Source organism: Mercenaria mercenaria, chromosome 15 (genome assembly GCF_021730395.1).
Source record: "Mercenaria mercenaria strain notata chromosome 15, MADL_Memer_1, whole genome shotgun sequence".
Taxonomy (NCBI): domain Eukaryota; kingdom Metazoa; phylum Mollusca; class Bivalvia; order Venerida; family Veneridae; genus Mercenaria; species Mercenaria mercenaria.
In genome coordinates, this window is record NC_069375.1 from 25,286,129 (window position 1) to 25,358,217 (window position 72,089).

Below are 72,089 nucleotides of genomic sequence, written 5' to 3' on the forward strand. Positions count from 1 at the left end.
TTTTCTTGATTTCTGGACTGACATTAGACTAAGTGATATACTTTCTGGGTTGACATTTAGGAGATGCCTTTAAATACCATCATAACAGACACTAGTAATTACTTTTACAGGGCTTGCTCTCTCCTCTCAGTAAATGATATCCTAAGGACACTGTTTTAGACACTCACACAAGACATAGGTTCTACATAATGTTTTTGACAACAGAAAAAATGATGTCAGGCGGCCTTCAGCTTTTCCCGAAGTAAAGAAAATGAAAGTACACAGACTAAAATTGAAAACTGAAGTCTCTTTTTTATTTGTCTAGATCCATGGTTCATGTGCATAGGTCATTCCGTCTAAAAGTATGCGTGTGGACTTTCTTTTTTTGTTAATGGGTTGTCAATTTTTAGCCCTTTTTTACAATTTAAAAATATCTGGAGTTGGACATGTGACATGTCAGCTTTTTGTCTGGACATTTCAGCCATATTTTGAAATTTTCTTTAGTTTAATAAATGTTGATTCTACAAAAGCAGACACTACTATGACTTCGTTATGTTACAGGATGGTACAAATGAAACAGAACAGAACTCTGTGTCAACTACTGCACAAAGCAGTATCTCTCTGTACAGTAAATGTACGGTCAATCCTGTGCTAAGACCACCTGTGAACAGAGACAGTCACTGAACACGGACTGCTTGGCTTTAAAAACCACCAGTTTCATTTCCAATTTAATTGACTTAAATCTGCAAATAACGACAGTTTTAAATTAATTCCGTTCTGACTGTGCTCTAGGGATGTGATACTTAGTAATTTCTGTAACCCATTACCAGGTCACCACTATGGTGACCATAACAACCTGTATCAACTATATTTATATGCTATTCACTGCCATTTCTGATTGTGTGGGTTGAAAAAAAAAAAGTTTTCAAAGTTATGACAGAATCCACCATTTATGACTGAAACACAGACATACAGATAGATGAACAGATTGACAAATAGAGAAAACAAATCTCATACTCTGTTCTACCAATTTATCAAACTTTATGAAATGAGCCGTGCCATGAGAAAACCAACATAGTGGGTTTGCGACCAACATGGATCCAGACCAGGATCCATGCTGTTCGCTTTCAAAGCCTATTACAATTAGAGAAACTGTTAGCGAACAGCATGGATCCTGACCAGACTGCGCTGATGCGCAGGCTGGTCTGGATCCATGCTGGTCGCAAACCCACTATGTTGGTTTTCTCATGGCGCGGCTCAAATCATCTTAATGATATGTATCTTTAGAGTTATGGCAGAATTCACTTTTTTGTCACATATGTATACAGTATGATGTTTTGGCAACCACAGTTGTTACCACAGGAAAAATAACAGGATGTGCATATTCCCCATACTGCCATCTACCCATGCATCAAATTTCATGAAAAAATATCTTGTACTTTTTAAGTTATTGCAGAAGCCTACTTTATGTGACTGACAGTCTGTTTGTAAGCAAAATTTAATGTGTGAAGTTTCAATCCATACCCATAAGTGGATACTGAGATACCAGCTTACATACAAAAACTAAACCAAAAATGTTTCAGTTGAAAAAGGGGCATAATTTTGTAAAAATGCTTAGTGGAATTATGAACCCTGTGCAGTACATGTCATGTCATCACAGTAAACAAGTATGTGCAACTTCAATCCATTCCCATTAGTGTGAACTGAGATACCAGCTTACATACAAAAACTTAACCAAAAACTGCCAAGTTTAAAAAAGTGCATAATTTTGTAAAAATACAAAGTACAGGGACACTGAAGCCAATGCAGATGCACAGGTGAGTCCAAAAGCTCTACCTATTCTTCAAATAGTTGAGCTAAAAAGGTGTTTATGTAAACTGGAAGATAGACAATGGAAGATGGATGCAGAACCATCCACCAATACTAATACATGTACCTTCAGCTCAGGTGAGCTAGAAAGAATGTGTAAGAGAGGTTTCTACAGGTACCACCATATTTGTACAACTACTGGCAAAAGGGAGTAGTAAGAGTACATCTAATTAAAGGGAGAAAACTGCAATTATTGATGAATGGAGAATGTCTCTATAGGTAATCTCCCCTGAATTAAAAAAAAATAATACCAAGTGCTTTCTGACATTTATTTTCTCAACTTACAGTTGTTATAATGATACAGCTTTTAATAGGCCCCTTGCCAAAAATAAGCAAAATAAATATTCAAATGTAACAAAACTGAAACATATACATAATACAGCAAAACAAACTCCTACTTGGAATATAACAAAGCAGTTGTTTTACTTTTTTCAGCAATATGAAATCTGGTATTTACATGCAATTAGCTGCCATCTCCCATTGTGTGAAATGAACTTTACAATCACAGAAATGTTCAAGTAACAGTTTCATACCCTTTTATACAAAATACATGTCATACAAATATCACAAAATATAACATGATATAAGTAAGAAATAGAATATATTTGCAAGAACTGTCATGAACTCTATCCAATAACTGTAGATCTATTCGAATAGATAATTTTCATGAAGGCTTTTATGGTTAGCAACTTTATTTGAAGTGTTAAGAATTTGTGTGAAACTTGAGAGTCTGTGTTTTAGGACATAAATCACAAACATTTTGTATTCACCAGTGGCAACACTTGCCCATCACTGAAGTGTGTGTGTGTGTGTGTGTGTTCGGGTTTAACGTATTTTTCAACAATTTTTCAGTCATATAAACGATGGTGTCTACTTGTAGCAGTGCGCACAATGCCCAACTTTATAGTGCTGCCTCACTGGAATATCACGCCTTAGACACTTGCCCATCACGGAAGTGGGTTCAAGCCTTACTTCATGTGATAAAGGCATTCAGCTGGCTTACGGGAGGTAGGTAGTTCTACCCAGGCGCCCACCTGTGATGAAATAATGCACAGGGGCACCTGGGGTCTTCCTCCATCATCAAAATCTTGAAAGTCAACATGTGACCTATAACTGTTTTGGTGTTACGTTACACTCAACACAACAAAAACCACAAAAAATCACCAGTGGCATTATTCATGAATATTTTCTATTCACCAATGGCATTATTCATGAATATTTTCTATTCACCAGTGGCATTATTCACAAATATGAGTGAAAACAAAACCTTCACAAACATTACCCATTCTACAGTTACTAAATTACAAGATAAGTTGAAGTATGTAAACTTCTGTGATATAATACATATTACATTTATAAAACTAAACTGTATACAATACCTAATGCAATTGTTTTAAACAATAACACAATGATAAATTAAACCCAGCTCATTTTTAATTTAACAGTTGACTGACAAAATAGTTGAGATTTTATCAACTGTAATTACGGTCATTTCAATATGATTGAGCTTCTATATAAATCATCAATGAAACGTACACAGTGTAATTTAACATATTAAAAACAAACACTTTTTTACTCTCCTGTACGCAAGTTGTACTATTTCATTATGCCTCTACCTGCCTTACCTGAATTTGTTATACTGGCCCTAATTTTAAGATATGATAAAGTTAAGTTTTTGTAAAACTTATATTGTAAGAACACGATTTTGAGCACATTTTAGACAACATCATCTTACACTTCAACTGAATTTGATAAACCAAACACTTGCTTTAAAAAAAAAATCAGAAAAAAATGGAAACATCTTTATGCAGGAATATTTTTCATATAACAAATATACAAATATGTAAACCACAGAACTTAAGACATAGTGGGCAACATACTCTGTAGTGAACATAGCTGCAAAGATTAAAATGGGTTTATTATGCAGAGATAAAAAAGATTTTTTATCTTAATTGTCTATATATAAATATTATATACTGAAATTGTTCAATATGGCAGCATTTACTGATCAATCATAACAACTTGTTAACAGAAAAATAAAACTGCAATCACTGAAAATATTTCAAACATCAAAAACATGATGATAATAGATAAACAAAGATTGTACATTGATTGTTGCTTCCACTGCTCTTACAGCTGTGAACATAATAACACATTTGCAAGTTACGAATTTTAATATTTTCATTCACTTTTCCGAGAAATTCTCGATTAAAATATACACTGAAATGAGAAAGCTGGATATTATGGTTTTTACTTTGTATGTCATCTATTGTCCAACAACTTTCAAGAATTAAAAAGTGGCTCCGTTAGGTAAGAAAATATAATTTGCACATGCAGCTAAAAACATGAACAAGCATTTCTATTTTTATTTCAGTATATAATCTATGCTTGGTTTACTAATAAAAAAGTCCTATTTTATCAAAACAATACATTAATGGGTCAATTAAAAAAGAGGAAATTTAAGAGATATTCTAAATATTTACTCTGTGAATACAGTTGATAAGAATGAATCTCACATATGGGCTTGTTTATTTGATAAAGAATTAATATTATTTCCTCAATATTTCAGTTATTTCAGCTAAGAAATCAACCAAGTATTCCTGAATTCCATTGTAGCCTTTGTCTTTGTAAGTTACTGTCTCTACATGCAAGAGTGGTAGCGGATACAACTTCCTGTCAAATCATCAATAAGAATGTTAGGTCTTTCCCAGGGATCAAACTTGTCACCTCTGGACTGGTACTCTTGTACTCTCTCTACTGAGCTAACATGGCTTCAAGCTTATAAAACTGAGCTGGGAAACAGTCTCAAAATGCAAAATGCAAATCTGTCATTGGTCAACTTCAAAATAAGACCCAGAAACAACCAGTCAGATGTTTGTATTTGGACAAACTCAAGTTTTTTTTACCGTCAATCCTTGCAGACTGCCTTTGAAAACAATGGTACACCCATTCTTAAATGAATGAAAAGAAAGTCAAGTTACTATGGACAGCCACTCAGCACTGTGTTTACATACCACTATACTAACAAAGAAAATCAATTTTGACACTGATATACAAGCAAACAAAATTAGGCTGGACACTGTCTAAAACCATTTATTAGCTGATTGTTGAACTTTGTCTGTCTAACTCAACATTAATATCCACTCAACACTTACAACAGAACTTTTTCACATACAGATTAGATGTTTTCCATTTCCCAAAAAGAGATCTTTGTACAGAGTTACTGTAAATAATAAGCACAAAGTTAAGTGTCCAAAAGATCTGATTTTTTTCCTGTTAAAAAATGATATGTTTAATGCAATTATTATAAAAGTATGAAATAACTATATAACTGTATATCTTAATTAGATCAGGTAATAGTAGGCAAGTTATGAAGTTCCTCTGTTAGTTTAATGCAAGTTTAACATCATATTTTGATTATGAAAGTTAAATTCTAACACGATCCGATTCATTTTCCTATTAAACAAAGAGGGCTGAAAACAGAGAATTATCATTCAACTGTTCTGACGTCACAATTATTACCTCATAGCGACAAACGGTATAGTGGCGCGCTGGAAAAGAAACCAACTGAAAACGGGCAAATATTTAACGAATGCCGTCAAGGATGTACTTTAAAGTACTTGGTAACGTGTTAGAATCGAAATAATATATCTCATTTAGTGATTTGCTCTTGAATAAAATCATTGTTTGTCATTCAGATGTGTATTATTATATCACTCGGGCTCTGCCCTAGTAATATAATTCCTTCGCATCTGAACTCCAAACAATGATATATTCAGCAACAAATCACTAACTGCGATATATTATTTCTTAATTAATGTCAAAGTTATAGACTCTGAACCAGAACTTACTTGCTGAGGTGGACAACAGACCTCAGACCAAACTGTTAGAACATTTGCTCGCTTGAGGATTGAACTCAGGAGCTGAACATGCAAGTCAGATAATAAATAATTAATATTATCCTGCTTTTATCAGATAGTGGTTCATGATTTTTCAGTCAGACAGTGTCCAAAGATTGTGTAATAGTTATTATATACATGCAAAATGTTAGATACCAATGAATGAGTTAAAGCTCAGACTATGATTACATTCAATCAGCAAAATCTCAGGAGTACAAATTATCAAACTTGGCACCAACCAGTCTTTATCAGAGAATACATTATTAAACCTCTTATCAAATTATTACTTGCATACCACAGAATGTTCAAGTTGAAGGTTCTTATAACCCCTATCATGCTGGACATGACTGATTCTGCCTTTGCGACCAATGTAGATCATGATTAGCCTGCACATTCTTGCAGTCTGATCAAGATCTACAATGTTCACCATTAAGTCAGTATCTTTTTGGTTAGCACCCCTTTTAACAGTTAATGGTACTAAATTGAATTTTATTTTATTTTGTTGGGTTTTAACGTCGCACCGACACAAGTTTAGGTCATTTGGCGACTTTCCAGCTTTAATGGTGGAGGAAGACCCCCAGGTGCCCCTCCGTGCACTATTTCATCACGAGCGGGCACCTGGGTAGAACCACCGACCTTCCGTAAGCCAGCTGGATGGCTTCCTCATGTGAAGAATTCTACGCCCCAAATGAGGTTTCGAACCCACATCGATGAGGGGCAAATGGTTTGAGGTACCAAATTGAAAGACAGACAAGTTCATTATAGAAATTTAGCAGGGTAAGGGTTAACTTTATCCAATTTTCAACCTAACTTCCCTGTACCTGAGCAGATTCCTGCAAGAATATGGCATCAATGAATCAATCTCTCTATCATAAGACCTTAACTTCTAATGCTTAATTCTAAAATCATTCATGCATGAAAACAAAGTGAACAATTTAGAACTCTATGAGAGAAAAGCTAATTATGTTTTGAATTCTAAACATAAAGACACTATGTTTTTCCCATTAGTAATTAATACAGACAGCAGAATGTTTGAAGCTTCCAATAAACTATGTTAAGCATTTGTTACACACTGCATTTTTATGTTTCATTTACAAAGCTTTGCTGGCTTGTTCGAGCTATCTGCAAAGTATATTCCAGCATGCATTTCACACACTAAAGAAAAATCTACTCAATCTCAGTTGGGTTACAAACACTTTCCATTGAGCACTTAAAGGATTTCAATATAATAAATGTCATTTTATTATTTTCAGATAAAGCAAGACAGAAATATTGAAAATTCGATGACAAAGAGGCAAATAATATGAAATAAGGCACTGCCTCAATCGGGAATCGATCAGACTTCAACTCATCCCTTTAACTTTTAAAAAAACTGTCTACTAGGGTGTTTTAATAACGGGCAAATTGTTGAGAAGCACAATGACAGACTTAAGGTGATCACAACAGCTCCCCCCTGGGCTCAGTGAGCTAAAAATCATACCAACTTAAAGTTACTAGCCCTGGAAAACCTCACTGTTAACAAGATTTAACAGACACGCATTAACAATCTATTTGCAGGTTAAGAGCTCAGTCTAGGGAGACCATTAGCCTCTGTGCAGGCTGGGGTTTTTCTATTTGTGTTAATTGAAAATTTCTGGAATTACTCGAAAACAAATCCTAAATTGCTTTTATATACACATAAACAAAGACTTGCATTACACTTTATTATTGAATAAACTGTTCACATGTTTAAGTTTTATCTGTATACACGTTTATAAGACACGATCACATAATTTGTTTAATCCTACATGAAATAAGCTACTTGAATAAAAAACTTTTAATAACAGACTGGATGCTTTGTCAGGCTTTGGAAATAAATTTCAAATAAAGAAAAATTGACTTGCTGTAATCTGTATTCTAAAATGTACAATTTCCCCTTAACAACAAGAAAAAATAACAAGAGGGCCATGATGCCCTGTATCGCTCACCTGCCATATTGACATAAGATCAACATTCTGCCCAAAGTTACATTAAGATATGATCATAAATGAAAGCCTCTAAAGATTTTAACTAGCTTTTCCTTTGATTTGACTTGGTGACCTAGTTTTTGCCCCCACATGACCCAGATTCAAACTTGACTGAAAAAATCATCAAGATTAACATTCTGTTAAGTTTCATGAAGATGCAGTCATAAATGTGGCCTCGGGAGTGTTAACAAGCTGTTCCTTTGATTTGACCTAGCGACCTAGTCTTTAATCCCATCTGACCTAGATTTAACTTGGCCTATAGATCATCAAGTTTAAAAAATTCTGACAAAGTTTCATTAATACGGTCATAAATGTGGCCACTACAGGGGTTAACAAGCTTTCCTTTGATTTGAACTGGTTACCTAGTTTTTGACCCTAAAACGACCCAAATAAAAAACTTGCAAATATTTATTGAGGGTAACATTTGACCAAGTTCATTTAAGATTGGGCCAAAATTGTGACCTCTAGAGTTTTTAACAAGCTTTCTCCCTTGATTTGACCGGTGACCTAGTTTTGACCCCATTTGACCTAGATTTGAATTTTATCTATGGATCAAAATATTAACATTTTGACCAGTTTCATTAAGATATGGTCACAAATTTGCTTCTAGAGTGTAAACTAGCTTTTTCCCTTTTGATTTGACCTAGTGACCAGTTTTTGACCCTACATAACCCAGATTCAGACTGGACTTTAAAAATCATCAAGATTAACATTCTGACCAAGTTTCATGAAGATATAGTCTTAAATGTGACCTCACAGTGTTAACAAGCTTTTTCCTTTGATTTGACTTTGTGACCTAGTTTTTGATTCAAGATGACCCAACATCAAAAGTGTCCAAGATTTTATGAGGGTAACATTCTGACCAAGTTTCATAAAGATTAAGTAAAAATTTGGGTGACCCTAGAGTGAAACAGTCAAATTGTTGCCCGAGGGACGGACACAGGGGATCACAAAAGCTCACCTGAGCACTTTTGGCTCAGGTGAGCTAAATGTTAGAGTTGTCCAGGAGTTACGAATTAACCCCCCAATATGGCCTTATCAAAGAACTAGGCCAATAACAAGCAGCATTTCTTGACTAATACCAAATGACTTCAAATCCAATCTCCATAGTTCATGATCCCTGCCCAAGTGTTCCAAGTTGTTGTAAGGTAAAGGTTTAAATGTTCCGGGCATCCTGACCTTTGAACCAAAAATCAATACGGTAATCTGCTAGTCAAGACCAACCTTGTACTAAATTTTGTGTTTCCATCCAACATCCCTGAAGTTATTGTCCAAAAACCTTAAAAAACCGTATTTATTTTGTTGAATTTAACATCACACCGACCCGGGATGGGTCATATGGCGACTTCCAGTTTTAATGGTGGAGGAAGACCGCAGATCCCCCCTCCGGCATCATTTTAAAAGAACCAGGTCAGTGTGACCTTGACCTGTGACCTCAACATCATTAGGGGTCACCTGCGGTCCATAATCAACCTCCCTAACCAATTTTCATGATCCAAATGCTCAACCCATTCTCAATTAAAATCTGAAAAACATTTCACGTTTTGCCTATTGTGACCTGAACCTACTGACCTCAAAGTAAAACTTGACCTGTATTTCATGATGTACACCTGTGTACCAAACTTTATCATCCTAGGCTCAAGTCTCAAGTTATCATTCGGAAACGGTTCAACGGGTCAAAATCACTGTGACCTTGACCTTTGATCTATTGACCTCAAATTCAAACAACCTGTATTTTATCATGTTACCCCTGTGTACAAAGCTATGATCCCAGGCAAAAGCAAGTTTATCTTGACCTTTGACCTACTGACCCCAAGTCGAACTTAAACCTGTACTATGTACCAAAAAATATTAAATCGGTCAAGCTTTCATGAGTTATCATTTTGAAGCCATAAAAACCTACGACTGAAAACAGACAAGCTTACTACATGGGGTATAACAGAACATTCTCTTTAAAATCTCATGAAAAATATGAAACTAATGCCCCACGGCAATATGTCAAGCCCGCCAGCTGTCAAAAGGACTGGGATTGTGCATACCCTCCTTGTCTCATTGGGGCAAACATTATGCCAAATAAAAGAGATTGCAAAAAGTTACAATATAATTTAAATTTACAGTAACAACAAAGGAACGTAAAATTTAAAAAAAAAAAAAAAAAAAAAAAAATAAAAAAATTTTTCCCAGTCCACACAAAAATCCGCACCAGCAAGATAGGTCAAAATACACCTGAAAATTGGATGTAACTTGCATATTGTACTACAGAAAAGTGGTCTTGATTTTTCCCTACGACCAGTAATAAACAAGTTCCAAATGTAAGCTGTTTATAGTAACCAAGGAAGTAATTCTAGGATCTTATGGCATAACACTCCCCGTCACAATGATGGGAAAAATTGTGCCAATTACATCAAAATCCCCTCATCATCAAAAAGAAATGCTCCAGACAAAGTCATTTTTGTATCTGACTTTTGACCTCTAAGTGTGACCTTGACCTTTGACCTGGTTCTTCTGCATGACACTCCGGGCTCATGGTGGCGAATATTTGTGCCAAGTTACATCAAAGTCCCTCCATGCGTGAAGAAGAATGCTCCAGACAAAGTTGTCCCTTCTTTTATCCTTTGCCCTCTAAGGTGACCTTGACCTTAGACCCCAGGGACCTGGTTCTTGCGCATGACACTCCATCTCATGATGGTGAACAATTGTGCCAAGTTACATCAAAATCCCTCCATGCATGAAGAAAATGCTCCGGACAAAGTCATTTTTGAATTTGACCTTTGACCTGTTAAGTGGGGATCTTGACCTTTGAGATTGGAACCTGGGCTTTGCGCATGACACTCCGTCTCACTGAGGTTAACATTCTACCATAATAAACAAGATTGCCCATGCATGTCCAAATTATGGTCCCGGGGCAACCCAATCAGGACAGACGCACGCACGCACATACACCGAATAAAACATTTTGGGCAACTATGTCGTTCGCTCCGCAAGCGGGCTCAACAAAAACAAAAAACCCAAAGTGATAATACATTATCTCTTAAAGAAAAAGAGCTTAGTCAAACACGCTGTTCTCAAAATATTTTAGTTTCTAAATAATACTGATTCCTATCCTTAAAAGTTTTTTTTTTATTAAAGTTCTCCTTGTTTTTCTGTCTTTTTATTTTTTCTGGTGTTTCTTTCTTGCTTTTCAAGTATACTGGATTTGTTTACCTTCCATTTGGGAGCTGCCTGCTCTCAAGAAGTGAACCTGTAAAACAGGAAAATCAAAAATTGTAAATTGATAAAAAGAGACCCCAACCAACTTTCATAAAGATCCCATGAAAAATGTGACCTATAAGTGGGCACAAGCAAAAGTTTACCGACGCACAGACGGATGCCGCGCTAAACCACAAAAGCTCACCTTGTCACTTTGTGACAGGTGAGCTAAAAAATCAATATCTGAGAACTGCCTTTCCCCTCCGGTAACACTAAAATGTAAATAAATTAAACCATTTGTTTATGTGGTTTTTGGGGAAAGTTACCTTGCATTTTGGGATGTTGGGGAAAAAATGCAATATTTTTGGATTGGGAAGTGGCCGATATAGGCCTCTGTCCCTATAAGGATGAAAAGCCCCGCCGGCAACAATTTCTGACAAGAAATCATTTTCAAAGTTTTTCTTTTCGGTGAGTTCTATATGAATTAAATCTTTTGGGGATTTGAAAAAGGACCACCCCAGATCATTCTGTGAAGTTTTGGTGTAAATCTGCCCAGTGGTTCTGAAGAAGATTTTTACAAATTGTTGGCACATGACGGACATCAACTCATGTTGTTCACCCTGTGACAGGTGACAAGCTAATAATTGGTTTAAATTGCATACATGAATTAAATTTTAATGGTTTTTGTCCAGAAATGCTTTAATCATCAAGAAAATGAAATGGAGTCTTTACCTATTAAGGCTAAAAAAATTTTGTTTCCGGTAACATGCTAAAAAAATTAGGGTAGGTAGGTCGGAAAAACTTATTCTTTGATTTTTTAAATTATTTTAGGGAGACTTTTGGAAAATTTTTGTGTCAAAAAATGAATACAAATAAGGGGGGTTATGCCTCTAGAGCATCAGTAAGTTGATTTATAACATCACTGTCCATGTTTAAAGCATAAAAAGTGGGAGTTTTGCAACTTTTGTCAAAAAATGTTCTCAAAGACAAAGGCGGGGGACCGTCCATTTTGGGGCGGGCCAAAAATTTAGGGAGGTCAGGATACAGGAAACAGACAATTTTTTTTACCCTAATGTTCCTTGGTTATTTGATTCTAGCCCCTGACTCAAAACGCAAAAAACTGTTCACACAAATACATACAGTAAATCAGCCTTTTGAATGATTGAAACTGCTTCCCAGGTGCACAGCTGCCCAAATATATAATAAAAACAGAAAGATAGAAATACCTAGAGCCGCAAGCAAGTGGTTTTAGTCTGTCAACAAGCACTTTGGGGCAGTACAACAATAACTCTGTATAATAGACCAAGATGGCCTGAAAATAAATGAAAGGTGAGCAAATTAAGAAAACAATGTCATGGACCAACCACTGTTTTGAATTTCAAAGGTCTAAGAGCTAACATCCTTTTTGGCAGTTATACAATTTTCATGCCAATAAGATGAACCCCAATTTTTATCATTGGCATGGCGGGAGAAATTTATTAAAAAACTTTTTTTAATGAAAATAAAACAGTAGCAATTTTGTCAAAATGTATAAAAAACGAAGTAAATGCGGTTAAAAATTTCAGTTTTGAAAAAGAAAAGCCACTGTATGAGTAGGTTTTGTTTACACGCTGACCAGGCCAGAACAGCCAAACAATCATAGCTGTTCAAGGCCCCACAAAGGCCACGATGTGATCGGAGTTTGAAGGGAAGTTTCCCCCCAGAGGGTCTGGAGGTGATGATCCTTAAAAGCCGGAAACTCCCCCACATAAAAATTTAGACTTTTAACACACAATAGATCTGGTTTTTTAATATCTCCCTCCATGTTTACTTTTTGTGATGTTTATTCATGCGGTAAAATAACCATGTTGCACCGGAATGTAAAAGCTATATTATACGGTATAAAAACACTGTGTCAACGCACCTTGCATGTTTGATTCAATAATTTTCTAACGAAAAACAATGATTGCTTTATTTCTTAACAATGCGTGTGACCTTGAATAGTAGGCGTGTGAGCGTGACCTAGACCGAAAATGCGTGTGGCACACGCGCAATGCGTGTGTCTTGACAGGTATGAACATTACTTTAACCCAGTGAAATCCAGGTACCTTTTTGACTTGGTGGTCTATGACCTTCACTTTGCTCGGTAACATGAAAAGGCAAAAACAGACTGGTAAAGGGAGCTAGAAGAATCTGTCTGCCTTCCTCAGTTTAGTATGAAAAACAGGAGCTGACAAATGCTACAATTGTTTATTGGTATCTGACGGTCATGATTCATAAACGTATAACTTTAAAACGTATTTGAGTAATGTGGGCAGTGTACAAAATTCAATTTCAACTAACCATGCTGGCAACCAATAGAAAATTTCCAGCCTGACACCAATTTCACATGCCTGAAAATTAAAACTGAAAATTTTGAACCATAAAACAACTGGTCTAGCTCATACCCTCAAAAAACTTCATCATATTGTTTGGGACATGCTCGACTGGGATTCCTAGGAGAACAGGAACTGAATGCATCGGACCAAAAAGTAATGGAGCGGCTTCAGTTTGCATTTGCAGAGCTCAAATTAACTTTTTTGACCAACGTACTGCAAATTTTAGCATGTAGGGTTTTTTTTCTTGTTGCTTAATCTGAAATCTACTTGCAAATTTAGACTTTCAATTAGGTAAAGAATATCCTAAAAAATCATGCTAGAAAAATCAATATTGTTTGCACGGTTTTCCTTGGTGTACAATTTTGTGCGTTATAACTCAAAAGACCTTCAAAGAATTCGGAACGCATCATTGATGGCGTAACTTTAAATAAATGGCTGAAACTACGGCAAGGCAAATTTTCGTACCTAATATTATAATAGCGATTCAACTGTATACATGTACGAATTAGTAAGATAGCCTGCATTCTAGATTTAATTAATAAGATAAGACCCTACATTTTCTTTTTAATCAGTAATCGATTCAACAAAAAATGGCTTACCAAAAAAGATGTTGTGTTTTCTGTTATCCTCAAATGAAAGCGAATCTACAAACATTAACAAAAACCGCAACAAATTTTGACTATTATTGTATTTACAAAATAAATTGTTTTGAAATTTTTATCTTAACTTGCATTCCATGAAATTGACTTTCATTTAGCGAGTCCAAAATTTGAGCCCGTGATTTGTGAAAGTAATTACATTCTGCATGAATATGGTTCTGACTAACTCTTTAAAATCTTGCATTATGGAACAGTTTGAATTCAATTTCCCCTTTATAATTCTGACCCAAAAATCGAGCAGCTTCAGAACTCCAGATAAGGGCTGTACTTTTGTAATTACGAACTTGTTAGGGATCAGATATGACTTCATTTTAAAAAAGTTTGGGGGATGTATCAATACGAATTTATTTTAAAATGTGGTTATATCAGTAAAGACATGTAAACAGTATTACATTATTTCCCAAAAAAAGATCGAGCCGAACGCATGTCTGCGCCAAGTTGCGCTTATCAACGCTATCGCGACTGTTGACAATTTGCACGGTGTCAAATGAGTGTGGAATAACATAACAACACCAATAGCATAATGTAATGCATTAACACATAATTTTTTTGGACTTTTAAAATTATGCGTCATAAAAATCTGAAAAGGGGAAATAATTCTACCAAAACTGAAGGCAACCATGTTATTTTTAATTTAATTTGTGTCATATGAACAGATGAACCAAGTTTGAAAGAAATATCTTTACTATTTTCAAAAAAAGTTAGTTTTTTTGTCGAAAACCCGATCGGCAATGTTACCACCTGTTTAAAATCTATATTTTTCTATAAGCCGATCCGATCCCATAAGCTATATTTAGGCCGAGCACAGCTTATCGGCAGAATCATAAGCTCAACTTAATTACTGGGGTATACATGCAGTGAGCCTTAAGAAAAAATAATCAAAAGGCCCCTTTCAAATTGAGAATAAATAAAAATCTAAAAAAATAAGTAATTTCCTATGCTTTTTATGGGTGGGGGAGATCTAAAACAAGAGCTCTGAATTCGGGTACCCCTATCGGCCTCAGTCAGAGCTCTAAATTCCCTTCCATTCAAAAATATGCAATATAAGGTTTCAGCTAATGTATGTTTCTATATACGCATTTTGCCAAAATGTGTTTACTTCGCTAACTGATTGCCACTTTTTTCTACATTTCTATGAAGTCGACTCTTCCGCAATGTTCGGATGATTACTTTTAGTTGTGTTTTTTTGCCGTTTCAATCGCGCACCAAAACGATGCGGGACGCCATGTTTTAATTTTACCCCCAAGGTACATGGAAAAAATGCAAATAGGTAGATCAAAGAAAATGTTAACATTGTCGCGGGGTAATTACGGGAAATGAATCAAATTCCAAGTCTCACGAGCGGCTCGAAATTAATTTTGATAGTTGCGAAATTGTCCTGTTCTGAATAAACAAAAGTTATTTTAAAAAGAAATATGAACATTTATAAAAAAAATAAACTGACTCACTGTTAATCTTCCAAAGTTGTGATGCCTCCAAAATTTACAATTCACAAACAAATTTCATTTTAATTGTCTGTCTCCTCGACGACATCATAAGTCGGACTTCGTCGATCATCTCGATGAAATCCAGGCACCGATCGCACCATGCTCTTGAAACGATGATCATTGAATTCAACATCATTTCCAAAAGCATGTTCAAAGATAACCTGTAGTTTAGTATCCTTATTGAATTATTTCCAGTTCCTTTAGCAATCATTTTTCCAACAGTTTTAATAAATAAATAGAATATGGTTATTCTCTATGTTCGCGTCCTTGTTGTTACTGATTCACTTCTCCGAAACAGGTGACGTATGAGACAAATGACGTAAGAAGGCCGAGAGCTTCATGCAAATTTACATGAGGCGCATTCGGGTATTACTGTACTTCTACAACAGATTGTCAATTTGTCAGTGCTCTTTCTCTGGACAGTTTATTTGTAACATAGACATGTTACGTAGTTGTCTAGAAATATATTACAACTCACTTTTTAATAGTGGAGGCGAGTTCCGTTTTGAAGAAGCAGTCCATCTTGATAAAGAAATTGTATTTTATAGTTTGGCCTTAAGAAAAATATTTGTTTCCGGTAACATGCTAAAAATATTAGGGTAGGTAGATCTAGGTCGGATTTTTGTTTGGGATTTTTTTTTATTAAGGGAGCATGTCAATACATGCGATCAGCTGTTTAGACGGCATAGAGGCTATGACTAATGGGTGGGGTATTTGTTTACATTATTATTATACAATGGAAAGTTAGTTACTCACGTTTCTAAAAATGTCAACAGGTCCAACCATGCACATGCTGTAATGGAGTGCCGTCCATATTCTATATAAAAGTAAAATAATTCCATTAATCAGTCATGCCTGCAAGTAAAACCACGGATTTCTTAATTTTAAAAAATTTCAATATAGGCTTAGTAACAAAGAAGTTCAAAGAAACTAAAGTACCGGAAAGGAATTAAATACGATCTGAAAAGCGACACAAAGGTGAATCTATTCTCTCATTCCCCGAGCTGAAGAACTCGTTGGAGAATGTTTTTGTTTCCTCAAATTTTCAAAATGTCGGCGCCAGTGTAACGTGTACTGTATTCACTCTCACTCTAAATATAAAAATGTTCAAATTTGAAAATGTCGCCGTTTAAAAATGCTACTCAGTATTGAATAAAGCATGTTTGTATCACAGATTATATCAGTGTAGTCACGTTACCGGCTGATTAGCTTCTGACGCAACAAAATTAACAGCTTACTTTGAATATTCTTTCGAGTCGCAGACATCTTATTGTGCGGATATTGCGTTTCGCCTACTGATCTGACGGACGCTTATTAACATTAACGAAGACCGTGATATCCCGAATTTCATCGGGGTCGTCGCACGCCCATGGTCTAAACCGGAACTCCATATTTTTTTATTTGGATAGTATGTGTTGTTTGGATACCCTCGTATGTTACCGTAGTGGGATTCGATCCCGATTTTCGTCGCTTCGCGACGAAAATCGGTAAGATCGATTCCCTATAAAGGCATAATATTATATATTCATCAGGGGTTCCACTTGACCTGAAAACCCAAGAGTCCCAGGACCCTTGGGCCCAAATTCTGAAGGGTCCTTTTCCAAAATACAGGAGTCCTGTCCCAACACGTCCATATAATTGACTACATTTTTTTATTTAGTAATACGTAGATCTTTACCTAACAAAACAATAAACCCAAGATCATGTTACAGCATAATAAAAATGTCAGTTTCAGGTCATATAGTCTCATATTGTAAACTAATATTTATCAAAACTCATGTTATTTTGATTATGTTTTCCTTCAATATTTCATTTAATTTTTAATAACGGTACAGTGCTATAACACTCTATAAAAATGTATCCAAAATGTACTATCCGGATACTGGTACACTTTCGGAATGTCATCGGAAAGTAGTTTTTGCTCAGTTTACTTGGTCAACTAAGCTAAATCAGAGATAGTTCCTCAAATAATGATGCTTCTTATCATTAAAAACTGCATTGAAAGTCAGTTTTTTAAGGAATTTTGGAAATATGCATATGACATAGGGTGTAATTAGACTCGTGAACGGACAATCTAAACTTATTTTTGCTTTCGAAATTGATTAAAATTTGTGAAGTTTCGATCTTGTTGAAATTACGATATGATCACTAAACAATGGTCTAATTTAAAGTTGGCATGAAAAAATCTTACAGGGCACTTTTTCACATGCTCTGTTATCAGCTGGTTACGATAATTTAATAATTGGTGCCTTTTTTGACAGTACACAGGATCAATACGCTTTATCAATTAATTTCAACACTTCATTGATTCTTGTTACCTATGCACTCGCCGTGACATAACTTTCTGATAAAAAAATCAGCGAGGCATGTCTACAGGAGAAAGGGCGGGATTTAGCAGAAGATCAAAGGCTGGAGGGCATGACCGCAAATGTTTATTTTAAAAACACGTATCTATCATGGAGATAGTTTTACTGAAGGAAATGAATGATAAGAGAAAGGATTATCAAAGGAAAATGCCCCCGGGTCTAGAAGGACGCACAGGCAAGTATCATGCCGGGTCCTTTAAGCGCCTTTTGAAAATCTCCTGGGTCCGGACCCGGGGTCCCGGGTCAAATGGTACCCCTGTATTCATTATCATGCCAATTGATGAAATACTGTGTTTTAACAATAAAATATAATCCATATCACTCTTTGACTGATAATTTTTGTTTATTTCTTTTTTTCCCCCCATCAATTCTAATGAAAATTCTTTTCTTTTTTTAAATATGGAATATGCTTCAATCAAAGAAAATTTTTACACTGAGACACATTACCAAAGTCACGAATGATAAACAAATATCCTCTGTTTTATTCAAAAGTTTTATATATTTATTGTAACAATGGCAGGGGTGGCTTATTACATATTCTAACAGGATCTGATTGCTTTCCTAAGCGAAAAAGCTTCTAGTCTACTAAACTAAACCAGGAAGCCCTCATTTACTGTCAACTGAAAGCTCTAAATGTATCAATTACTGCACTGCTGAGTTATATAAATATTGTATGTGGGTGTATAAATATTGTCACTAAATATATTTTTCTGCATTGCTGATTTTATATGGATAAAAATGTTCATTCCACACTCTATTGAGCTGTATATGTATTTGTAAACAGTTTATTCAAATACAACATATCCTCTTAACTTAAATGACCCAAAATCTTCAAAAGAATTTAGAAAATCTAAATGTTACATCACATAGATCTTACTTAACCTATTTGCATAAAACTTAAGCAGTCTAGGGTACCATTTTCCTAAGATACTTATGTATTCCCCCAACCCCAAACAGCAGAGCTATCATAACTTAATTCATTACATAGAGATTAGTAAGTGCAAGGTGCTAAAGAGATCTGTAGCTAACATATACATGTATATATATATATATTTTTAATGAGAATCTAATATTAAAACTTGCCTCAAATAAGACTTAATAGACAGGTATGTTTTTTCACAACATCAATCATTATGTAAAGATCTTTTGTGATAAGCTCAACATGATAAATACTATAATGGTCAGCTTCACTTCCTCCTGTTTCAAGACACATGTAAACTGGGGTAATAATGTTATATAACGCAGAAGTTTGTGCATAATCTTCAAATACATTAACATTTTGCTTAAATATTTCTGTCTGATAAATGTTTAGGTATAAGTTATTTTTATTATTAAAATTGAGATATTGCAAAGGTGATAATAAAATAGTTTTTCCAGTCTAACTGAAATGAAACTGGATATTCATAATTTCATTTCGACCGCAACAGCATTTTTTCCCATAATACTCTAAATTCAACAGAAATTAGTTAATAACAACTTCTGGGCATGCACAACAAGTGAACAACCCCTCAATTAAAATGCATCAATATATTTTGTCCTACAATCAAACTGTGGAAATTGCCAACTGCAAGTACATGTGTAGCTGCATATAGGTTAGGTTCCTAAACTGGCAACGCACTCTTTACTAGATCTGCCTTCAATATTGTAAATGTCAATGTGACTGAAATGGTAAACTGGTCATAACAAATACTTCACAAAATATCAAGGCTGACTTACATTAATTTTCACTTAAAATGAAAATATGCACATCTTGATGTTAATGATGTATACCGAGTTTCATTTACACTGGATGAAAACTGTAGGATAAGTTGAGTAGACAATGTACAGATATAGTTATAACAATTAATGACATAAGGCATCAACTGCAAGAAAACAAGAGCTTATAGAACATGAAATGCCCCCCTTGATGCATTCAGTAATTGCACAAGGAACAAAAATTATTTGGTCACTGTACACAAAAGTTCTACTGTTCTGGGTCAATGTGACCTTGACCTTTGACCTATTGATCTCAAAATCAATTGGGGTCATCTGCTGGTCATGATTAACCTCCCTATTAACTTTCATGATCCTAGGCCCAAGCATTCTCAAGTTATCGTCCGGAAACAGTTTAACTGTTCTGGGTCACTGTGACCTTGACCTCTGGTCTCAAAATCAACAGGGGTCATCTGTTGGTCATGACCAACTTCCCTATCAACTTTCATGATCCTTGGCCCAAGCGTTCTTGAGTTATTGTCTGGAAATCGTTTAACTGTTCCGGGTCACTGTTATCCTGACCTTAAACCTACAGACCTCAAAATCAATAGTGGTCATCTGCTGATCATGATCAACTTCCTATCAAGTTTTGTGATCCTAGGCCCAAGCGTTCTTGAGTTATCATCTGGAAACCGTTTCACTGCTCCGGGTCACTGTGACCTTGACCTTTGACCAACAAGAGGACCATGATGGTCCTGAATCGCTCACCTGTCTCCACATGACCCAGTTTTGAACTGAGTATGACGTTGTTTTTTCTATTATTTTTAGGGATGGCAACGAATAGCAATTTTGGTATTCGAATATTCGATCAACCTTCCGAACGAATATTCGAATATTCGGTCATCAAATGATCAACAAATCAACTCAAAATCTTATGAATTTATCGTACCCTTAGCAGCGGTCTGCATTAATTCTACTTTCGTTTACACTGGAAGTAATTCAGACATTGACGAATTAAGATTGACTATAATCGTTCTCATCGCTTGTTCATCTTTTGAATATAAAATATTTGTTATTTGCCTTCATTTACATATAATTTGTAAAGGTTTTACTTATTTTTACATGGATGTAGCCCTCCCGTAAGTAAGGTTCTTTCCACACATATTACACCTAGCCGACTTCCTATCGGATGATATCATGAAATACTTTAAAAAGACAGGCGGCATTCTTGCATTTTGACAGTAGATTCACGTAATAGCATGAACAATATTTTCGATTAAACGAGGTGTAAAATTAAGACTGTGGACTGACCTAGTTTTTGACTGCAGTTAACCCAGTTTCAAATTTGATCTAGATATCATCAAGATGAACATTCAGACCAATTTTCATACAGATCCCATGAAAAATATGGCCTCTAGAGAGGTCACAAGGTTTTTTTATTATTTGACCTACTGACCTAGTTTTTGACCGCAGCTGACCAGTTTCGAACCTGACCTAGACATCATCAAGGTGAACATTCTAACTAACTTTCATGAAGATCCATTGAAAAGTATGGCCTCTAGAGAGGTCACAAGGTTTTTCTATTTTTAGACCTACTGACCTAGTTTTGGATTGCACGTGACCCAGTTTTGAACTTGACCTAGATATCATCAAGATAAATATTCAGACCAACTTTCATACAGATCCCATGAAATATATGGCCTCTAAAGAGGTCACAAGGTTTTTTTATTATTTGACCTACTGACCTAGTTTTTTAAGGCATGTGACCCAGTTTCGAACTTGACCTAGATCTCATCAAGGTGAACATTCTGACTAACTTTCATGAAGATCCATTGAAAAGTATGGCCTCTAGAGAGGTCACAAGGTTTTTCTATTTTTAGACCTACTGACCTAGTTTTTGACCACAGTTGACCCAGTTTTAAACTTGACCTAGATATCATCAAGATGAACATTCTGACCAACTTTCATAAAGATCCCATGAGTGGTCACAAGCAAAAATTTACGCACGGACGTACGTACGTACAGACGGACGACGAACGCTGCGCGATCACAAAAGCTCACCTTGTCACTTTGTGACATGTGAGCTAAAAATCAAAAGTCATCTGCTGGTTATGGCCAACCTCCTTATGAACTTCCATGATCCTAGGCCCAAGCGTTCTTGAGTTATCATCCGGAAACGGATTGGTCTACATACCGACTGACCTACCGACCAACAGACATCTGCAACCCAATATACCCCTCCTTCTTTGAAGGGGGACATAAAAATGTCTGACACAAAAGTCCCTGGCTGCAACAATATGCACATGTCCACTATATGTCGACAATGTATAGAGTTTCATTTGAAATGGATTGGTGCTATATAGGTACTATATATGAGGTACAGTTCAAATTAAGTTGTAATATTTCAAAGATCAAAAGAAGTGCCATAACTAAAGAAATATAATTGAAGATGAAAATCATGATATGCATAAACAAGAGCACCGCCTTGCGGGTGCTGACGCTCATCTGATTTTTTTTGTGTAATAGAAATATTGTCCTACCCATGATTTTCTAAGTCTAAAAAGGGTCATCATTCTTGCAAAAAGCAGGATAGAGTTATGTTTCTTGATGTTTAGTGTCCACTTATGATGGTGAAAAACTGTTGGAAGTTTTAAAGCAATAGCTTTGATAGTTTATGAGAAAAGTTGACTTAAACATAATACTCAACCAAGAAAATGATTTTCTAAGTCCAAAAGGGGCAATAATTATTGCAAAAAGCAGGATGGAGTTATGTTGCTTGCTGTACAGGGTCAGATTATGATGGTCAACAAGTGTTGCAAGTTTCAAAGCAATAGCTTTGATAGTTTAAGAGAAAAAGTTGACCTAAACATAAAACTTAACCAAGAAATCTGATATTTTCTAAGTCCAAAAGGGGCCATAAATCTTGCAAAAAGTAGGATGGAGTTATGTTTATTGCTGTACAGGGTCAACTTATGATGGTGAACAAGTGTTGCAAGTTTTAAAGCAATAGCTTTGATAGTTTAGGATAAAAGCTGACCTAAACATAAAACTTAACCAAGAAAACTGATTTTCTAAGTCCGAAAGGGGCAATAAATCTTGCAAAAAGCAAGATGGAGTTATGTCTCTTGATGTACAGGGTCTGCTTATGATGGTGAACAAGTATTCCAAGTTTCAAAGCAATAGCTTTGATAGTTTAGGAGAAAAGTTGACCTAAACATAAAACTTAACCAAGAAATCTGATATTTTCTAAGTACAAAAGGGGCCATAAATCTTGCAAAAAGCAAGATGGAGTTATGTTTCTTGCTATACATGGTCAGCTTATGATGGTGAACAAGTATTCCAAGTTTCAAAGGAATAGCTTTGATAGTTTAGGAGAAAAGCTGACCTAAACATAAAACTTAACCAGGCAACGCCGACGCCGACGCCGACAACCGCTCAAGTGATGACAATAACTCATCATTTTTTTTCAAAAAATCAGATGAGCTAAAAATATGTCCACTTCATGTTGATGTTGTTTAGCAATTTAAGCTTCATTCAAATTGGATGAAAACTGTCAGCTATTAAGGCCACAAGAAAGTGTGACAAAAAGATGGACAGTCAGTTCAAACGCAGCTGGTTCTTAAACACTAGAGCTATAACACTACAAATGTACACCTATTCTGGATTTTGCAAGATACATTGTGTTTTAACATAATTATTGTCTGGTGCCAAGCATGCAAACCTATTGCAATAAAAGCTCAGAGTGTAATTTTCAAAAAAATAATTATTTAATACAATCTCACTTGCCCTATTCTATATAATAACATTCTCAGAAATAAGTCAAACATTTTTCATAATTCCACGTTTATAAAAACACAGTTTGTCAATATGAGCACCAAGAAAACGAGCACTGAAACTACTATCTATAGCTATATTTACAAGTCATTGTTATATAATATTCAAACAGTCTGGTAGATCTACCTTTAAAATTTATTCCCTGTATGTTTTTAGTATAATATTCTGAAACAATCTTAAGGGTTACAATGAGACAGTATATTACAGTAATATTGTTCTTAAGTCCCAGTTCCAAGTAATGAGTCGTAAGTTTACCTAACTGCTATTGTAAAGCCAAAGGGTAGCTGAGTTTTGAGAAATTAACTATAAATGAGTACGACAATTTTACCATGATATATTTTGGAATTTCTAACAAGAACTTTGTTTAGACATAATCTATCTTTGAAAGTAAATTTATTTTGCCATTTTATCATGCTTCACATCCTGGACATTTTCTAAGATTTCTAAGTTACACAGAGTTTTAATCTAGATAGATTCTACAATTACATAATCATCTATCTTATCTGCAACATCAATTACTGTAAAACACTTGAAATTTGCATAAACTTTATTTCAAAACCTGTCCTGATTTGTCAAATTACATTAATTTGTGAAATGCCAAGGTAAATGAGATTCTGAAAAGTGAAACCTGAAATTATTTTCTTTATTTGGAATAAACTGTATGATTCTCTCTGCCTAAAATGTAGAAAGTTATTTTTGATGTTTTATCGTCACTGCACTTATACTGAATGCATCTGTAATCTACTGACTCAAGGCCAATGTTATCAGTACTCATACAAACAGACATGATTTCATACACATACTATAGTAGTAGTAAAGATTTGGGCAGATATTATACAACTGCAATTTTTTTCATTTCAAAAAAGATGAAAAGTAATGAAATTACGGTTCTTGCAAATAATAAATGTTTTACAGTACATTTTAATTTTTCTGTTGTACCTGTTCAAGTCAGTCTACATGACTGCTTCTGTAGACTGATCACAGCCGACAATTACATCTACCTCTTGTACATGATTCTTGCAAATATTATGGCAGCAATGAGAATGGTTTTTTTAAACTGATACTACTTTACTAGTACTCTACTTCTGATGCATGATTTAACTTTGGAATTACAGTTTTAAACATTTCTCTACACATACACATTCATAATGGTATTTATTTTACTCCTGCACAGAGGACATTTTCTTCGTTCTCTTGACCTTGACCTTGCTATCTGATTTCCACAATCCACACACAAACACATATGTCTACATGGCAAAATCAACACAGATTTACTCCTGTCTTGACAAACTACACACATTCGTTTTTCTTTTTCATCATCTACCACTTTCTTTAAATCATCCGCAGACATGTCTTTTGTAAACCTTGACGGGGTTGTTGATCTTCTAGAACCAAACATACCATCAGGTTGTGGTAGTTCTATGTTAATTTCACTCATTTCACTTTCACTTGCAGCGTTACTCTCGTTGTCAGAATCTGAATCAATTTCCAACTCCCCGTCACTGTCTGAACTCTCGTCATCATCATCGGATGCATCACTAAATTCAGAATTTACACTGTACTGATCATTATTTTCCTCATTGTAATCAGATACTGTGTAGTTCATACCATCCTCGTCATCTGAAAATTCCCCACGGTCACCTTCAAAATCTCCGTATTCCGAATCGAGCTCATCTGTTATACTAGAACTAAACCATCCAGTCACCGGGAAGGTAAATCCTTCTGAACACATGTGGTGGATTATATTTTTCATAATTATATACACAAAGCAACTTATCACAATTCCTAGGTAAGCCTCCTTCGGCATACTAAGAACATATTCTGTTATGAAATGGTAACTTGTTTCGAAACAATATCTGCAAACGTATCTCACATAGAAGTCTGTATACAAAACAAACTCATAAGCGTATTCATAACTTAAGCACAAACTATCATACAGAAAAACAGCCAAAAACTTGATGAAATCTCTGATGATAGAAAAACCTCCTACGACTGAGTTGGTAAACTCTTTCAGCGATATCACAAAATATTTCCAAGTGCTGAGGCCATTATCTGACAGATTCTGTCCAGAAACTTTGATCGTATGTGCCGTCCACTTCCCGCCAGTCCAGAGGAAATAAACAAGGCATTCCAAAGAATGAAATGCCAGATCAAGGAGACTGTATACGAGAATCAAAATCTTCCAGAGCAAGTACAAAAATGCTGTCAAAAAGTTTGCTAACTCCTGGAGAAAATCTACGACACACACAAGCAATGTGTACACAATAACGAAGATAAAGTTCAGCACTGCCCAAACTGCACTAAAAAAGTTGACGCAAAGTCTCAGCACAACTGACATAACATTGTGGTTCACTTCTAACACAGTACTTAATACTGCTTTAATTGACATCACCATTTCTGTAAATCCAGAGTAGATACTTGTCACAGATTCTAATACACTATCTGCTTGGCTCATACTTGTAACATTTCATAAATTCTCTTCACCTCCATGCAGTTTAAAAATCTTATTATCAGCAGGAAAGTCCATGAAAAAATTCAGTTTGATTTGTAATAATAATCAAATGTCAAATTAAGTTCGGTGAAAACTTAACACGTCCACCAAAACAGAAGAAACTAAGCTTGCTTTCTTTTATAAATAATTTGTCTTTCATTGAGCAAATTCATGTCACTCAAGACAAACCAAAATGTCAAGGTTCTACAAAAATGGATCTCCTTGTGTTCATAACTTCATCATCACTGATTTGACTGTAGCTTGTAGACAGGCTACAACACAGGCACACAGAGCACATTTCTTACTCCTTACAAGCATATGGTAGCTTCCTTTGTAGAGTAAAGATGTAACAAGTTCTGGTATTCTTTTATCTGTACATCTGTAAGTATCAGGTAATTGTGTAAATACTGTCAGTCCACACACCTGCTATATTTCTTCTAGCCACTTACATCCTGGTCAATCTGTAATGATCAAACAATATAATTCACTTTTCATGATCTCAAACTGACCTATCTGCCTCAAAATGTAAACATAATCTGAACCAAAAAATTTACTGTTTTTTTTTTTTGACATTCCCGAAATAAAGAATGAATACCTTGGACTTTTTATTTTAGTACAATTATTATTTATTTTAAGTGTAGGTTATGACTAAAAATGCACTGCTGCTAATTAAAAGATGATTTTCCACAAATGGCTTTTTGGCCATTTTTGGGACCAAATTTTGGCCCCATTCCCCTGACTAAAATAGATGTTTCCCAAAAAACAAGACTATTGCAGCAATATTAGTCCCTTTGTCATATTAGCTGCCATAAAAATCGTATCTTTAACACTGAAATTCTATTGAAGAACCAGCATATAAATAAGTATGAGTGATATATAGAAAAAAGTTTCTTGGGGTGGTGGAGGAGCTTATGTAATGGAGGAGATGGTGGGCAGGTGCATGGGTAGTAAGGAAAAGGTAAGAAGAACACTGCAATGCGGAGCAATATAAGCCCCAAGGTATAACCATTGACCTCAAAGTGTGACCTTGACCCTGAAGCGAGCCAAGCGAAACATGCGCTCTGCACCTCGTCTCGATGTGGTGAGTCATATGACCTTTGATCTCTAAGTGTGACCTCGATGTGGTGAACATTTGTGTCAAGTTACTTCAGAATCTTTCAAGGGGTTCAACAGTTACAGAGCGGACAATGGAAAAAATGCATATGATGTTGGATGAAAAAGGAATTTAATTTTTAGGACATTCTAAGATTGTTTTTGTTTTCAATGTTCATTGAAATTTGTCTGTGTTTCAGCTGAAAATGCAGTAGGGTCAGGCTGCACTGATATAAACCAAATAACAGTTCTTGATTTTAATTTTAATGTAATTTAAAGCTTGCAAGAAACAATCTGACAGGGCAGTTTTTACATGCTTGTGGTCTGTAATTGCTAAATTAATCAGACAGCGGTCTTGCAGATTATTTTCGTTATTTGCATGGCAGTTGTGCCGATTATTTTCATTACTCCTATAATGGAAATGCCTTGAAAGTCATGCTGATTATTTTTTGTTATCCATATGACTAAACATGCTGCATACAAATGTCATGTGCTTGTCATGAGCTAGTTAATAATTATGTAAGGATCTGTGATTCTACCTGAAATACTTTTTGAATTCTAAGCATTTTCATTTTTTTTCCGAAAAAAAAAAAAAAAAAAAAAAATCAAGGGGAAAAACTACTACTGGATCAAGGGAGGGGGATCATACTACAAGTCAGCAAAGTTCATGTGTCACTGTAATTAATAATGATGTGAGGTTTGATTATTCTACCTTAAATACTTTTTGAATTATAAGCATTTTCAATTTCGGACAGATGGACAGATGCAAGGACAATGCCAAAACAGTATTTCCCTGCATACACCTCAAGATGACTTGTTACATAAACCATTCAACAAAATGGCTCAAAAACATAATTATGTTTTCTGTCGACTGCTGTGTGCATGAAGTAAATGCTCTGTGGTCTTTCGTAACCACAATTTTCATGCTTGATGGCTTTGTATGAAAACATTAGCATAAAATGCTGTCCCTACTGTGTTAGCATATAAACACCAAGTGTCAGGGCCAGTTTATTTACATTAATTTCTATTTCCTCCTTTCATATCAGTTAATTATTATTATAATAAATTACCTGCTAAATTTGAAAATAACCCCAAAAGCCAAACATGAAGTGGCCATGGTGACCCTCTATCAAATTTTCCACGTGATAACCCTGATCAGAAGATTTTATATTTTGCATTATTATTCTGCTGCTACAATCACACACCTGACGAAAAAGTAGTTAATATGTTCATTTAATTAAGATATGTTTGAAAAGATTTTCCTAAATGAAGTATCTATCAGCACGACGATTGTGCCTATTATTTTTCTTATTTGTATGACCGTCATTCCGATTAGTATCCTTATCCGCACGACAGGTGTTTTGGTAGCGTTTCTGTTTCTGGTGCAAGGTATATCGTAGTTAAATGACTTAGCATCATGTTCATTGTTTAAATAAATAGACATTAATTAGATATTAAAACAACACCACAACAAAATTTAATGATATTTCAAACCATTTTTTATTAGCTGAATTAATTAAATAATTCATCCATTGTAGAACAAATAAATCAAAAGAATGCACAGACAAGAGGGCCAAGATGGCCCTAGGTCGCTCACCTAAGAAACACTCCGTAACAGTGTAAAACATGTTTGACCTAGTGATTTCATGGAAACAAATATTCTGACCAATTTTCATTAAGATTGGACCAAAAAACTGGTCTCTTGCGATAAAACAAGCATTTTCTTAGATATGACCTAGTTTTTGACCCTAGATGACCCATGTTCAAACTCGACCTAGATTTTATCAAGGCAATCATTCTGACCAAAATTCATGAAGATCAACTGAAAAATACAGCCTCTATCACATACAGAAGTTTTTTCTTTGATTTGACCAAGTGACCTAGTTTTTGACCTCAGATGACCCATATTCAAATTCGACCTAGATTTCATTAAGGCAATCAACCTGACCGAATTTCATAAAAATCAATTGAAAAAAACAGTCTCTATCGCATACACAAGATTTTTCTTTAATTTGACCTAGTGACCTAGTTTTTGACCTCAGATAACCCATATTCAAAATCGACCTAGATTTCATTAACGCAATCACACTGACCAAATTTCATGAAGATCAATTGAAAAATACATCCTCTATTGCATACACAATGTTTTTCTTCGATTTGACCTAGTGACCTAGTTTTTGACCCCAGATGACCCATTTTCGAACTCGGCCTAGATTTTATCAAGGTAATCATTCTGGCTAAATTTCATGAAGATCAGTTGAAAAATACCGCCTCTATTGGATACACAAGGTTTTTCTTTGATTTGACCTAGTGACCTAGTTTTTGACCCCAGATGACCCATTTTCGAACTTGGTCTAAATTTCATCAAGGGTATCATTCACCAAAATTCATGAAGATCAATTGAAAAATACAGCCTCTATTGCATACACAAGGTTTTTACGTGATATGACCTAGTGACCTAGTTTTTGAACCCAGATGACCCATTTTCGAACTCGGCCTAGATTTCATCAAGGTAATCATTCTGACAAAAATTCATGAAGATCAATTGAAAAATACCACCTCTATCGCATACACAAGGTTTTTCTTTGATTTGACCTAGTGACCTAGCTTTTGACCCGAGATGACCCGTTTTCGAATTCGGCCTAGATTTCATCAAGGCAATCATTCTGACCAAAATTCATGAAGATCAATTGAAAAATACAGCCTCTATTGCATACACAAGGTTTTTCTTTGATTTGACCTAGTGACCTAGTTTTTGACCCGAGATGACCCATTTTCGAACTCGGCCTAGATTTCATCAAGGTTATCATTCTGACCAATATTCATGAAGATTAATTGAAAAATACAGCCTCTATCGCATACACAAGCTAAATGTTGACAGACGACGGACGACAGACGACAGACGACGGACGCCGGACGCCGGACATCGAGCGATCAGAAAAACTCACCTGAGCATTGCTCAGGTGAGCTAAAAACGTATACTTGCATAATCTTAGTTAATTATTATACCTTATTGTTGTGTTTCTCACTTTTCATTATTATATTTTTAATTCAATAAATTGTACATTTATTCAACATAATAATGATCATATAATAGGCACATCGTAATCACATGCTATTGGGGGTTGTTAATTTACCAAAAGATGCATGCTAAAAATTGTCAAATAATGGATACTATGGAGACCTGATAGCAAAAAGCTTAACTAAATTTTACATATATGTATATAGCACACTAAGTCATACAGATAACAAAAATAATTGGCATGACTGTTGTGCAGCACAAACTGTGGAGTGGATAGCAACAGCCTCCCTAAAAGTAAATTTCATGAATGCGAAGCCCGCCAATAGTAAATAACGTTACACTTACCAAACACAGAGAAATTTAAAGAACAAAACTTAAGTGGAAGGACCAAAATTACCTCCTGTCAGAGGAAGCGGTTAATTTCATATTAATTATTATCACGACATGGGGAAAAATGCACTAGTTTCCAAGATATCCACCACAAACACTTCAGGCTGTCTCCTCACTCCACCCCTGCCAAATTTCAGCCTACACTTTTAAAACACACAAAATCATGACACATGATCATTAAAATTAAACATGTTTTGTCAGACAGTGTCTTAGTCTACCTAATTTGATGCAATCCTTGGAAATATGAGTTATCGTTCTTATAGGCAATATCTCCACTCGCGTCTAACACTCTAAAGACCAAACTAGTGGAGGAAATTATGCGCTGCCGATTTGGGTTTAAATATGCTGATTTTGTTGCGACTATGAGATAAAGTCAAATAAAACTTACATGTATCAAAAGGGGATTCAATTCCTCTTTAATTTGTGTAATAATTATCAAATAATTTCTAAAAATACAAATTTTCTGGCGATTTAAACCTATGTATGTACAGTACACGAATAACATTTACCGTGTCTACACGCTATATACACAAGCGATAAAACCAGTAACTTTACAAAATGGTGTAATGTGATTTATCCTCCATTATTTTGGGTCTTCTAAGTTTTGACGTTTACCCATACCATGCTGGACACGACCGATTCTGCCTTTGCGACCAGTGTAGATCATGATCAGCCTGCACATTCGTGCAGTCTGATCATGATCTGCACTATTTGCTATTCGGTCAGTAAATTTTCAGTGAACACCCCTTCAAATAGATGGTATAACCCAAACTGAATGATGGATTAGTCCATTATAGAAATTTAGCAGGGTAAGGGTCAGAAATATAAAACAATCTTACTACTGTTTGCAGATCAAATTGCCCTTTCGTCTTTTCTTAAATCGATAAACTTGTACCTTTACAGCCATGCTGGAGCTATTTTTGGATCTCGTCTATACAGGTAACTCCGCCTTTCCGATATGAGTAAAAATTACTGAATGAACTTGTTTACATAGGCTGCCTGACTGAGAAGGTGTTTAACTGGATTGTAACAGATGTAGTAGAACTAATCTTCATTTAAAATTTAAATGAATCTTGCCACAATGCAAACTACATTTAGGTAGCGTGGATATGAAAAAAAGACACCCTCCTGTACATTACAGTCCTTTTTCTGCCTAAATTTCAGTACCTTTTGCTGCATACTTTTAAATAATGTACCTCGTGTTTAGTTTTTTAAAAATAATTATAAAACGTAACTGACTCGAGTTGTTGGATTCGCTCATCGTTGATTGAAGGGCATAAATTTGATTCCCGGAACTGACCATGCTTCCTTAATTGAAAAAAAGTCGGCAATTTCTTATGGAATATGTGAGTCTTAGTCTAACTAATTTGAAGTGATCCTAGGAAACAGTTACGAGTAGTTTTCTCCACTCAAAGAAATTGTCATTGCCAGATTTGGGTTTAAATGCTGATATTGTTGCGAATATAAGATAAATTCAAATAAAACTTACATGTAGTCCAAATAATTTTACTCAAGAGTTGAATATCATTATATTTTTTGACTGGTTGATATCCACTTTAGGTAGACAACGTAATATATCAAAATGTAAAATCGATCTACCCGAGGTCTCATTATTTAGACTAATCAAAAGTAGGATTCAATTCCTCATTAATTTATGTAAAAGTTAACATAATTCACCTTAACACGATTAACGTTACATATAATGTGCAAGCGATAAAACCAATAACTTTACATGACGGTGTACTGTTATTCATCCTCAATTATTTTGGTCCTTTTAGAGTGACCGTCACAAATACATGTATACAACAAACTAAACATCAAATTATTTTGACTTATGTGAGTCTATAACTGGTTCTTTCCATGAACGAAGACAAGGCTTATCAACTGCCTGTATGTAAATAACTGAAACAGAAGATCTAGTATTTAAACGACTTCAAATAAATAGGCCTAGTAGATAAATTCACGTACAAGTAGAAGCTAAACCCCACCAAAAAATAAAATAAAAAACTAAATCTATAATCATGGAGCTGGATTTGCAATAGTTAAGCTACGGAAGACTCTGCAAAAGTTTGAATATCAAATAAATCAATTTTATGGATATGACAATTAGATCTACAAGTGTTGGGTAACTGGAAGGTTCAATGATATTTTTCTATAAAACCATATACCTTGCGGTGATGGAACTTTCGTCGATAATAATTGTCATAACAAACAAAAAACGCTGTTTTCATTTGAACGTAGTTGAAATATTCAACATTCTACTTTTAAAACATATCCATTATCACCTTATTGCACTTAACAATGTATGCAAGTAGAGTCAGAGCGCGCGCTTTGTGTGACGTAAAGATAAAGAAAAAAAAGTTTTACGTCAAGGTGAATGAATAATTTCTTGCGGATGAGGCGGGGTTAACCTGTCAGGTTTACTTCAAAAATAGCTTTACAGTTTTTATGACGTAAATGTACAACTCTATCAATCTGAAAAATGTTGAAAGGGCAATTTGATCTGCAAACAGTAGTAACGTCAAATTATTTTGACTATAGTCGAACTAATCCAACTCATACAGTTTGCTTTATATTGTGACAGGTCAAACTGTAACATCGGACCAAAAGATGCTACAAATGTTTTTCTGTGTACTATGTACCAGTGTTATTATCCCGAATTTTATAAATAAATATTACTTGACTTGAGATGCAAAAAAAAAAAAAAAAATGGGTGGAAATTGAGTTTAATGAAATTTGCATTTTAACACCAAATTTGGACATTTTTCTGCACTCTAGTTGTAAAATATAATAAACACAGACGAATACCTGATAATCTTTCTAGTTTTTAATCAGTAAAATGGTAAAAGAATACGTTAATTTCAAACCAAACACATTAGCTGAAATCCTATGTAAACAACAACAACAGTGGAATAGTATGTACCAAGTCAAATCGCCAACTAGTGAACCAGTCAATACCTCCTCCGTTTTTTGACAGAATTCATCGGTTACATGTTGTGAATTTGTGTAATGCTAGCGAGCAGTGTAAAATCATATTTCTTCATGTTTTTTGTCTGTTACAATGAAATTAATAAAACTCTTGTAAATTCAAGAAGGTATAATTAATCCAAACAACAAAATGCAAAAGAAAATTCAAAGGATTCATGCATTATATTTGACATTATATAATTTTTTCTTCAATTAATGGTATTTTGCAGGGTTTATGACTGAATTTAAACACATTATAATATAACATCAATAATGGTTTACGAAAGGAAAATAAAATACATTGCGCAAAATGGTGCACAGGAAATTTCCATAACTGAAATGTGCCCGTATTTTCTAAATAAGTGGTATTTTTGTAGGGTTTATGACAGAATTCATTCATATATAACATAAATAATCAATTTACAAAAGAAAAATGAAATATGTTCGTGTAAAACGTTTTTATACCAGACTGAAAATCGGCGAGCGCACAGGAAATTTGTGCATTCGTGAATGAATTTCCATTACCTAAACTTCTCTATTATAAACAACATTTTTATCATTTTTGGAAGCTGTGCAACCCTGTTCAATCAGAAAAAATGGATAATTGAGAGAAGTTTATTAAAAGTTATTTCAGTATACAAGATTATAACTTTCGATCTTACGGAAATATTGTTCGCTTACATGAATGACCGAAATAAGAGTAGATATCTCCAAGAAATAAATGTTTATTTATGATCATCATCTTGTCCATTCAGGTTTATTTTGAAAGACTTTTAATACCCACTACATGCATTTTTTAGATAAGGCCAGAGTTTTTTTATTGTTTGTTACTTGGATTCTGGGCAGAAAAATGTTGCCAGGAGGAGGGAAAAAAACAAGAGGGCCATGAAGGCCCTGTATCACTCACCTGACCTATTGACCTAAAGATCATCAAGATTAACATTCTAAACAAGTTTCATTAAGATATGGTCATGAATGTGGCCTCTAAAGTGTTAAATAGCTTTTCCTTTGATTTGACCCGATGACCTAGTTTTTGACCCTACATGACCCAGATTCTAAACTGACCTAAAGATCATCAAGATTAACATTCTGACTAAGTTTCATAAAGATACAGTCATAAATGTGGCCTCTAGAGTGATAATAAGCTTTTCCTTCGATTTGACTAGCGACCTAGTTTTTGACCCCACCTAACCCAGATTTGAACTTGACCTATAGATCATCAAGATTAACATTCTGACCAAATTTCATGAAGATACAGTCATAAATCTGGCCTCTACAGTGTTAACAAGCTTTCCCTTTGATTTGACCTGGTGACCTAGTTTTTGATCCCAGTTGACCCAATATCAAACTTGTCCAAGATTTTATTGAGGGTAACATTCTGACCAAGTTTCATTAAGATTGGGCCCAAACTGTGTTAACAAGCTTTTCCTTTGATTTGACCTGGTGACCTATTTTTAACCCCAGATGACCCAATATCGAACTCGTCCAAGATTTTATTGAGTGTAACATTCTGACCAAGTTTCATTAAGATTGGGCCAAAATTGTGACCTCTAGAGTGTTAACAAGCTTTTCCTTTTATTTGACCTGGTGACCTAGTTTTTGATCCCAGATGACCCAATATCAAAATTGTCCAAGATTTTATTGAGGGTAACATTCTGACCAAGTTTCATTAAGTTTGGGCCAAAATTGTGACCTCTAGAGTGTTAACAGTCAAATTGTTGACGGACGACGGACACAGGGCAATCACAACAGCTCACCTCTCAGGTGAGCTAAAAAGGCAGTAAAATTTACTAAGTGATCACTTCAAATGTGTTGCCTGAAAGGATTTTAACACTACTTTAATACACATTTAACCTGTAATACAAAGAAAATTACCATTCTGTGTTTAACTTCTTTATTATCTTGAACATGAAATTGATGATTTCAAAAACTTTAACAAAATCACTCTTAGGGCATAGGTAATATTTGCCCTTGGTCATAACATCTATGGCTAGTATTAAATTGATGACTGAATTGCAAACCATCTGTCATTTTCAATGGTCTGATCGGCTGGTTTCATTTTTAGCATGTACATTTTTTTATTTTTAATTCACAAACTTTTCTGACTTTTCTTATCTTTATTTAATACATTTTAATATTTATTTGTTGCGTTTTAAGTCACACTGACACAATTTTATAGGTCATATGGTGACTTTCCAGATTTAAATGGTGCAGGAAGACCCCAGGTATCCCTCCAGGCATCATCTCAGGCAAGAATGAGCATCTGGGAAGAACGGCCTACCTTCCACCAGCCAGCTGGATATCTTTTTCACATGATGACCTGAGTGGGGCTCGATCCCACAGTGGTTAGGGGCAAGTGATTCAAAGTCGGGCCACTCTTTATTTTATATTCGATGGTCAGAAATTGACTGAAAGCATAAGTAGCTAGACAGGTCCCTGAAGGTGATTTATATTCAATGGAATATATAGATAAATACCTCCAATCAGGCAATTTTTAATATGTCTTCATAAGCATATCAACTTTCCAAAAAATTTGCCGATTTGGAATCGGTCTTGTAACCGGTATCAATACATTATTTAACTAACTAGATGCCCACGGGCAACATGTCGAACCCGCCAGCTGTCAAAAGGAATGGGAGTTGCACATGAGACTCCCTGTCTCATTGAGGAAAACATTTATGCCAAATAAAAAAGAGATTGCAAAACGTTACAATATAAGTTATTTAAAGTAACAACTAAGGGACGTAAAAAAAAATTAAAAAATGCTAAGTCCACACAAAAATCCTCACCAGAAGAGATAGGTCAAAATTCACCTGAAAATTGGATGTAACATTCATGTTGTACTACAGAAAAGTGGTCTTGATTTTTCCCTACGACCAGTAATAAAAAAGGTTACAATATAAGCTATTTATAGTAACAACAAAGGGAAGTAATTCCAGGATCTTGCACAGGACACTTGTGATGTCTCATGATGATTAACAATTGTGCCAAGTTACATCAAAATCCCTCTATACATCAAAAAGAAATGCTTCAGACAAAGTCATTCTTGTATCTGACCTTTGACCTCTAAGTGTGACCTGGTTCTTGCGCATGACACTCCGTCTCATGGTGGTGAACATTTGTGCCAAGTTACATCAAAATCCCTCCATGCATGAAGAAGAAATGCTCTGGACAAAGTTGTCATTTTTGTATCCTTTGACCTCTAAGTGTGACCTTGACCTTAGACCTAGGGACCTGGTACTTGCGCATGACACTCCGTCTCACTGAGGTTAACATTCATGCCAAATATAAACAAGATGGCTTTATGCATGTCAAAGTTATGGTCCGGACAAACAAATCCAGACAGACACACGCACATACACCGAACCGCCATTTGGACAACTATGTCTTCGCATCCGCAAGCGGGCTCGACAAAAAAGCATGTGACGGGTATAAAAATCTTTCAAAGTAAACCCAAGTAGTCAAGATGATCAGAAATAAACATTTATTTCTTGGAGATATCTACTCTTATGTCGCGAACACTATTTCCGTAAATCTTGTATACAGAAATAATGTTTAATAAACTTCTCTCAATTATTTTTTTCTGATTGAACAGGGTTATAGATCTTTCAAAAAAATAATTTAAAAAGTTGTTTATATAAAAGAAGTTTAGGTAATTTGAGTTCATATTTCCCTTAGGCTCGCCGATTTTCAATGTGTTATAAAAACGTTTTGTGTGAATATATTTAATTTTTCTATTGTATTTCAATTATTCATGTTATATATATTTGAATGAATTTTGTCATAAAGCCAACACAAATACCACTTACTTAAAAATAAGGGTGCATTACGGTTATTGAAATTTTCTGGCGCTCACCAAATTTCAATCTCGCATAAGACCATTTTGCATGAACGTACTTTATTTTCCTTGTGTTTTAGTAAAATTCATGCTTATGTAGCATGTTCTTCCATCAGAAACTTGTGTCATTTACATTTTAAAATGCCTTGCAAGTTGGAAAATATTAGTCATGAAACCACTGAAAAATTGAGTAAATACCAATTTTAAATATTTTGCATCAAAAGTTCCTTATTTCAAAAGGAAATTACATATATAGAGGGTAATATTGTAATAATAATAATGACTTTATTTATTGAGGCAACACTATTAGGCATGCCCAATCTTCCAAGTGGGCCTCAAAATTATGTACAATATTTACAAATAGATTTCAAATACAAATTTGACAATAGCATGATTACAACATTCTAAGCATATGTTATGTTGTTCATTTTCCAGTTTGTTAAATAGGATCTTTTGAACTGCTCAAGACTGTTAGAATTTTTTACTTCAAGAGGTAATGTGTTCCAGATTTTTGGTCCCGAGTATTCAAGGGATTTTCTGTACAGTTCTAAGTTTGGTTTAGGTACTTCAAGACATTTATTTGATTCTGATCTTAAATTAATGTAAGGATTATGTACAAATTTAAATTTACTTTGAAGATAGGATGGACTAAGATTGTTAATTGATTTAAAGACTAAAATTGCTTTCTTATAATGCAGTCGTTCATTGAATTTCATCCAGTTCAGCTCTTTAAACAAATCTTCAGATGGAAAATCAAAACATTTATCAAGGATGATTCGAGCTGCTCTTTTTTGAAATTTTGTAATTTTTTCCATTGAATCACTGTTGCAATTACCCCAAATTGTGCAGCAATAATCCAAGTGGGGTAAAATATAAGCATTAAAGAAAAGTTTTCTCTGGGGAATATCTAGGTAGCATTTTATTCGTTGTAAAAGATAAAGTAAGGAATTGCATTTCTTTAGTGTGTTATCAATATGATCTTTCCAGCTTAAGTTATTACTGACATGTACACCTAACAGTTTTTCTGATTCTGTATATTCGACAGTTTCATTGTTGAATGTAAGGGGCGATGGGTTCAAAGTATCTTTATTAGTTCCTCTTGATGAGATAAACATTGCTTTGGTTTTTTGTACATTAGCTGTCATATAATTATGCTTGCACCAGTCCTCAATTTTAGAGAGTACAGACTGTAATTCAGAACTGATTTCTTGTTTGGTGTTTCCAACAACAGTTAAGGTTGTATCATCTGCAAAAATATCAGTGAAACAGTCTTTCAGATGTTGGGGCAGATCATTAATATATAAAATAAAAAGCAGAGGGCCAAGCACAGAGCCTTGAGGGACACCAGACATTATTGGCTTTGATTCAGATATTTTTCCAGAAATACATACTTTTTGAAATCTATTACTTAAATATGATTTAAACCAATCTAGTGATTCTTGACTAAAGTTATATATTTTTAGTTTTTGCAGCAGTACCGAATGGTTGACTAGGTCGAATGCTTTAGACAAGTCTAAGAATATTGTACCAACTAGCTGTCCATTGTTAATTGCATTTATCCATTTATCAGCTATAGATGTAAGGGCTGTTTCACAGGAATGGTGACTTCTAAATCCTGATTGATATTCATATAAAAACTTATTGCTTTCAAGGTAGGCTTTCAAACTGTCACTGACATGACGTTCAATGACCTTTGATAATACAGGCAAAACTGATATTGGGCGATAGTTTTCTTTTTCTGATTTAGACCCTTTTTTGAATATTGGAGTTATTTTAGCTAGTTTAAATTGATCTGGGAAAATACCAGTATTAATGCTAAGATTTATTATAGTCTTCAATGGTGCTGCAATTATTTTGTACGATGACTTTAGAAATCGAGCACTTACTCCATCTAGCCCTTTTGCTTTTCTAAGGTTAAGAGTTTTTAGATGATTTGCTACAAATTCTTCTGTTATCAGTGGGATTTTAAATTCATGAACATTGTTTGATTTTACATGGTTTTCTAAGAATTCCAAGTTATACTTGTCATTTTGACATTCAGAGTGTTGAGTTTCAGAGTGTTGAGTTTTCTTATATATTTCAACAAAAAAGTTATTAAAAACATCAGCTGCCTCTTTAGGATCCGTAATAGGATTGCCATTATCATCATTTATGTAGTTTGTTTGATGTTTCATTGATTTACCAGATAACTCTTTCAAATGATTCCACAACTTTTTTGGATTTCTTTCATTGTTGTTTATAACATGTCTATAGTATGACTTCTTTGCATATTTTATAATTTGTTTAACCTTATTTCTCCAAGATTTGTATTGAGTTGAATCACCGGATTTCTTAAAGGAGTCTCTTGTTTTCATGGCACTTTAAATTGTGAGCCCAAGTTTCAAATTAAAAGCATCCTGAGCATATTTAGACTGTTGTAACGAGTGAACAAGAAGTCAATCTTGATAGAAATTTGCTTTATGGAAATAGAATATGCAAACATTAACACTTAATGACCTTCCAAACGAAGGGCTCGAATCGATGAGAAAGTTTTAAAATGATGTGGAGCTTGACCTCATTCAGTCTCATGCAAAAAAGTACATATAAAAGATGATAATATTGTAATTCTTATTGCCCATTGTTAAATGCAAATATTTTTGTAACAAAAAACAAAAATTATTTAATTGAACAGTTTTACAAAAATAGCCTGTTTGCACCTATTTTCGCGGTACTAAGGGAATAAATGAATAAAGGAAAGAAAAAGCAATATTATGTTGCTATTATTTCCTATTAACTTCGTAAACCTTTTCTTATCCACTATTATTTCAAGCAGAAAATCATTTTTCTAGTCCTTGTTTACTTTTAAACCCATCAGGTTTCCGGTGCATGTGACCTTCACTTTCGCCAAGGGAGTTAATTCTAATTTCGCGGTATGGCATCCGACTTGATACAGGGCTTCCTGTGAACGTGTAAAATGTATAGGACCCCTAAATTTTCAAAGTGAATTTCATGAGTAAGACATTAACAATTGCTGCAATGTAAAATTATCACACTGGAAGGTTAATTCCGTCAAATAGTTGGACAACACACAATTCATTACCAACTTAACCGAGTCAAATGATCGACGAGGGCATTTGAAAATAATTGACCTACGTTTACAAAAATAGGGTGTGAAAGGTAATCAGCTTCCAAAGTAGGTCAAATCTGTTTTCTGTAGAGAGTGCTGCACATTGTTGTTCTCGCAAAAATCAAATACTGCGAGACCAGATGTAACGCGAAAATAGCAGCAAATGGTATATGCACAACGCTGAAAGATTTAAACAGCTCGAATCAAGGAGAAAGCAGCACAGACTGACAGAGTGCAGAAAAATGTGAAAACTTGGTGTTAAATGCAAACTTAATAAAACTCAATTTCTATCTATCTATCTATAAATACTGCATGACACCCTTGCGAGTATTTTATGCAGGTGCGCGTCAGTGCATAAGAGTTTTAAATGTTTTTGGCATATTTTGGTCCGACGTTACAGTTTGACCGTCAGAATATAAAACAAACTGTATACGTCGGATTAGTTCGACTAACAGAAACTCAGCTAAGCTAAAGTAAAGTAGGCCTAGACTCGTTTTACCTATGCTCGACCAGATTTACAAGTATTTTTCTCGGAACAAATGAAAAACTGACAAGGTTGTGGAAAACGTTTAGTTTTTGAATTGACCTACTTTTATTGGTTAATTTCCACCCAAGCGTTTGGCTGACATTGATCAGGATAAAATATGACGCGGTTCATACTATAGGGTGTAAAACACTAAATTTTAAAGTGACATTTTCCTATGCTCGACCAGACCAATTTCTTTTTTCAGAGGTAATTATAAATCAACAAATATTTTTATAGTAAAAAACTTCATATTTTCTAGTTCTGTTTCAGTTTTTAAAAATCAATAAGTTTCAGACTTTCAAGCAAGAGATAGAAACACCTACCTAAAAAGCGGGCAAGAGGAACATTGGTAAATGGTGTGTCCGCAGTTCCATCAGTAATTTAACAAAATCGAACTGTTTTAACAATCAAACAAACCTAAAAATTTCCAAAAAGTCAAATGTCCATAATCATTTTATCCAATTGTCTTATGGCAGGGTTTGAATCTTTTTATCTCAAGCGTTACATGACGCAATAATAAAGGGCGCCATTTTTGTTTTGCCCTTTCGAGAGGTGGGCGTTTTTGTTTACATCTTAAATTTACTTTCAAGTCGATAGTTACAGATATAAGCTTATGTCAAATTATCAATAAAGGTTAGAAGACTAAAAATACGTTGTTCCAGTACTCTTCTTAAAGATTAGGAAAGACGCATCATTTTCAAGGGAGATTCCGGTAAGTATTTTCACAGATGCAAAGAAGCTGTCGTCTGTAAACAAACAAGCCCCTTACAGATCTAGATCAAATATGTATGATGTCATCAAGGATGCTGGGAAGGAAAAAAATGAACAAAAACCGTGAGTTCAAAGGTTTATTTCAATAACATGTACATTTATAAATAGTGGTCGAGCACTTGGTGGTCGAGCTAGGTTAAAAATGACTCTAGATCAGTGTACCTGGTTTCCACACTTTTACACACTTCTTGAAATAAACTGAAATATGGGAAGCAATTTATTATTTGGTTTTCAGACAGAAGAATAGATACATGGCTCTTTATTTATGCACTAGGTTATTCTTCAGGGAGATAACTGCTCACCACTGGTAGCTCTCCAAATATAGCAGAAAGTGCCCTATTATTTAGACAATTTGTACCCGGTTTCGCACACCGGGACTAAAAAATTCTCTAATTCTTTGGGGACAATATGGATACTGGTTGAATCGAAATTCCCACAACACGATACTTCTGTAGAAACTTTTTTTTTTTAGCTGTCATTATCATAATGATGTCGTTTATAACATGCACAAACTAGGTACCCTCAGGGTTTGTATAATTTATGCTGTCTCGGTGATACTTTTACTACACTTTTATATCCTTGTCTTTTATCAGAATGCCTGCTTGCGTTTAGAAAACATAGGAACATTAAAAAAGAGACTGGTCCCTTGATTTCACCAGTTTAAATTTCCCCTTGGCAAGTATTCATTACAAGAAAGGGAAAAATTCTTTGGTGTGCGAAACCGTGAACTGTGCGAAACGGGGTACACTTACTCTAAGTCTAATTTTGACTAGAGAGAGTTTGTGCTCACCACTCATATCATTACTGGTCTTCAAAAATTAGCTATACTTACAAAATATAAGAATTTGTGTATCAAATCAGTTGTCCTTAACCATGATAAGAAGATTGCGTTTATCTCGAGAATACTGACTGAAAAACTTGAAACTGATGTGGAAGTATGATAACAGCAGAACATTTCCAAATGGAAAGTCTATGGTGACTATTTACACGGCATCCGTGCGAATAATTTGTAAGGGATACAGCGGCCGTGTCAATAAAATCAAAGGGACGTCGGTAGTTCCTAATCGCCGTACCTACACTCATATTCAGGAATCATCGGTTGAAAACGGAGAAAAGTAAAGGAGAAGTCCGTTATTGTTGTTTATTTGTTATTTCCAGAAATGAATATGAAGTTTTTCTTTTGCACAATCAAAAGATAGTCAGGATAAATTTAAGTGATTTGGATGGTGATCGGATATAGTTTTGTGTAAATTAATTTTGTTAGTGTCGTGTACTTCGAATAAAGTGTATTTTCATAACATTTATGTACGTAAATGTATATTTTATACACATTCCGGAAAGTAGTTTTGCTGAGCAAATGAAAGCAAAATAAATAAATAAATAACGCATCTCAAATCTTATGTGTACAGGACTCCCTTGTCCACACTGAGCATTCATTTTAATACACGTGTATAATGAAAAAAACATCCTCCGATACTCGAACTCTTAATTCAAGTATGCTACTTCTTCTTTCTTCTTGTCGTTCGCATCTACACTGTCAGGCCAGTAGCATCGATGAAACTTGTGGTTTGCCGAAGATCCTCAATGCCTCCATACAGTTTTGGTGGATTGAGGTATCTATGGGCCCAAAGTCGCAATTCGCTCCTGGTCACGCCTTTTACATCTCTGAAGTATATGCTCCGCAGTCTAATTTTTCTTCACCACATGGACAATTGGCGATGATGTCAGTCTGTATTTTTTGGGTACATGTGAGCATTGAGCTTGTTGGGCCTGAGCGGAGCCTGGCCATCATCACTTGTTCAAAACCGATCAAGGAGATGAAAAGCATTTTCCTCCATCCTTGGTCTCGTTAGTGCCTTGATGATGTTGACTTTTCCTTGTAACTCACAGGTTCTTTTGGGGTTGTTCTAAATGAGCTCCTAGCTTAGCCAGTTTGTCTGCCTTTTCATTGCCTGCAAGTCCACAGTGGGAGGAATCCACTGAAGTGCTACTTTGCGGGTTATACTCGGCTCTGCATTCTCCCTGGCTAGCTGCGGAGCTTTATTGTTGATCAGAGCGTCCATGACAGACAGTGCATCGGAGAAAGACGACTGAGGACTTTTCTGCCGATTTACACCATTGAGACCCTTCATGAGTGCTTCAGTCTCTGCCTTGTTAATTGCCCAGTTTTTTGTGCTGCATGTATGTTCTCTCTTGCCAAGGATATTGAATGAAAACTCCTGCTCCTCCATCTTTGACGGCGCATGTGGCTGATTCGTCTGTATAGACATGAGTCCATAATTCCGGAGGATAGTCTTCATTGTTTCATAGCAGTGTGAGGCTCTTCCGAATGCCTTCTTTCCTCTTGTTTCCCCGCGGTCAAGACGAGGAACAGCAAGTTCACAGTCACTGAGGACAGTCATTCGCTAGTGGGTTTATGATTTTCTTCACTACCTAGGGGAGTCGTTGGTATGCTCAGCTCCGTTTTGAACTCTGGGTTTGAGTTTCTTTGCCTAAATGTACGAAGCGTTACGTTTGAGCCGATCTTTGTGTAGCCATTTAAGCTTGGCTTCAGGGGGATGGTCTTGAAAAGACCTGAACTTCTCTGCTTGAAGCAGAACCATTGCATGTCTTCTGTCTTGTAACGGCGTGTCCCTGTTGGGCTTCTCCATGAAGGAGATTGGTGTAGACTTTGTAGCACCTGTCATGATCCGCAATGCTTGGTTCTGAACCTTGCCTAAAGCCTGTTGGTAAGTTTGGCAGTAGTGGACCAGGCATTGAGCTAACTTTAAATGGGGGCCCTCACTGTTCCCTGATTACTGTCTTGAGTATTTGCTCTTTTTGCTCCCCACGTTGTTCCAGCAAGTTTGCGATCATTGCCAGCTTCCCACGGGCCTTCCCTTCTGTTTGGGACTAATGTGGGGCTTCCAGGTTAGCCTTTTGTCAAAGGACACTCCAAGGTATTTTCCCTCGTCTGTTTCAATCAGCAAAAGTATTTCCATCTTGATTTTACTCGCCCTCTGCTTTGACGAAGGGAGAATAGTGTGGTGGACGATTCTCTGTTATGACGATACACACCAATCTTAGCCAAGCTGAAAGTTGTTGATGGCTTCTTGCTTCCTGTATGTGGCTGTAGTGGCATGTTCTTCCTTACACCATAACACCGGATCGTCAGCGTAGAGAGCAGCCTTAACTCCTTTCGGTAGTTCAGACACCAGATCATTGATGAAAAGCAAGAAGAGTGTAGGGGATAAGACTCCGCCTTGTGGGACACCATGGCGCAACAGGAACTTCCTACTGCTAGCATGTTCTAAACTGACTCTTGCTCTCCTGTTGTGGAGGTATGACTTAATCCACCTCAGCATGTGACCTCCTACTCCAGTCCCCATCAGCTTGACGAGGAGTCCATCAGTCCGACTTTGTCAAACGCCCTCTGCAAAATCAATCCATGCTGAAGCATGACTTTCTGCTCTTGGAAGGCGTCCTCTATCTCTTGCGATAGATAACTGGTCTGGTCCTCGTGGAGCGGAAAATTTTCTGAAGCCAGTTGTTGCGTTGCAAATAGGTTGTTAGTCTCCATGTACCACTTCAGGCGTGCAATCACAATCCTCTCCTGGTCTTCCAACCCCAGCTGTTTAGGCGATTGGGCGGTAGCTTGCAGCCTTCTTTGGATCCTTCCCCTTTTTTGTGGTGGGGATCATGACTGCCTCTTTCCATATCTGTGGAAGCAATCCTTGTGTCCAGCTGTAGTTGTAAATTTCCAGGAGTTGCAAATTGCTTCAGTGCCTAGAGGGTCAGCATTTCATTTGTGACTCCATCTGGGCCAGGAGACTTCTTTGTCTTCAAACCTAAGAGCTGTCTGTAGCTCATGCAGTTTTAAAAACCCCGTTCATGCATTCTGGTGTCACTGGCTTTTCTGCCTTTTCTTTTTTTTTCTTCGGGCTTCTCTTTGCCGTTCCCTGTTGATGGGGATGTTGGAAATCTTTGTAGTTAGAGGCAAAGGTGTTGCCGTTGGTTTACCCCCTCAAAAGTTCACCATTTCTCTTCCAAAAAATTTCTGAGCCTCTTCCTGTTTTTCATCGTTTTAGCTGTCTCGTCAATCTCCACAGCTTTTGGCCATCTCGCTCTAGGTTTTAGCGAGGCTGCTTTGTTTCTCCAGCTTCCTCTGTCTTCCCGTTTGTGCCTGAGGGAATTTGGCCTTGGCTTGCTGTAGAAAGAGGTTATTTTTTTGTGGGGATGTTTTCTGCTTCCTCCCTGGCTTCTGATAACTTTGCCTGTGATTCTCCAACTCATCATCCAGTATGGCTTATAGGCCTTTGCTCCCCTTGGATGGCGCTGTAAGCAGCTTTAAGTATACTGGCGTTGAAGTCTTGACAACCCGGTTGATGTTTCTACCTTCCACCTTTATTTTTTTTAAAAGAGCTCATCACTCAGACTTTGGTTTAAAAGGTCCACCTGGCCTTCTTGTAGTTCCCTTTTGGGGGTGTTAGGTGAAGTAGAGGCTATACGGTCCATAGTAAGTTGGACTGGGCGATGGTCGCTACCTCCTAGTTGTTCATTGACATGTCCATGTATGTCATCAGTAATAAAGCAAGATCAGGGGGTTTATGTTGTTCGCCAGCTTCTGGAGTAAAAGGTTGGGGGATCATCTGGCTTGTTGATGAGGTTTAGCTGTTATCATCTTGAAAGGTCTCCACTTCCTTCCACGTTTATCCAGGTGGTTCATATCCCCAGCTTTGTGAGGACTGTTAAAGTCTCCTACAATGATGAACCTGGTTTCTCAGCTGTAACTTTGTAAGGGAAGAGCTTTGTCATTTGGAGAGTATTGTTCACAGTTTCAAACTGAATTTTGGGAAATCGGAAATCATCCTAATGCGTGTTGGTCTGGACAGCGTTGAGGGTTTTTCCCGATCAATGTCATGATGCTCCTTTTCGTCTGCCAATTCTGTCACAGCGGACACACTGGTATCCTCTGATTGAAGGATTTTTTCCCGGTTGTAGGTGAGTTTCTGAATGTGGGCAGACTTGATGTCTTTCTCATGGAGGATATGCTCAAGTTCAGCTTTCTTGTTGAAGACACCCTCCGCATTTTCCAATGCATCAGCCTCAAAGGTTGATGCGGTTTGGTTCTTCTCCTTGGTATGTTTCCCCCTTCTTCTCTTTGCATGTTGTGGGTTGAAGGGGGACCCCCAGTAGCTGTGGGTGGACTCGTCGAGGCTCAGAGCCCGGCACTGAATCCCCCTGGAGGGACCTCAGAGATTCAGCACTACGTTGTTGAATACCGGATGGCTGTATAGACATAACGATATTGCATGACGTTTCATGGGCGCCGCCATGTTGGATTTGTAAGGGGACATCACCCCAATCTTCTTCTTCATCGTGAGAAGGGAGAAAACTGTCGTTTAATTGCCTGAGAGTACAACTCTCATTTGCCTCCCTTTGATGTGGTTCATCCCCACATTGATTCGTACCCGAAGTCAAAGTTTCAACATTATTTGTCTCATTTATTTGGCTGCTGATGTTTTCTATACATATCGGACAGATGAAATGATTCGACTCAGATGATGTATACTTTTGTGATTTATACTGAGTAGCAGTCAAATTTTAACATTTACGATGAGTCCACAATAAACAGCTAGTACAGTTTAGTACTCGTTGGTTCAATCTTACGTTTGCGCAGCAAACGCTGCACTTACCAGGGCCTGGGTTGATTTCAACATCGCCACTTTCAAATGTTTGTACAAAATTTCTTCTTCCTATCTTCATGATCTTGTTAGCTTTAAAAATGATTCTTATTCTTTCAGGTATGTAAATACTTTACTAGTACCAACTGTAAAATCCACTACCTATGGTAAGAAGTCGTTTAGGGAGAGGCAAATGCAGGTGTGGAACAGCCCCCTCAAATGAAATCAGACAGGTGGATAACTTCAAAGAGTTCAGGAGATGATCGCACCTGGGCTGGACCCTCCTGTAAATGCTCCTATTGGTGTAGGTTTAGTTTACTTTTTTTGTACATTTCTAATAGCCTGCTTGTTGTTTTTTCTTTTGTAATACCCAGCTTGTTTTAGTTGTCTTTTAATTTTGTTTTATTTGATCCGCACCATTCTCATCAATCAGAGGTTCGTCAAAATCCCGAGACGGGGAACCACGGTAGACCTCTGGTATGCGAGAATGGATCCGCACCTGAACTGGACCATCCTGTAAAAGCTCCCTATGTATGTAGTTTGTCTTTAATTTGCTTGTTCTATGTATCATTTCTGAATGCTTGCTTGTGATTTGTTGTATTACCAGCTTGCTTTTAGATGTCTTTCAATTTTGCTTTCATTTTTTATTTTGGTTTTAGTTTTTAGCCATAATATGTAGTGTTTACTTACTTTGCCTTAGATGCCTTAAACTATCAGTTATTTTGTTTTGTTTTTTATAACTTTGTGCTGCCATTATATGCCTTTGTACACTATCTTTGCTGAAACTAGTCTTAATAGGGATCCTTTAGTGATTTTTTTATTAGCTTCTCTAACATAGTTTTTTTTGATATGTGATTTACCTACATGATCTCTTTTTTAAATGTGCTCTTTAACTTAAATATTTTTGTGATATGTGTTTTATCTGCACGATCTCTCTTTAAAAGTGCTCTTTAACTAAATATTTTTTTGTGATATGTGTTTTATCTGCATGATCTCTCTTTAAATGTGCTCTTTAACTTAATGTTTTTATGTGCTTAATTTTCTTTTACAGGTTTTATGTTTTCTCGTTTTGTTGTTGATGACTTTGTTTTGTCGGAAATAGCTGTCTATCTAATGTTTCTTGTTTATTACCCGACTTAAAATAAAGCTTCTTGTATCTTGTATCTTGTATGGTGCTGTGGTTTGTTAAGAGGGTGCCAATGGCCCAGCACCTCTGTCTTCAACTCTCTTGTTTCTTTCGGGTTACCTCCCCCTTTATAGTTCCGAGTTAAAACCCTATCCTGGGAACACAGGAGCTATTTGTCCCATAGTGGGGGTCTGTTCATAGGCATCGGGGCGTGTCCACACACCGTGTGGGCCTGGCATGCCACATGTTTTGGGGCGGGACCTCCTCCGAGTCCCCTGCATTCTGCCTGAGGCCGCAAGGTGCTCAGTTACCGTGTGGCGCCAACTCGGAGGCACTGCAAAAGGGCTTGTCTGCAGAGAGGCTATGTACTGGCAGGGAAGACTTACTCACTCGGCTCCTTTTTCACCAGAAGGCTAGCCAGCGGTGGAGGCTGAAAGCGGAAAGTGACAAGCACACAACACACAGCACACCACACTTGACGCATCAGCAGACCAATTGCCACACAAACAAATCCTGACGTTTCGTGGCATTCTATTTCACGCGGTATATTAGGAAACTTGACCGTGTACAAGAATGGTCAGTGTTGATGCATGAATTGAAAACTGTATTTTAGAAAATCTTCAAATTAGATCTAAAGATGTTCAATACATGCCGGGATATAACTCTGTTTTTCTGTCGGGAGATCAAAGAATTTAACTGCTGTGCAGCTTCCTAAAGAGAAACTTCACTTCTTACTGGAGAAACTTTATGCCTCTTATTCAAAACCATCTTGACAGTTTCATGAAGTTATGGAATATACACACAATTCGGCCGCAAAGGAGTACTGAATGTGTAACGGACAAACCCAACATGTTGTATTACCAGCCTATGATGTTTGGTGGTATGGATTGTTCTTTTCAAATCAACTGTTCTGAAGAAGATCTAGAAACTCTCGTGCAGGTATACACAGAGAACCCTCCATACATGGTTGCTCCATCGAAATGGTGCAGTTAAGTGCGAACTTCTTTCAAGAACTGAGATCAGCAGAACAACCAAGATTTGTTTATCTGAAAATTCTGTTAGAGTTAGATATTTATAACCTTCTACGACACAATGACACTTTTACTTAATCATTGAATATTCTTATAATATTGTACACATCGTTTTACACATTTCTTAATTTGAAATTACATGTATATATATTGTTTCAGTTCAGTTTTCATATTATGTGTTACCCTATATGCGTATGATATGCATGTAAATGTTAGACAATCATTTTGTGGTTTATTACTCGTATAAGCATTATAGTATGCATAAATATTTATTTGAAGAAACAGTGTGGATAAAACCGACATAAAATTTACGTAACACATGTTTTGATATTTAGCATAGTGTAAAGACAACATTATTCTTCCCTTTTTGTTTTGCATACTGACAACCTAATACATTGTACAAGAATATACTTAAACTGTAATGGCCTATTTTATTCTCTTACATACAATTAACCATATAAATCATTATGAAAAATTGGTTTTAAAATTAATAGTCAAAATGTAGGAATTGTACGGCAAAGGTTCATTACAAGGCATATGCGTGTGGAAGGGGATAACCGTCAGTACATGTGCCTATGGCAAGCCAATTGTCCAATAATTATGTGAACCCCAGCTCACGGTTGAAAAACTAGGATTAACGATCGATAAACAAGGTTTTTCGAACGTAAAACTAGGTTTTTCAAATACTAACCTATATTTTCGAGCGAAAACATAAGATACCGGGCGTAAACCATAGTTTACGCTCGTGAACACATGATTACGTTCGATAAACTAGGTTTCTCGACTGAACTATGAATTTCGGTTGTTATCCAAAGTTTACGAGCGTGAACCTATATTTACGAGCGTAAACTTTGGGTTCACGTGCGTGAACCATGATTTACGAACGCAAACCTATGTTAACGACCGTAAACTTGGGTTTATGACCGTGAACATGGGTTTACGACCGTAAGTATAGGTTCACGGTCGTGAACATAGGATAACGACCGAAATTCATATTTCAATCGAAAAACCTAGTTTATCGAACATAAACCTGGGTTCACGTTCGTAAACTATGGTTCACGCTCGTAAACCCAAGTTCACAGTCGTAAACATAGGTTATCGCTCTTAAACATAGGTTCACGTCCGTAAACTATGGTTCACAGCAATCCAATTATCCAATAATTACGTTCTTGGTCGAAAAACTAGGATTATCAAATATTAACCTATACTTACGAGCGAAAATACATGATAACGGTCCTAAACCATAGTTTACGTTCTTGAACCCATATTTACGTTCGATAAACTAGGTTTCTCGATTGAACAATAAATTTCGGTCGTTAACGAGCGTGAATCTAGGTTTACGGGCGTGAACATGGGTTCATGAGCGTGAACCATAGTTTACGAACGTGAACCTAGGTTTACGACCAAAAATCATAGTTTTGTTCAAAAATCTAGTTTCACGCTCATAAACATAGGTTCACGCCCGTAAACCTACGTTCACGCACGTAGATATAGGTTCATGTCCGTAAACTATGGTTTACGGTCACGGCCATAAACCTAGGTTCACGCTCGTAAACCTAGGTTCACGCTCGTAGTATTGCGTATTCTTGCTCAAACTCGTCTAATGGTGATTTTCTATCTTTATAAATATAAGTTTTTTGACAATTGACTAACTTACTTTTTTACTTCTTTTAAATTTGACCCATCTAACAGAAAAGGTATAGACGTATTCAAAAATGTTTTTATACGATAAGTATGGAATGCTGGTCACGATATGCTAGCTGCCAGTTGCTATTTGCCAGTCCAATAAGGAAAAAGTGCTTATAAAATATTTATTCAGGTAAATAACTGCAAATAAAATCTTGTTTTGATAGAAATTGACAATATCTGAAAGTCTGTGACAAAAAATTTAACATCTTTTCGTCCGTACGGAAATTGTCCGTGTTTTTCATTAACTTCAATTCTTGCATAAAAACTACTTTTTTCACTGGATCCGCCCATGTATAAACGGGAGAAAAATCGTGTGCAAACAAGGCAATTCACGTGCTGTTAATACATGATTTTTATTTTTGAAATGCTTTGCCAGGGACGTATGTATGTATTTCTGCGCAGACTGATATTTGGCATCTGCATCTTGTTTCTTCCATAATAACCTCTTCTTGTAGCATTATAGATACAATGTAATCCATAGTATGTTTAGCTGTATCAGTTTCCAACCCCAAACGTACTGCCCCCATCAATGTACGCACTAGCTTCTCTTAGAGTTTACTCCCTTTACAAAGCGTCTGTTCAGTTATTGTAAATAACTGTGAATAAATAAGTATCGCGCGTAACTTGTGCTATTGCCCGTTTTTAGGTATTATATTAATGGTTTTTGTTAGTATCAGTCGGTTTGTTTTTACCTGATTGTTCGCAGAATTCATAAAATAAACCTCGAAAGCTAGTCACTAGCTTCGTACTCATCCGTACTCTGTTTGTTCGTACTCAAAATAATTCGAACGTAAAGTTGTTATTCTTAAAATAATTGTGTTCCTGTTTATCAAATTTTTTAGTTATATGCAAAATTATATGTAATGTAACGTTTGTAATAACTAAAAATAAAAATAAGATGCTCAAAAACCTTCAAATCACGCCTTTAGTTGTGTTGTTGTTATGTGTGCCCCGGTAATGGATATTTGAAACATGTTTACTGTTTCCAAGAACAACAAGAATGGTAAATAAAAAATGTACCGGAATCGTCAAGTCATCACATATGAAAACAATGCATTTAGTCGTCGTGTAATGTTTTTTATGCAAGAATAGCGACAATACACGTTTGTTTTGTGTATTAACGCCTGCAGAAGCCCTTGGGATATGTTTGTGACCTCGACCTTCGGTCTCGGTCACAAACAATCCCGCGGGCTTCTGCAGACGTTAATACACAAAAGAAACGTGTATTATCCCTACAATAATTGTAGAATGTTCAAAACACAAGATATCTTAATGAAATATATACTTTTATAAATTAAATCTAAACATTGTCTAAACAGTTATTTGTATATAACGCCGACGGTTTCGTCGGGGCGTCTTAAAATGTACCCTTTTTGTGAATATAAGCATACTGATTCATATATTAAAGGCAGTACCTACCGTAATCCTAGCCTCCGGTTCTAGGATTACGGAAGTTCCGTATTCCCAGACAATCCTATATATGAGGATAGGCTAGGATTTCGGAAGTATGAAAGAGGCATCAAGTATATGTAAGAATATGCATAAATGATGTTGTAAACTTACTTATTTTACTGAAATAGCGATTTTTTTTTCATGCCTACCGTATTACATGTATTTCGTGTTATCGATCCGCCGTTTTGGGTTAGAATAATCGAGTTTTCCGTGAAGAAACAGGCGAAGTCAACACCCGTATACATACGTTTTTCTTTCCAAAAGCATACTAAATATAAATGTTTTTCTTTTTGAAAATGACAAACAAACGTAGAATTATATTCTTAATGAAAGCTCAAAAGGATTTTAAAAAAATATTTTATACTTTAAATTTTATGATTTGACTTTGCCTGTCACTTTAGATCAAGTTCCGCGCATATGGAATCGGGCGAAATCAACACCCCTATGTACGACAGGAATAAAAATCGGTACTTTATGTGAAATAAGTAAGTTTACAACATTATTTATGCATGTTCTTACATATACTTGATGCCTCTTACATACTTCCGTAATCCTAGCCTATCCTCATAGGATTGTCTAGGAATACGAAACTTCCGTAATCCTAGAATCGGAGGCTAGGATTACGGTACCGTAATCGTAGCCACTGCCTATATTAAATAGTAGTTCATGAAAAACACGGACTTTTTCCGTACGGAAATACAGCTTTTATCTTAAAATATGTACGTACGGACGAACAGATGTTGTCTTTCTGGTCAAAAACTTTCAGATATTGTCAATTTCTATCAGTTATTTACTCAAAATATATATTTTAAAAGCACTTTTTCCTTATTGGACTGGCAAGTAGGAACTAGCAAGTGGCAAGTGGCAACAAGCAAGACTTAGTGGCAACTAGCAACTGGCAAGTAGCAACTAGCAACTGGCATGTCGTGACCGGCATTCTATAGTATATTATCAAAGGTGGTAAAAAGATTTTTGGTTGAATGCCATTTGCCAGATTACTTTTGCTAGTTGCTACTTGCCAATTGTTACATGCAAGTTTCTACTTGGGAATTACTACTTGCCAGTTGCTACTTGCGAATTGCAAATTGCTACTTGGCAGATGCTATTTGCTAGTTGCTACTTACCAGTTGGAGTTGCTTTTTGCCAGTTGCTATTTACAATATCCATTTCTATACTGATAAAACAAGGATAAAAACATCTCACAGGTACAATTTGGCAACTAGCAATTTGGTAACTAGCAATTTGGTAACTAGCAATTGGCATATACCAATAAGCGATCGTCTCATCAGTACTTAGTCTAGCAATTAGTAACTAGCAATTGGCAACTGACATGTCCTCACCCGTATTCCATAATACACAGCTCCATGCTCGGGTGGTAAGAGAGGCGTAATTGGGTCCCGTTTTAAAATCGGTCAAATTTGCGGTTAAGGCGAATTAACTCCAGATTCTATAATTTCTATGATACTTCTTAAAATCAAATAGGTAATATTTATCTAATTCATCTAAATGTGTTAGTTTGGGCGATTTTTTCAGTGTGATTTTTACACCGTTAGTAACGGGTTAAAGCACAATATGTAGCTTTTCATTTAAACTTGACATCGTGGCACACTATCATGATAAAATCGTTGTAGATTATTCATTTTTATGTAAATATCATTTGGAGCACATTTTTAGGTGAATTTTGGAGTTCAGTTGCTTTAAAATTACAAATTTAAGGGCAAAGTGGGAGGTGGCATTTGCCCCTTCCAGGTGGTTGCCCGAACGGACAAGTGCCCTTTTAAGTCATATACAGGTAGATTTTGCTAAACCTTCGTTGAGATAATTTACTTCAACTTTTGTGGCACCTGCCTTGATCTTTGCTTCTTCAAATATATTTTCATTGATTTTGAAATTATGAGTAATGTATTGGATTTTATGAAGCATAAAACTCGGCTACTTTTATTAACATTGTAGATAATTTCCTCTTAAGCTGCAATTGCTCTGTCTTGAGCTGCCTTGCTCAACCAATTCCATCTTCATTACACTTACTGAAGGGAAGTATAAGAACACAAATACTGGAACAATCATTTTTATTTGCAATACAAGGAACATTCAATACTGCTAACTGCAGTTGTACAATAAAACTAAGGCTAAAAATTAATTAATAAAAAAAAAATAAAGTTTACCTAACTTTTTATACCAAAAACAAATTACGTCACTTTGTGGTGAAACCTTTGAACCAACAGATGACATCAAATTATCTTTTATGCTCACATCACTCGCCATTGTCAAACCAGGTAAATAGGAACTTCTAATGATTTAAGGATAAGAAATACAAGCCCAGACAAGCATTATCTTCTAATCTCCTTCACAGCTGTTTTCTTTACATTTACAATCCAAAACTATTACACATTTTATTAAATTGGATACTATCTATGACGTAGTGATATCTGTAAACATTGTCATGTAAAAGCAGGTGCCATGACAGGGTCTAAGAGCTAAGTACTACAAGTAATTGAAACAAACATCTTATGGTTGAACAAGGCACCCAAAGGATAGTTCAACAGTACCCAGTAAGAAAAAGGCATTTCAGCATTAATATGAAAGTTATCAAAAACACCTTAATTCCTTCCAGCTAAACTTACAATATTGTAATGGTTAACAAAATATATAAATTATCAACTTAGAACAAAAACCAGAAACATTAAATCTACGAACAGAAACATGAAACATTAAAATTAGCTAACTTCATAAACTGCATGTGTTTTGGAAATAAAGTACATGTAGTTATGACCAGTCAAAGACTATTGACCTGAAAAATAAAACTGCAATCCGTTCCAGCAATACTGACATTTTTAACGCAGTAATAATTATTACTTCTTTGCATAAAAATAACTTTTTTCAGAACACACAATGATAAACACCACGTGAGTAGCAATGTGTAGCAACTTTAACGTCGGGACCATATTATCGCATCGCTCGTCTTTTAACATGTGCTTGTGCCATAGAAAAAAAAACAAAAAACATTTGCATGCACAGTCTTTTTCAAATTGCATTACCAATGAAATCGCATTTTGTGATTACCTCCCTTTCAACGAACTAGTTTTGAAAATTGCATAGTCTTTTAATAATTTCTTTTGTATATTTTATTTAATGATGTATGTGCCTACAGGCGTCTTTATAGATATATAATGCTTCCAAAGTGGTTTTCATACTTTCTGGTATCGCTGTAACTAATATAGATTTCCAGATCAAAGGGAGGGAATCAGCGTTCAGTGTTCTGTTCAAACGTAATGCAACACAAGCATGTGCACGGCAATGCAAACATACTTTTCTAGTTTCTGCCATCCGTTTAAGTGTAAGTGGAACTGACTACTCAATGAATATAGTTCAATGTTATTAATTAGATTTGGTATAAAGAATAACAAATATAAAGGTGTAACCATTATATATTGGGTTACATATATCAGTAAATGTTTTTAATAAATGATTTAATCACTTTCGTTGTCAATGTGAGACTAATAAGTTTACTGTTATTCATTGAGTTGCTTTATTCCGAAATACGATTCTCATATAGACGGGCCTCCAAGGTGAAATATACCACCTGGACACGCATCAGACAGCAATACAACATGATTGCGTTGAATACAGTTAGCTGTGATTATGATTTCAAATAGATCCTTGATTGAATGAACAGTAGCCCGCGGTCAAAATTGACAATTATGCTATATTTGTCACACACTTTGTTGTATTCTATTAATTTACAGGTAATGACTTCTGTGAACGATACATTTTCGATATGAAAATGATCCAGCATGCAAACATAAGAGATAAAATAAAAAACTGAGATTTATATTAGGTATTTTCCTTCAGTTTGTAGTTATAGTCCTTGATTTGATTCATATCTTACGAATTTAGATTTTTTTTTTTTGTAACTTCACTTCCATCGTTTTAAAAGGAAATGCCCATTAAAGTTCCAAAGTATATTCCTATAGATTTCAGAATACTAGATATCACGTGAAATGAATCATTGAATGTTTTGCACTTGTTGTATGTAACAACATAACGGCATTCAGAATTTCAGACGATCTCAAACCTTGTCTGCTAGCAATATACTCTGTAAGCAATGCAGAGGTGCTCTGCCAGTGTGACAGCTATACATGAAAGAAAGTATCTTGAACTCAATTCTTGTTTTCACCGACAGCCAATGTAAGTGATACAATCACAGGGGTACATCACATAAAGGTTTTGGGGTGGTCTCGGGTATAGTAACCCATATTTATCCGTGCAGTCTGGTCAAGATCCATGCTGGTCGCAAACACACTATGTTGGTTTTCTCATGGCGCGGCTCATATCATGATTGTCCTGGAACTCATATCTCAAATAGTACCCTTTGCTATAAAATTTCAAAATACTCTGACTAGTAAAACCAAATCCCGCCGTCAAAATAAGTGAACATTTGCGTGGAGCAGATAACCATGGTAACTAATCTTATTGTCATATGTTACTACGCTGGAGAAGTAAGAAACGAAATAGTAAAAATGTATGACATTGGGATGTCCGGGCGTGCGTGCGTGTGTGCTTGGGGTGTGTGTGTGTGTGGGGGGGGGGGGGGGGGATTAGGGATACTATCAAGAAAAACAAGAACCAATTAAGCTGTACTCTCGTGGGGGAGGGGGATGGGGGTGCAAACTTAAAAATGTAGGAAATTGCTGTATAATACTGATCTATGATACTTTACTACAATAAATATGCTTTTACTTTTTGTTTCAAATATGAAATCTCCGAACTATCTACACAATTGCATATGTATGAATTCTTCATTTTAACAGTATTACAACGGAAAGCTTGTTAATACGTACTTTGAATAAGAAAAAGATGAAAGAATAATCATTATTATATGGAAAATATATTTAAAGCGATTTCCAAAATGGCTGAATTATGATGACTTGGACGTATCTGCAGACGTCGAATTATGGTACAAAATTTAGGCATCCATGGGCGTGGGGGAAATAAAATCACATGTACCGAAAAAAAACTAAGCCGATGACCCCCAGTTTTATTTGTCATTTTGACTCGGTATACATTTTAAACACCGTTTACTGAAAAAAAAAATTCAGGGATTTTGTAATAAGCCTAGAGAGAAAATGTTTTCTGAGAAAATATTAGTGTCAGTATGAAGAAATTGATATTATTACAGATTTGATCTCAACAGACTTAGTAAGTCTATTTCCTAACAAACTAGTGGTGTATTTTTCATAGAATTGTGGAGCTTATACCTTAAGTGCATACAGTATATCTAAAGAAGTTGGCAATTGCAGTTTATGAAGAACAAGGTCACACTGGCCATAGCTTTATCAGATCAAGTGGTTCCAACGTTGTTTGAGCGGTGAATTTTACGCCGATCAGATGGAGAAATATAGCCGATACTACAAATTTCCGGTATTGTAAGTATGATTTAAAGGAATTTCTACCCATTAAATAACGAATCAAATGAAAACGATGGGTGCACCTGGAGCGCAAATGTGTCTATGTTTTAGCACATGTATCCATTTAGCTGAGATTTGTGCCGTTTATTCAAACACTTCTGTACAGTCTGGCGGGGGAAGGAGATTTTGTACAGTTTTTGACAATATCGCCTCAAATATAGTGTTAATCGGGAACAAGTAACTGTTAAAACACTTTTTATGTAAAGGGCTACCTCTTAAAACAAAGCGTGTGTATTTTCATAGAATTATTCAGCGTTGTTTCTGAAAAATCGGCCGAAAACCTAATGCAACGCCGTTTCGAGTGGGTCGCTATGCAACGCAATCAAGTGGATACTGTTCTGTGTCTTACTTGCGAAGTCTTATCCGTCTTAAAAACAGTAATTAAAGCCTAACAATGAATAAATTTAGAGAGTTTTATAGCATTATAATGATCCCGCCATTTCTAATATATTGTACTTTTACATTTTATGCTCGCTTAACATTTAACATATTTTTGCGGACATTGTCAAAAACATCAACACAAAAACATAAAGCAAGGATGAACATCGAACAATATCATTAAGTAAATAATAGTAATAGTTTGTAAAAACATGAATCAGTTCACGGATATTTATCTCCTCCACGAATGGTACTGAACAGCATACCAAAATCGGGTTGACTCTTTAAATCAGTATAGTTACCGACGGTTACTTTTTAGTCCCTTAAAACCAAAACATTGTGATTTCATTACTGATTTGTTTTGCATTTAAGCTGTTCATACAAAATAAATAAAACTTGGTCCATGATAAAAGTATTGATCAGTTGCTTGTATATATTTTCATCAATATTGCTGGTGTAGCGTTCATTTATTTTCAGAGAGATAAATCACAGAGAACGTTAAAATTCGCCAGGGAAAAGACAATATTTTATTTGTCCTCCATAAAACAGAAAAGACGTAATAAATCGCTATGGTCGCCGTTTAAAAATGAAAATACTAATGAAATACAGACACCAATGAAAGAAAATAAACGGACCAGCAATGCTAATAGAGACGTGTCATCAAGCAAACGATTAAGAGCGTTTTCTCCATGTCCTCAAAGTGAATAAAAAAACATACACACACAAAAAACCCCGAAAAGACTGCTAACTCCAACTTCGAGCACCAAAATATCAAGAAAAAAATTCCTGTTCACAATAAGGTATTAAAAGAAAGAGTTTTATGTGATGAAATGTTTGAAGAATTAACAGAGGAAGAGACAGATTTTTTTAGACATTGCAAGCGAAAAGGCTGTCCTAAGACAACTTTCTGAAGCAAAAGATACATTATTTTACAATATTTCTAACTTTTATCAAATCGAGTAAGTACCCGTTGGCAAACATCGCTTTTCTTCTTTAAATAGTACAACTGTTGCACATTTCTATTAGTATTGCTGGTCCGTTTATTTTCTTTCATTGGTGTCTGTATTTCATTTGTATTTTCATTTTTGAACGGCGACCATAGAGGTTTATTACGTCTTTTCTGTTTTATGGAGGACAAATAAAATATTGTCTTTTCCCTGGCGAATTTTAACGTTCTCTGTGATTTATCTCTCTGAAAATAAATGAACGCTACACCAGCAATATGGATGAAAATATATACAAACAACTGATCAGTACTTTTATCAAGGACCAAATTTTATTTATTTTGTATGAACAGCTTAAATGCAAAACAAATCAGTAATGAAATCGCAATGTTTTGGTTTTAAGGGACTAAAAAGTAACGAACTGTAACTATACTGATTTAAAGAGTCAACCCGATTTTGGTATGCTGTTCAGTACCATTCGTGGAGGAGATAAATATCCGTGAACTGGTTCTTGTTTTTACGAACTAGTACTATTATTCACTTAATGATATTGTCCGATGTTCATCCTTGCTTTATGTTTTTGTGTTGATGTTTTTTGACAATGTCCGCAAAAATATGTTAAATGTTAAGCGAGCATAAAATGTAAAAGTACAATATATTAGAAATGGCGGGATCATTATAATGCTATAAAACTCTCTAAATTTATTCATTGTTAGGCTATAATTACTGTTTTAAAGACGGATAAGACTTCGCAAGTAAGACACAGAACAGTATCCACTTGATTGCGTTGCATAGCGACCCACTCGAAACGGCGTTGCATTAGGTTTTCGGCCGATTTTTCAGAAATAACCCTGAATAATTCTATAAAAATACACACGCTTTGTTTTAAGAGGTAGCCCTTTACATAAAAAGTGTTTTAACAGTTACTTGTTCCCGATTAACACTATATTTGATGCGATATTGTCAAAAACTGTACAAAAATCTCCTTTCCCCGCCAACCTGTACAGAAGTGTTTGAATAAACGGCACAAATCTCAGCTAAATGGATACATGTGCTAAAACATAGACACATTTGCGCTCCAGGTGCACCCATCGTTTTCATTTGATTCGTTATTTAACGGGTAGAAATTCCTTTAAATCATACTTACAATACCGGAAATTTGTAGTATCGGCCATATTTCTCCATCTGATCGGCGTAAAATTCACCGCTCAAACAACGTTGGAACCACTTGATCTGATAAAGCTATGGCCAGTGTGAAGGTAATACCGGTAATGATACAGACTCCAAGAATACTGGTGACATTTTCTGCATGTCGATATATAAGTGAATAACTGTTCCCAACCTAAAACAAACCAAATAGGAAAAAATGCTTTCTTTTAAATTTTTATTGAACGTTTTTAACATTGCACTAACTTGTACAGTCATGTATTTATTGTTTAATTCGTTCCCTATGCTGGGAAAAGGATTCTATATTCCGTCACTGTCATTGGTTCCATGATTATCGTGCGAAACTAAATGTTACGTTAGTAAATGCAATACACATTGTAATCGTCAAAACTACGTCAGCTGACCGAAGCGTTTGATGGAGTAGACGGTGCGATGCATGTAAAGGCTGAAAGCCGAAGCTTATCGTCTCGCCTCAGTTATGAGGAAATGGCGTTGCAAGAGAATATGAGGATTGTACTACGGGCAGATGCCGAAGCAGAGTCCTCATGTAAACCATGGTTTTGCTTCCTAACTAGAGTGGTATCAGTCGTTAGTGTCATTAAATGTAAAGCCTAGAGAGAAAATGTTTTCTGAGAAAATATCAATAATAATTATACCAAAATATTGTCAAAATGTAACGATAAGGGGAAGTAACACTGTGTCGGTCTACTGTACCGATAAGAGGAAGTAACAATATTAAAAAATAAGAAGACATACACCCTGTACACCATGATGTACACGAAATAGAGTGATCAATGAGTTTAACTGTATATTTTACAACTTTTTGTCTTAACAGATGAGTTAGTATCATTTTTTTTCTGTGCGTAAAGTGCTCTCTTAAGACAATTAAAGTGTGCTCGCAGTTACTTTGATTTAAAGTTTGAAGTGTGCCTTCGACGAGATACAAATATTTTGACAGGACATGGAAAATAATACAAATATGTCTACGTAATCAAAACAGAAGAGACGCGCGGAGTGTAGATTATTTTTCGCTCTCTTTATGCCCCCAGCATTTACTGATGCGGGAGGCATAATTATAGTGATTGTCCTGTTCGTCCGTCCGTACGAGGTTAACCAAATGGGACCGTTTCGTCTAGCATCAATACTCCTTCCTAGAATGACTTGATACTAATGCAGACGTAACCTGTGACCATTCCTCATCTTCAGACATCACCTGACCTCAGTTTGACCATGACCTTGACCTCATTTTGGACTTGGGTTGCTTTATATGGACGATCTCTTGGTTAACCAAATGGGACCGTTTGGTTTAGCATCAATACCCCTTACATGAATGAACTGATACGAATATAGATGTAAACTGTGACCAATCCTTATCTTCAAACATCACTTGACCTCAGCTTGACCTTGACCTCGTTTTGGACTTATGTGCAAAATCTACGGTCAAGGATGCCACTGGTTGTATCAAGCGTTTATTGAACGCAGCTCCTTGTTTTCTTTTGTTTTTCTTTAGTCTATTTCTGTTATTACATGTGAGACATAATAACAATATTATTCTTTATATCTGTAATCCAACGTTTTCCCGTACTTTTTTTCACATAGGAGTTTTAGGGTTTTGCTGCGCGGCCTGCACATTGTACTCATTGTACTACATGCTGTTTACGCCACTAAGAATTAATTTATTTGTAATACGTTATTTTGATTCATGTCGGTTCACTTCATTGTCTCTGTTACGTACTTGGGATGAACTAGTTAGACTGGTTGTAGCCAAATATATTATCCTCTTTAAATAAAATAATTATTAGTATTGTTATTAGTATAATTAATACTATTAGAATAAAAGTAAATAAAGCTCCTCAAATTAAGGTAATTTAAGAAAAAGAATCTTCACAGAGAAAGTTCGCCATGAGATTCGAACTTGTGTCGTTTAGGATCATTAACCCTACTGCAAAGGCCCTACTGCTCTACCTACTATGCTACAATCACCTGACAAACATTTTATTAACTAATATTCATTTATTTTGTAAACAGTTTAATGACGTATTCCGTTTATACGTTAGAAGGTCAATCTTATGGGTCAGTGGCTAACAATAGTGAACATATTTTAGGAGGCCCGTCTAAACAAGATTCAACTTATTTGCCTAAAATTAGAGGAAATGGACAAAAACGGAATTCGATATCCTCTAAAAGAAACTAAGGAGTTTGTAAACCGTATTCGGTAATACTACATGTCGTATTACTTGTACTTCATTTATATAACATTTTGTTATTACAACAATAATCGAGAATGGGAAGGATATATGCATTATAGTACAGCAATTTTACTTCTTCGTTAAGATTAAAGATAATATTTTTTTCAGAAATAATTTTTTTCATTCAATTGTTTGTATGTATATATAGTCTATCTGAGCATGCCAATTAAGTGTATAATCTAGATACAGATCTTATTTCTTTGCCCTGTAACATTATTCTAGGTCTGTGTCGTTTATTTCTAATTTTAGATAATTTTCATTGAAGAACCGATTATCATAAATTATGTTTTCTTTGGGTGTAAGGACATGCTATTTAATGATACACCATTCGGTTTAGTGATAAAAGTATTTATTAAGGTCATGATGTAGCATTGATACATGATATATATTTAGAAACGCTTAAATGCAGTAGTCGGAGCTTTCGACATTTCGGCCTTCTTCAGTGGCGTTTATTTAACGATGTATACGAGAAAACAGAAGCAAGGTAAAGTCACTGCCATGCGTATTCGTACATCGTCTCACTAAGTCTGTCAGTCAGCGGAGCAATATTCTTTGCGGAACGCTCGATGTAAGTAAATGACCCTTAATCTCTAGAAAAAACGGAGGTCCGTACCCCTAGAAAACTCCTAACAGGCTTGTCTAGGGATCAGATTCAAGAGGTGCGGATCCGTACCCCTAGACACTTCTTTCAGACAAACAATAGGTGCAACCACCATCTACATGGACTCCTTCTTCCCCCGCGCTATTATCGACTGGAATCGCCTCCCGACAAAGACCACTGACTGCACCACGATGCGATAGAAGCGTCCAAGCCAGCCTGGGAACCCTCACACGTCACCACTAGATGACCAGATATTTTGTAAATAGTTTTAACCCATAAGACACCTTTTACTACTCTTTTATTGGGCTGCACAGAATTTTATGCAGGGATTTCGAAATTCCGACCCGGATTCCAATCCTTATACCGGATGATTACGATGATAATGAAAGCATTCTGAAAGCCCTTTTGCCGGGCCTCACAGCCTCGCTTTTCACCACGAAAGTCGTGAATCCCGCGCCACTTCCACAGTTGCACTTATGGCGGTAAAGCGAGGGCGTGTTTTCTGATTGTTTTTTTTAGGTTCTTTGTCTGCTGTTGTCAGGGCTTTTGCAATGGTTAGCGGTAAGAAATAATTTTGTTTACATTTTACTGAGGATTTTAGGAGTCATGGCTTTTTAGAACTAATTTAAACAAAGTTAGAAATTGGCCTGGACGGCTGGAATCTAATTTGACCAATAAATGACTGAAGTGTTCAGGTCTAGGAAAGTGGTATATTTACTACAGATTATCTGTAAATTTTACAGATAATCTATAAATTTACAGATTTTTCAATTTACAGATTGTAATTATGAAAATTTATGAAATTACATTTATTCGTAAAACTGCAGCTTGAAATTAATTGGTTTATTTACAGTATGCGCAAATTAAGGTAACTTTTTAGGAAGTGGCTATAGCACGGGTGGTAAACGCGCAATCCAAAACGTCCAGTGCTGGTGTTGCGCATAAAAAAGACGAAATTGAGGTAGATCTATGTGGTTATGATTTTGCTTAGTATGAGACGAGAATGAATTTTCTCGAAAAAAGCAAAATGCTATTTGACAAAAATATGATAATACATCATATGTGTAAAATAGCTGGCTTGTAAGTTATGATCGGCTCTATTATCACAAAAACTCTGGCGACAAGAAGTGTGAAAAAAGTATGAAATCAATTAAAATGGACGTTTCTGACCTCATGTGCCTAATCTGAGGACATTTGATGCTTTTTATGATAACTCAACTGTTATAAAGTAACGAATATCAAAATTATTTGCTTCAAATCCTGCTTACAGGGGCATAATTGACAAAAAAATAATCGGGAATGGGGTTGCGCACCAGGAATGCAACTCCATTCCCGGGGCGCAACCCCATTCCCAATTATTTTTTTCCCAATTTTTCCCCCAAAAGCAACATTTCATTCAAGTGTATGTAATATTCATGACTGTTTTACACGTGTTTGATTATTAGAAGCGTCACATTTCTAGAAAGAAGGCACAATAGTTGGAAAATTGGCATTTTTCATGATTGCATGCTTTTTTGAAAGTTCGAGCCAGCAGAGTTTTCGTGATAACAGCAGGGTTCATACGCGTCAGGGAAAAGTCAAGGGAAAAATTTTTTTTTCAAGGTCAGGGAATTGTCAGGGAATTTTACAAAATGTCAGGGAAATTTGGAAAATGTCAGGAAAATGTCAGGGAATTTTCTGATCTGGTTAGGCAACAATTTGTAAAGGTTAAGGCAGTTTCTTCAAATATTTCCTTTTTCATGAAAGCTATCACACTTACAACAATTAAAGCATAATTTTAAATTATATGCATATAACTATCTATATTCTACATATTTTTCAAATTCCATATAGAAGAAACTGAAAGGGATTTTCACCCCTTACCTCCTGAGCAAATCTGGTGATGGCTATATCTAATGATTCGATCCCCTTCTCTCCTGTATAGTGTCCATTACACATAGCCATTACTATATATACATACAAGGCTCGAATAACACAAACATATGGTCTTTATTTTACACAGTTTCAATATTTGAAGAAGGATGTTTTTGTGATACTGGTGCTTTGTGCATGTGGCTAGTGCTTGGTGCATGCAGTTCAGCTTTTTAACCTAAATCCTTTGTATTGTTATCTTGTTCAATGGCAACCTGTGCTTGTAAATATGAAATATTTCAGTGCTTAATAGCTGTTTTATATAGAATCTTATCCTATAGATTCATTGCCTTTGTTATAGTACTAGTTAATTCAATCTAACCACGTGTATTATAGCTAGTTGTTTAACCTGTACAACTCTGTTAACATTTTGTGAACATTTAGTGGTTTTTATGCTGTTGTGCTGGATATGGGGCTGATCAGCTTGCTTGTATATAATAGTATGCAATACTGTCACTTAATTATGCAGGGCTTATTTTATGTGCGATATATAAAATTGAACATAATATTATCTACAATACCTTAAAGACATGCTTTTGCTACCAAGGTGTTTTGCATGGTATATATCCTATAGATGTTACTCTTTTAATTGGTAATCAGAATGACAATTCCATTTAATGTAATTTAGTAAAGCTATGTTCAGAAAAACAGTTCGATTTGGCTAATATGTTCAGGTTTCCAAAAGTAATTGCTTTATTGTCTATTGGTCATAACATAAAAACATTTGTTTGTTTGAAACAGTGTATTTGATTACTTTTTAATGCATGATAATTCATGTCATTTTGCTTGCCAATGTGTTTTGTATAATCACCAGCTCCATATCCAGTTGATTTGGAATAAACAAACAAAATATTAAACAATGTAAATGTTTGTCAAAAAAGGAGGTCTGTAGGGGTGGTGGAGGCCAACATTCTATTTTTCATTTAAAATTGAACCACTAAATGTGCACATTTTAAGATAACAAAAGTCATACTAGGTGACTTGGTTTGTATCGTACCGAACCAAAAAGTCAGGGAAAAATGCTTTCATGTCAGGGAAATGTAAGGGAATTTTGTCTGAAAGAATGTGTATGAACCATGAACAGAGCTGATTCTTAAATTAATAAGCTGGTATTTCACACATATGATCTTTATTCATTTTTGTGTCAAATTTTTTGAAAACATTGGTAAATTAGTCATTATTTACAAAAACAATATCCCACCTACCTCGATTTTGTATATATTGATGTGCAACACCAGCACCGGAAGTCGCACAACCCATTTTTAGCGTATTCCCAGTGGGAACTGGATTGCGCATTTACCACCCGTGTATAGGAGAGATCGTGTTTGTACACAAATCCGTTGTATATTCTTTTTTAGAACTGATAAGACCAAGATTGGGTGGGCATGAGTGACCATGTTTTTTGTTAACAGTGATGTTTTTTCTAACTCCTAAAGTTTCTTAAAACATAAATAATATCAATAATTTTTTGATCAATGGAAAGGATATAAAACAAGCAATTAATTGATAATTTTAATTATTATTTCGAAATAAAATGGGTTAATTATGAACGTTTACTAGTAACATAGTGTTTTTTTTATTAAAGTTTGGAGCATTGCTACGCCGCTATTAAAATCATATGTCATTTAAAATGGTAAGCTATTTTCAAAAGATATTTGAATAAGAAAATATGAAAATCTTAAGCATTTCAAAACTTTTTGAATTTTTAAAATCTATAAATGAACGAAAAAGTTATTAACAATTAAAAATTCCGATCCCATACACAAACAATGTAAAAATACTTTGTTTTGCCTACCACCAGATAAACAGGTGTTGATGCGTGACATCAGGGTGATCTCTCCTATTCCTAAGGTCCCGTAAGAATAGCCGCACGGGCTATTCATACGGCTCTCCCGTAAGAATAGTGAAATAGCCCACAGGCGGCTATTTATATTCCTACGGCTCTAAAGACAGTTTTGTAAGTCCATCTTGTATTGCATTGTACTGAATTAATTCAACTGGTATATTTTCGAACAAATTAAAAAATGTTATACTTATTCAGTGGCAAAAGGAAGATCAACCATAAAAATACTTGGCATGTACGCAAGCATGCCATGCATGTACTAGGGTGTGGATAATATCACTTGAAGAATAATAATAATAAGAACTTGTAATTATTGATTAGAAAAGAAGTGGCACTTAGTTCTTACTGATTGCTATGTCATACTTAAACAGAATGAAATGAACTTATGAATGTAAACTTTCGTCTTTTCAGGTGTAAAGGACATGTCAGCTGTCTAGGTCGTTGGGGAATTGCCACTGGTATGTGGTAATGAGGTCCGCATAGTTGTGGATGAGACCCAGTCACTAGACAAGGCCTTTTCTGCTGACCAGTGTCAAATGGGGTTCCCTTGGTGCCAGCCAATAGGACATACTTTGGGGATGGGAAGATCTTCAGTTTCCAGAGTTGGACCAGTGGAAGTTCTGCTACCAGATATAGTTCTTTCCAAGGTGGGTCTTGCTTTCCTGCAGATTGAGCCTGTTCTTCCAGAACTTCTTGACTAGGTTGTATTCCTGTTAGTGTTTCAGCCAGATCTCTCATAGAAAATGCTGACCTAACTGTTAGTTATTTGGTGTACTAAGCAAGAGTTAGTAAGATTTCTTTAAAAAAAGTTCTAAAAGCACTGCCTTAAATCATTTGTCCTAGACCTTTGATTCAGGATCTAGGAACACCGGAACTGTCTGCTGTTCAAAAACAGTACTCGACGCATTAAAACACTTTAGCTTGACTGTTCGAAGAATAAATAGAGCTGTCCTATTCACTACGGCGTCGGCGTCATAACTTGGTTAAGTTTTTCGTACCAGTCCGCTTTTTGACAAAGACTTTGAGATAAAACTTTTAAACTTTCAACACTTGTTTACCATCACCATGTCCAGTTGTAGGCAAGATTACCTAACTCTATCAATGATTTTGGATGAATTATGGCCCATTTTAACTTAGAAATCTTGGTCAAGTTTTTCGTACCAATTCACATTTTGTGTAAAATGTTTGACATATGGCTTTGAAACTTTATCCCTTGTTTATTATAACAGTCCAGAGCTCCAGATAAGATGCGTATTTGCGTAAATACGTTTTGAAATTTACAAAAAACGTATTTAAAATCAAACCTACGCGTACTCAGATACGCATTGAAAAAACGGCATACTTATTTTACTCTATGAAAGTGCGTAATCCAATTTTATCGTAAATCAAGCACATCCTTTTTGTAAACGAGTACAACAAACAAAAATAGCGTCTCATAAAGCAAACGCAAACAATATTGTAAAATAATGCCATTTTCTTCTTCAAGTATATTAAAGTGTGAGACAATGCCTATCGCTAAGCACGTGATCTATGATATATTATGGGTAACTGTTGAAAAAGCTGAAGCACCATACATGTGGGTGTTTCTGAAAAAAACAAACATTGACAGTCAAAGTATCACCGGCTGTTGATACATCACAGTGGTCAGTAACTGAAATTAAGATGTAGTGTAAGATGTAATGTATGCAGTAAACAAAATGTTAAAACTATTTGAATGAAGGCTCAAAAAATATTCAGGAAAACAGCATCGGTCGACAAAGGCACTTCAGCTGAGCACATGAATACCAGAAAATTATACAAATAAACAGTTATTATTATTACCCTTTTAAATGATTTCGAATTCTGAAAAAACATTTAGAATTCTAAAATACCCTTTTAAAAAAATATCTAGGAGTAAAATACCCTTTGAAAAAAAAACTAGGGGGTAGAATACCCTTTAACCTAAAATCTTATCTGGAACTCTGACAGTCTCTATCTGTAGATAAGAGTACATAACTCAACTATTTTGACTGAATTATGGCCCTATTTGGACTTGGAAATAAATAAGACAAGTTGGAAAGAAAATATGAAAAAAAAAGACAACATTAGGACTGCATTTAAAGTATATGCAGCTACTGCTACATACGACCCAGACATAATTCATATTTTTATTAATTATCTAAGAGAAACTAAGAATGTTAAAAACTTTAAAAATGTCAAGAAAACTTTATTTTATCATTTTCCCAAAATTAAACAGGTTAGCCCATAAAACTGAATATAAGGGGTATATTGTATATAGAATTGCAGTGAAAAGGTTATCTTAAAAGCTCCTAGAATGCAGAAAATGAGGCGCTAAATTTCAAAATTTTCCAGATGGTTGGTGGGGGGACGGAGGTCGGACCCCCTCTGAGAAAGTTGGCTGGATCCGCGCATGTTATGTATATCATAATACCTATACTTCGGGTTGTAGAAGGTGTTTTTATTAGTTGTACCCCCCCCCACCCCAACAACAAAGTTGTTAGGGGGGGTATACTGGTTTCAGGTTGTCTGTCTGTCTTTCCATAGACACAATCTTGTGCGCACCATCTCTGCTCATCCCCTTGACACAATTTAATGAAACTTCACACAAGTGATCAGTAACAACAGTAGTTGTGCATGGGGCATGTTAGGTTCTTTCAGAAAAAAAATTTGCAGAGTTATGGAACTTTGTTTTTTGTTACTATACTGTATACATAGATGCAATCTTGTGTGCACCATCTCTCCTCATCCACTTGACACAATTTAATGAAACTTCACACAAGTGATCAGTAACAACAGTGTTTGTGCATTGTGGATGTATTAAATTATTTTTTGTGACATTTTGGTAGGAAAAATGTGAGAGCAGGTTGTATTTGGTGAAGTGATTCTCAGTTGTAGTATGAGTAGTACTTCCAGGTCACAGCAGTGTGATTTTGATGTCGGTTTACAGTAAGCAAATGTGACCAGAGAAATCTCTCTTAGAAGATATGTGACCCCTACTTTTCTCTTCATTGTACCCCTCCCCCGACAACAAAGTTGTAAGGGGGGGTGGGGGGGGGTATACTGGTTTCAGGTTGTCTGTCTGTCTGTTTGTCTGTAGACACAATCTTGTGCGCACCATCTCTCCTCATCCCCTTTACACAATTTAATGAAACTTCACACAAGTGATCAGTAACAACAGTAGTTGTGCATGGGACATGTTAGGTTCTTTCAGAAATTTTTTTTGCAGAGTTATGGGACTTTGTTTTTTGTTACTATACTATATACATAGACACAATCTTGTGCGCACCATCTCTCCTCATCCCCTTGACACAATTTAATGAAACTTTACACAAGTGATCAGTAACAACAGTAGTTGTGCATGGGACATGTTGGTTCTTTCAGCGACAAAAATTGCAGAGTTATGGGACTTTGTTTCTTGTTAAAATACTATGTACATACAGTCTGCATATGCAATCTTGTGCGTGCCTAAATCTACCGAACCCTTGCACACAATTTAATGAAACTTGACACAAGTGATCAGTACCAACCCTAGTTGTGCATGGTGCATGTTACGTTCTTTTAGATAAATTATCTGCATAGTTATGGGACTTTGTTTTTAGTTACTATACACTGCTACGAATTTGCCCGAAATATCGCTCTTTTTGAGCCAGGTAACCTCAAAGGCATGCATCATTAATAGATAATTATAATTACACGCATCTTGCTCTGTGGCAGAGAAAAACCAGCATGATATTAAGCATGATTAGATAATGATCTTTAGATTGCTTATGATAAGGAGAAACACATTTCTCTTATATGAGTTTGCAATAGAATATTATTTGTTTTATATACATAAGTAAAAATAGATAAACATTTTTCTTTTCAAAAACAGTTTTATTTTCCATTTTAGTATGATAATAAAATATTATTAACAAGAGTAATAAATAGAAACAAAGTTTTATTTGAGTACAATAGAAATGATTTATAAAGATATTTTACTATAAAACAATTGGTTGATGCATATATAAAAAAGACTTATTCTTAAGCATGAAATGCATAAATAGTTAATATATGGTGACATATTTCTTTTATAAATGAAAATGATAAGAATTTCTGATAAAAACTTATTTCAATTGCTAAAAGTAAGCTATGTGAACTGTGTATGACATAGATAAATGCATATAAAATATTACAAATTCTAAACACCTGGACCTTTCATAAATATTTAAAATGCCAAATCAAGGAAAAAAAGATGACTGTGCCGGGAATCGAAGCCAGACCGCCGTGGCAACAGAAAAGTTTTCTGCTGTCGCTACCAATAGTGCTATGGAGGATTTAGTGTTCAACCCTTATGATGCTGTATGCGATTGATTGGTTCTGCCTTTGCGACCAGTGTAGATTATGCATGATTAGCTTGCACATCTGAGCAGTCTGATCAAGATCTGCACTGTTCGCCATTCAGTTCAGTAACTTTTTTTTAAGCACTCCTTCTAACAGGTAATGGTAATGTCATAATTGAATGATGGGCAAGTTCATTGTAGAAATTTAGCAGGGTAAGGGTAATGTGCGTTGAATATAGATATTTATAATCGAGGGATTCTACCTTAAGTAAAGCGTTACAAACGATTTTAGACTTTTCATTGTAAAGTTTAGTGAAAACAAATAATTCTCATGTGTTTCCTTAACATATAGTCTGTCAGTTATAAAGTTCTTAAGAAATATAGCATTAATTTTCAGATATCTAAAAACTCTATTATTAGTTGGCAAAAGATCTGGAGGACAACGCCTGGCACTCCTGAATATTCCGCATTTTTAGCTCACCTGTCACAAAGTGACAAGGTGAGCTTTTGTGATCGCGCGGCGTCCGTCCGTCCGTGCGTCCGTAAACTTTTGCTTGTGACCACTCTAGAGGTCACATTTTTCATGGGATCTTTATGAAAGTTGGTCAGAATGTTCATCCTGATGATATCTAGGTCAAGTTCGAAACTGGGTCACGTGCCATCAAAAACTAGGTCAGTAGGTCTAAAAATAGAAAAACCTTGTGACCT

General features: G+C 35.6%; 1 protein-coding gene and 1 long non-coding RNA gene across 3 annotated transcripts in view; one reads left to right on the forward strand and one right to left on the reverse strand.

The window, feature by feature from the left end:
- Positions 1-23,195: 23,195 nt before the first annotated feature.
- On the reverse strand, positions 23,196-42,499 carry LOC123549240 (uncharacterized). 2 transcript variants are annotated; one of them, XM_053524813.1, is made up of 2 exons: positions 42,373-42,499; positions 23,196-26,289 (listed from the first exon to the last, which is right to left on the reverse strand). In XM_053524813.1, exon 2 carries the CDS (start codon positions 25,790-25,792, stop codon positions 24,467-24,469), a length of 1,326 nt encoding a protein of 441 aa, XP_053380788.1. In that variant the 5' UTR covers positions 25,793-26,289; positions 42,373-42,499; the 3' UTR covers positions 23,196-24,466. The 2 variants fall into 2 exon arrangements, with proteins under 2 accessions (XP_053380788.1, XP_053380790.1); XM_053524815.1 differs by lacking the exon at positions 42,373-42,499 and adding an exon at positions 27,991-28,125.
- A 24,984-nt stretch (positions 42,500-67,483) lies between these two features.
- Positions 67,484-72,089, forward strand: part of LOC128548971 (uncharacterized) — a 15,529-nt gene continuing 10,923 nt past the window's right edge. The window contains exon 1 of the long non-coding RNA XR_008367397.1: positions 67,484-67,709. This is a non-coding gene — a long non-coding RNA (uncharacterized LOC128548971). The remainder of the gene's footprint in view (positions 67,710-72,089) is intronic.

What these genes read in the sequence shown, in the direction of transcription:
- LOC123549240 (XM_053524813.1), bottom strand. Translation starts at nt 25,792, where the DNA reads ATGAGCCAAGCAGATAGTGTATTAGAATCTGTGACAAGTATCTACTCT.